Source organism: Mustela lutreola, chromosome 8 (assembly GCF_030435805.1).
Source record: "Mustela lutreola isolate mMusLut2 chromosome 8, mMusLut2.pri, whole genome shotgun sequence".
NCBI classification, from domain to species: domain Eukaryota; kingdom Metazoa; phylum Chordata; class Mammalia; order Carnivora; family Mustelidae; genus Mustela; species Mustela lutreola.
This window is the reverse complement of record NC_081297.1, coordinates 59844216-59916304: the sequence shown is the minus strand read 5'-3', so window position 1 is coordinate 59916304 and position 72089 is coordinate 59844216. Positions and strand designations below refer to the sequence as shown.

At 36.3% G+C, this 72089-nt stretch overlaps 3 protein-coding genes, 1 non-coding gene and 1 pseudogene across 4 annotated transcripts; 3 read left to right on the top strand and 2 right to left on the bottom strand.

Annotated features, from left to right (window-relative positions):
* Positions 1 to 19392: 19392 nt before the first annotated feature.
* LOC131839972 (U6 spliceosomal RNA) lies at positions 19393 to 19499 on the bottom strand. The gene has a single exon (XR_009357094.1). It is a non-coding gene; the product is annotated as a U6 spliceosomal RNA (small nuclear RNA).
* Positions 19500 to 20149: 650 nt separating this feature from the next.
* Positions 20150 to 21100, top strand: LOC131837892 (olfactory receptor 10A7). The gene has a single exon (XM_059183551.1). It carries the CDS (start codon positions 20150 to 20152, stop codon positions 21098 to 21100), a length of 951 nt encoding a protein of 316 aa, XP_059039534.1.
* Positions 21101 to 32759: 11659 nt separating this feature from the next.
* On the top strand, positions 32760 to 33975 carry LOC131839752 (tetraspanin-3-like; annotated as a pseudogene).
* A 563-nt stretch (positions 33976 to 34538) lies between these two features.
* On the top strand, positions 34539 to 35477 carry LOC131837891 (olfactory receptor 2AP1-like). Its single transcript, XM_059183549.1, has one exon. It carries the CDS (start codon positions 34539 to 34541, stop codon positions 35475 to 35477), a length of 939 nt encoding a protein of 312 aa, XP_059039532.1.
* A 30111-nt stretch (positions 35478 to 65588) lies between these two features.
* Positions 65589 to 66521, bottom strand: LOC131837890 (olfactory receptor 6C76-like). The gene has a single exon (XM_059183548.1). The coding sequence runs from the start codon at positions 66519 to 66521 to the stop codon at positions 65589 to 65591; it is 933 nt and encodes a 310-aa protein (XP_059039531.1).
* Positions 66522 to 72089: the final 5568 nt, after the last annotated feature.

Sequence of the window (72089 nt, the reverse complement as noted above, 5' to 3'; positions counted from 1 at the left end):
TGGTTTTGGGTGCAATTGTAAATGGGATTGACTCCTTAATTTCTCTTTCTTCTGTCTTGCTGTTGGTGTAGAGAAATGCAACTGATTTCTGTGCATTGATTTTATATCCTGACCCTTTACTGAATTCCTGTATAAGTTCTAGCAATTTTGGAGTGGAGTCTTTTGGGTTTTCCACATATAGTATCATATCATCTGCGAAGAGTGATAATTTGGCTTCTTCTTTGCCGATTTGGATGCCTTTAATTTCCTTTTGTTGTCTAATTGCTGAGGCTAGGACCTCTAGTACTATGTTGAATAGCAGTGGTGATAATGGACATCCCTGCCATGTTCTGACCTTAGCGGAAAAGCTTTCAGTGTTTCTCCATTGAAAATGATATTTGTGGTGGGTTTTTCATAAATGTCTTTGATGATATTGAGGTATGTGCCCTCTATATCTACACTTTGAAGAGTTTTGATCAGGAAGGGATGCTGTACTTTGTCAAATGCTTTTTCAGCATCTATTGAGAGTATCATATGGTTCTTGCTCTTTCTTTTATTGATGTGTTGTATCACATTGACTGATTTGCGGATGTTGAACCAACCTTGCAGCCCTGGAATAAATCCCACTTGGTCGTGGTGAATAATCCTTTTAATGTACTGTTGAATCCTATTGGCGAGTATTTTGTTGAGTATTTTCGCATCTGTGTTCATCAAGGATATTGGTATGTAGCTCTCTTTTTTGATGCGATCCTTGTCTGGTTTTGGGATCAAGGTGATGCTGGCCTCATAAAATGAGTTTGGAAGTTATCCTTCCATTTCTATTTTTTGGAACAGTTTCAGGAGAATAGGAATTAGTTCTTCTTTAAATGTTTGGTAGAATTCCCCCGGGAAGCTGTCTGGCCCTCGGCTTTTGTTTGTTTGGAGATTTTTAATGACTGTTTCAATTCACTTACTGGTTATGGGTCTGTTCAGGCTTTCTATTTCTTCCTGATTCAGTTGTGGTAATTTATATGTTTCTAGGAATGCATCCATTTCTTCCAGATTTTCAAATTCATTGCCGTAGAGTTGCTCATAGTATGTTCTTATAATAGTTTGTATTTCTTTGGTGTTAGTTGTGATCTCTCCTCTTTCATTCATGATTTTATTTATTTGGGTCCTTTCTCTTTTCTTTTTGATAAGTCGGGCTAGGGGTTTATCAATTTTATTAATTCTTTCAAAGAACCAGCTCCTAGTTTCGTTGATTTGTTCTATTGTTTTTTTGGTTTCTATTTAATTGATTTCTGCTCTGATCTTAATGATTTCTCTTCTCCAGCTGGGCTTAGGGTATCCTTCTTGTTCTTTCTCCAGCTCCTTTAGGTATAGGGTTAGGTTGTGTACCTGAGACCTTTCTTGTTTCTTGAGAAAGGCTTGTACTGCTATATATTTTCCTCTCAGGACTGCCTTTGTTGTGTCCCACAGATTTTGAACCGTTGTATTTTCATTATAATTTGTTTCCATGATTTTTTAAAATTCTTTTTTAATTTCCCGGTTGACCCATTAATTCTTTAAAGGATGCTGTTTAGTCTCCATGTATTTGGTTTCTTTTCAAACTTCCTTTTGTGGTTGATTTCTAGCTTTAGAACATTGTGGTATGAAAACATGCAGGGAATGATCCCAATCTTTTGATAGCGGTTGAGTCCTGATTTAGGACCAAGGATGTGATCTATTCTGGAGAATGTTCCATGTGCACTAGAGAAGAGTGTGTATTCTGTTGCTTTTGGATGAAATGTTCTGAATATATCTGTGATGTCCATCTGGTCCAGTGTGTCGTTTAAGGCCTTTATTTCCTTGCTGATCTTTTGCTTGGATGATCTGTCCATTTTAGTGAGGGGAGTGTTAAAGTCCCCTACTATTATTGTATTATTGCTGATGTGTTTCTTTGATTTTGTTATTAATTGGTTTATATAGTTGGCTGCTCCCACGTTGGGGGCAAAGATATTTAAAATTGTTAAATCTTCTTGTTGGACAGACCCTTTCAGTATGATATAGTGTCCTTCCTTATTTCTTATTATAGTCTTTGGCTTAAAATCTAATTGATCTGATATAAGGATTGCCACTCCTGCCTTCTTCTGATATACATTAGCATGGTAAATGCTTTTCCACCACCTCACTTTAAATCTGGAGGTGTCTTCGGGCTTAAAATGAGTTTCTTGGAGGCAACATATAGATGGGTTTTGTATTTTTATCCATTCTGATACACTGTGTCTTTTGACAGGGGCATTTAGCCCATTCACATTTAGGTAAGCTATTGTGAGATATGAATTTAGTGCCATTGTATTGCCTGTAAGGTGACTGTTACTGTATATTGTCTCTGTTCCTTTCTGATCTACCACTTGTAGGCTCTCTCTTTGCTTAGAGGACCCCTTTCAATATTTCCTGTAGAGCTGGTTGGGTGTTTGCAAATTCTTTCAGTTTTTGTTTGTCCTGGAAGCTTTTAATCTCTCCTTCTATTTTCAATGATAGCCTAGCTGGATATAGTATTCTCGGCTGCATGTTTTTCTCATTTAGTGCTCTGAAAATATCATGCCAGCTCTTTCTGGACTGCCAGGTCTCTTTGGATAAGTCAGCTGGCAATCTAATATTTTTACCTTTGTATGTTACAGCCTTCTTTTCCCAGGCTGCTTTCAGGATTTTCTCTTTGTCACTGAGACTTGTAAATTTTACTATTAGCTGACGGGGTGTGCGCCTATTCTTATTGATTTTGAGGGGTGTTATCTGAACCTCCTGAAATTTGATGCTCATTCCCTTTGCCCTATTGGGGAAATTCTCCCCAATAATTCTCTCCAGTATACCTTCTGCTCCCCTCTCTCTTTCTTCTTCTTCTGGAATCCCAACTATTCTAATGTTGTTTCGTCTTATGGTGTCACTTATCTCTCGAATTCTCCCCTCGTGGTACAGTAGCTGTTTCTCCCTCTTTTGCTCAGCTTCTTTATTCTCTGTCATTTGGTCTTCTATATCACTAATTCTTTCTTTTGCCTCATTTATCCTAGCCGTGATAGCCTCCAATTTTGTTTGCACCTCATTAATAGCTTTTTTGATTTCAACTTGGTTAGATTTTAGTTCTTTAATTTCTCCAGAAAGGGCTTTTATATCTCTCGAGAGGGTTTCTCTAATATCTTCCATGCCTTTTTCGAGCCCGGCTAGAACCTTGAGAATTGTCATTCTGAACTCTAGATCTGACATATTACCAATGTCTGTATTGATTAGGTCCCTAGCCTTCGGTACTGCCTCTTGTTCTTTTTTTTTTTGTGTGTGTTGAATTTTTCCGTCTTGTCATTTTGTCCAGATAAGAGTATATGAAGGAGCAAGAAAAATACTAAAAGGATGGCAACAACCCCAGGAAAATATGCTTTAACCAAATTAGAAGAGATCCCAAATCGTGAGGGGGGAGAAAGGGGATAAAAGGAGGTTCAAAAAGGAAGAAAGAAAAAAGAAAAAAAAGAGAAAACAAGTAAGAAAAATATAAAAAAGAAAAAAATATATATATTAGATAAACTGGTTAAAAAACGTTAAAAAAGAAAAAGGTAAAAGTTAAAAAGAAAATTTTTACCAGAAGGCGAGAAAAAAACTAAAAAATGAAAAAAAAAATTAACTGCAAGACTAAAAAAAATGACAGGGAAAAAGCCATGAGTTCCGTGCTTTGCTTTCTCCTCCTCTGGAATTCTGCTGCTCTCCTTGGTATTGAAACCGCACTCCTTGGTAGGTGAACTTGGTATTGGCTGGATTTCTTGTTGATCTTCTGGGGGAGGGGCCTGTTGTAGTGATTCTCAAGTGTCTTTGCCCCAGGCGAAATTTCACCGCCCTTATCAGGGGCCAGGTTGAGTAATCCTCTCGGGTTTGCTTTCAGGAGCTTTTGTTCCCTGAGCACTTTCCGTATAGTTCTGGAGGACGGGAATACAAATGGCGGCCTTCTGGTCTCCGACCAGGAAGAGCCGAGAGCCCGGGGCCCCACTCCTCAGTGCGCCCTGAGAGAACAGCGCCAGCTACTCCCGTCTGCCCGACCTCCGGCCGTGCTCCTAGCTCACTGAGCCTGCGACCGGTTCAAGGTAATCCCGAGCTGCGAGCTTACTGTTGGCTCTGTCTCTGTAGCGGCTTTCCCGTTCCAATACTCGCAAGCTCTGCGACACTCTGACACCCCCGATCCTTCTGTGACCCTGTGGGACCTGAGGCCACGCTGACCCTGCGTGGGCTTCGCTCCGTCCAGTTTAGCCTCTGGAGCGATTTCCCTCAGCGGAACAGACTTTTAAAAGTCCTGATTTTGTGCGCCCTTGCTCCACTGTTTGCCGGGAGCCAGCCCCTCCCCCGGTGTCTATCTTCCCGTCGCTTTGGATTCACTTCTCTGCCGGTCCTACCTTTCAGAAAGTGGTTGTTTTTCTGTTTCCAGAATTGCTGTTCTTCTTCTCTTGGATCTGCCGATGGATTTTCAGGTGTTTGCAATCTTTAGATAAGCTATCTAGCTGATCTCCGGCTAGCTAAAGTTGTCTCAGCCTGCTACTTCTCTGCCATCTTGACTCCTCCCCGGAAGCAGGAATCTTTTCTTACTTCTCCCAAGGCTCTCTGGGTTCCTGGAGTTTGGTGGCTATTCTTATAGGCACTTTTATTCTCTCTTCCACCCCCAGCATTCACCTCTCAAGCACATGTGGAAAATTCTCCAGGGTAGATCAGATGTGCCGCCACAAAGCAAGCCTTCATAATGGAGACAATGAGGACTGGAGAGACCATCAACGGCCAGAGGAAGAGATGCATAGGGCCAAGTCTACAGAAACGGTGTGGCGCTCCCATGCCCTCTCCAGTGGAGCTCAAGACCCTGCTCTTCCACGTGTTCAGCAACCACGGAGCCCCTGCACCTTGTTCTTCAGGGTTTTATGGTTGCCTTAGGGGGAGGGAAATTGACTATAAAAGTCATGAGGAAACTCTGTGGAAGAATTTAGTATTTTTTGTTTTGTGTGTATGTGTATAGTTATATAAAATTATCAAAAAATCATTGAACTGAAAACCTGAGTTGTGTGTATTATACTCTTTGTTAATTATCCATATCTATCAGATGCAGATATATATATATATATATATATATATACACACACACACATACACACACAAACATATCTTGGAGATGTGGGGCTTGTTTCCAGGCCACCACAAGAAAGTGAATGTTGCAGTAATGTAAGTCAAATAAATTTTGGTTTTCCAGTGCCTATAAAAGTTATGTTTATAGTATATTGTAGTCTATTAAGTGTGCAATATTATGTCTAAGAAAATAATGCATGTACCTTAATTTTAAAAATACTCTATTGCTAAATATACTAACCATCATCCAAGCTTTCATCAAGTAGTAATCACTCATCCCAGATCACCACAATATAATAGTAATGAAAAAGGTTGAAATACTTTGAGAATGACCAAAATGTGACACAGAAACATAAAAGAGCAAATGCTGTTGGAAAAATGACACTGACAGACTCGCTCAATGCAGGGTTGCCACAAAGCTTCAATTTGTAAAAAAAAAAAAAAAAAAAAAAAAAAAATGCAGGGTCCTCTGGTGGTGTAGTTGGTTAAGTGCCCAACTCTTGATTTTGGCTCAGGTCATGATCTCAGAGTCATGGGATCAAGCCCCGCATCAGACTCCATGCTGGGTGTGGAGCCTGTTTCTCACTTTGTCTCAATAAATAAATAAAAATAAAAAATGATGCAGTATCTGCAAAGTGCAATAAAGCAAAGCACAATGATTAAGGTATGCCTGTATAGTCATTTATCCATGCAGAGATACATAATGATAAAACAAAGCATCTAGCATTGTACATGTACTATTTTCTGCAAATACCATCAATTTTTCCTTCACTCTAACCTTTTTATCTTTTTGGTGTTTTTTTAACTCACCTTACTGCATCACACAGAAAAATATTCCAAAGTTTCCCGTCAAGTCTTATGAATTGCCTTAGTTTTCTTTCTTTCTTTTTTTTTTTTTTTTTTAATGTAGATACACTTCACTGAATTAAGAAAGTTGCCATTTTAGTAATGAGTCTCCAAAATAGCCCCCAGTCAGCCCCATCTCCTGGTATTCAGGTATTTATGTAGTTCCTTCTTATCTTGCCTAAATGGAAATGGGTGATCTACAAGTTTGAAATAACAAAAGGATGAATATGTGCATTAGTTTGAATGTAGTGATTATTTCTCAGTGCGTATGCATAACAAATAATCAAATTGTACCCCTTAAAAATATACAATTCTTAATTGTCAAATATACCTCAATTAAAAAAAAAAAAGTTCTTGTTAAAAAAATACAAAGATTGAATTAAAAAGAAGATCCTGTTCTTTAGAATCACTGCTCTTGGAGAAGCCAGCTGAATGTCATGAGAACTCAAAGCAGCCCTATGAAAAGATTTACAGGGCAAGTTGCCAGTAGTCAGAACCAACTAAACAGCAGTGCATGTTACCTTTGGGAAGCTGATCAACCAGCTCTAGCTTAGTGCCAGATAGCTGCAGCCTTCTTAGCCTAAGTCTTTTTTATTCTAGCTTTACTGAGATATTAATTGACAAATAACATTGTACAAGTTTAAGGTGTACAATGTGATGATTTGATATAGCTTGTGAAATGATTACCATATGAGACTTAGCCACACGTAATTACCATTTTTGTGTGCATGTGGTGAGAACATTTAAGACTTACTCTCTTAGCAACAATCAAGTATATAATACAATATTGTTGACCACAGTCATCATTAGATCTTCCTCTCATAACTAGAAGTTTATGCCTTTGACCAACATCTTCCCTCCACACCCCATCTCCTTTTGCCCCTGGCAACAACCATTCTACTCTGTTTCCATGAGCTTAGCTTTTTTAGATCCCACATACAAATGAGAGCATATCTTGAGTGCAATCTAGTTAATGGCTCTGATCCAAAACCTCCTGGATAAAATTAATTCTGAAACCATGGAAATTTTGAGGTAATCAATGTTTATTACTGTTTATTATTGGTAATTTGCAACATAGTGATAGATAATAACAATAGATAATTATAATCAATAGATTGTTTGCTGAGAGTAAAGAATGACTGTAAAATATAATCAAACTCTTTGTGTGCACCTAATAAAAAGATATCATGATTTCTTTTTTTTAATATTTTGCTTATTTATTTGATATATAGAGAGGGAGATCACAAGTAGGCAGAGAGGCAGGAAGAGAGGGGGAAGCAGGCTCCCTGCTGAGCAGAACCTCCTCCTCCCCAACTATGCAGGGCTGATCCCTGGACCCTGAGATCATGACCTGAGCCAAAAGCAGAAGCTTAACCCACTGAGCTACCCAGGCACACGGATATCATGATTTTTTATGTTTAATCTCTTAAAATGGTAAAGAATTGACCAGTTTTCTAATGTCAAATGTGGTCATTACATGTTATCATTTTTATGCATTCCTGAATTATTTTTCCTAATAGTTAATTTTGTATCTTTACATTGATGTTCAAGAATAAAGTTGGCAATATTCCTTCCTAGTACAGAATTTACTGGTATTAGGTCTGAATAGTGATTCAGCTTAATAAAATAATTTCAGAACAATAACATTTCTTCTATTATTTACACACAAAAGCAGTTTGTAAAGACTTGATAGTGTGTGTGTTTCATTTTTAATTGTTTGGTAGAATTTTCTGGTGAAGACATCTAGTTCTATATTTTTTGGGGATTTCTTTTGACTACTGATTCATTCTTTAAAAAATTGTCTAATCCAATTATCTTTTTCTTCTTGAGTTAGCCTTGGAAAGTTATATTTTTTGCTCAGGGTTTTAAAATTTCATTCATCACATTGTTATCTTCTTTTGACACTTACTCTTTTTTTGTTGGAACACCTGAAGGGTATTTTATTTATTTTACTTATTTTTTATTTTTGTTATTTATTATTCACTATCTTTTTTAGAATATTATTCACTTTATTTTCTGAGTATATCTTGCCAGAGTATTGTGAAATTTTAATTATTTTCAAGGAATCAGTATTGCTCCACTAATATTCTTCTATGTACATGCATTTTATTTTCATTAATCTCTAATATTTTCTTTGTTATTTCCTCCCATTTTCATTGGGTTTAATTTGCTATTTCTTTTTAAGTCTAGGGATGAATAGTTAAGTCCTCATTTTTTGATGCTATTAAAAATAATTATGAATTGCAATTTAATTAGAAATTTTATGAGTTCCATATTACTTTTTGAGAGATCAATATGACAGGGAGAATAATGGCTCCCTAAAGATGTCCAGGCCCTAATCCCCAAAACCTGTGAATATGTTCCTTTATATGGAACAAAAGGAGTTTTCTAAGTGTAAAAATTCTAGAGACTCTAAGATAGGGAGATTATTCTGAGCAATCTGAGTTGGCTCGATCTAATTACATGAATCCTTAGAAATGACTCTTGTAATGTGACTCTTGATCTCAGGTTCAAACCCCACATGCAAGGATTTATGTAAAACAAAACAAGACAAAATGCGTGTCAACTATATTCAAACAAAAAAAGTAAAAGAAGAGGATATATCCCTCAATTTAAAGCACACAAATAGTATTTTACACACCTTTACTGTTTACATGCCTGTCACATTTACACACCACTTTCGGATGAGTTTAATTTGTGGTCATCATCCTCTAAGAGCTTGATATCCCCTGGATTCACTCACATATTAAAATCTAAAACTGAAATCTATGGACCAAAACCTAGACACATGTAAGGTAATATTTTATCTTTGTTCAAGAGCAACTAGACACCCTCTTTAACTGGCATGTATTCATTCTTTACTCTTTCAAAATGAAATTTCACTAAACGAGAATTGCTCTGTAATCTTTTTGGAATGGGATCTGTGTCTATTTTAACTTTGAAACCTGCTGCTTTTCACAGTGCCTGCCACTTCATAGATGAACCAAAAAAGTCTATCAGAAAAGAATCGTTGATTTGTCTTTAGGTAAATACAAAAATACAACTGGAAAATTTGGGGCTAAAATAGTTATGATGAACTACCCACAAGATGGCAGTAATCTATAGTCAGGGAATGTATTGTTTGTGACATTAGGAACTGGTAAGGAACTAGACTATTATAGAGTGGCATTTGGACACTTATACAGTGAGCTTATACCAAGTATTTTATCTGAATTTTGTACGTGTGTGTGGGTTGAGAAAGTGATATTTATTTAGGAACAGATATTTATTTAGGAACTCCATTGAAGTTCACCATATACTTGGACAAGCTGATTTTCACAGTTTTCTTGTTGAGATCTTATAAAACTTTGATTCAATCTTTTTAAAAAACAAAGGGTGCCTGGATGGCTCAGTGGGTTAAGTGGCTGACTTGATTTCAGCTCAGTTCATGATTTCAGGGTCTTGAGATGGAGCTCCATGTCAGGCTCTGCACTCAATCTCAATCTCAATCTCTCTCTCTCTTTCTCTCTCTCCTTCTAACTCCACTCTCCCTTGCTCTCTTTATCTCAAATAAATAAATAAATAAATAAATATTAAAAGAATAAAAGCTTGACATATAAATTTAGTAATGCACCACTTTCCACTTATTTTCTTGCTGAATTTGTAACTCTATCCTTTATATGATGTATAGTTATTTTATTTGATACAGGTATGAAGTAAGATAGATCACATACAAGATAAATATCATATGATTCACTTATATGTGGAATTTAAGAAACAAAACAGAGGAACATAGGAAAAGGGAAAGAAGAGTAAAATAAGACAAAATCAGAGAGGGAGACAAACCATAAGAGACTTAAAAAATTTTGTTAAGATTATTTATTTGACAGAAAGAAAGAGAGCTTGCACAAGCATGGGGCTGGGAGAGGGAAAAAGAGAAGCAGGCTTCTTACTGAGCAGAGAGCCCCACATAGGGCTAGATCCCAGGACTCTGAGCAGAAGTCAGGTACTTAAGGACTGAGAGCCACACAGGCACTCCAAGAGACTTTTAAACAAACTGAGGGTTGCTGCAGGGAAGGTGGGTGGGGGAATGGGCTAAATGGGTGATGAGCATTAAGGAGGCACTTGATATAATGAGAAATGGATGTTGTATGCAATTGACGAATCACTAAACTCTACCTCTGAAACTAGTAATGCACTGTGTGTTAATTAAACTAATTTTAAATTAAAAAATAGATAAAATACATTTTCTTATAACTTTTTCTTTGACATGTTTAGAGATTTTCTTACTAATTATGTATCCAATTGAAGATTAAAAAAATACTTTAAACCATCTTCCCATTGTTAGTGAACTTATTTGGAAAATAAGGATTAAGGAATAGTCCTTTAACTTTTGCAATTGTAGAAGGGAACTTCGTATTTCTTTTCGAGAAAGAAGTAAAACTAGGAAGTGTTGAAGTTTTCTATTCGTTAAACCCACTGCTCGTGCTTAGATTAACCTTGAGCTCCTATGGCCTTTTCAAGACTTTTTGTCCCCCTTAGATTTCATTAGAATTTTTAGGAATCATTCCCATTGTGCTAATTTGTAGGCATTTTAACCTTATAGTTATTTATGAGTTGGTTCTATAACAAATACATTTTAATAAAATAGAGTGATTTCCATAGTTTTGTTAGCTCATTACAAAACACTGCAAAGAATAATGATGTCTCTACTTACTAAATGAAGTAGTCTGAGAAATTTCAAGGATAAAACATTCCAAGTGCTAAAAAAAGAAAGAAAAATTACTTAACTTCTTTATGACATTGACCATGTTAGACACTATAAGACACTGCTTCCATGGAACAGTATATGAATCTTGGTACTCTTTACAATATTCTCATATTAAAACAAACCAACAGCTAAACTATTTAAGGCTTAAGACAACAATAAATTACATGTTGATTATCAGCTTAATTAACTTGTTGTATTTAATCATTTGAAAAAGATGATTATTAGGACAATTTGTGTTTAAAATAACATTTTAAAATGAAATAAAACTGAAATTTAAAAATCATGCCAATTTCAAATACATGGTACAAATTTCTTTTATCAGCATTGGACCAAAATCTATTACACAAAAATGTACAAAAATCTTATGGTAAAAATTAAAATTTATGTTCTTCACATAGTCTTGGCATATTGATAATTACAATCCTAAGGAACCTGACCAGTGTGCCCAATAGACTCATCAGAAAATATCTATTTTTGAGAAATACATATTGAATTGCAATCATTATAACTTAAAGAAAATATAGATAGTTCCATGAAAATTCTATATCCTCCCCTATGAGATAAAACAGTTGTTTAATTAACAGTAGGTCCCTCTAATGTCCCTGGGATCATTTCCCCAAGGCCATTTATACTTTTAAGTATTATTTCTAAAATATATCAACCATTTAGTGCCAGTGCAAAGCAGGCTCGTCTGCCTAACATATTTGCTTAATTCTTTTTTTTTTTTTTTTTTTAAGATTTTATTTATTTACTTGACTGAGAGAAAGAGAGTCATTCTCTCCCCTGAGCAGAGAGCCCTACATGGGGCTCAGTCCCAGGATCCCGAGATCATGACCTGAGCTGAAGTCAGACGTCTAACTGACTGAGCCACCCAGGCACCCTGGCATTTGCTTAATTCTGAAGATCTGAGCTAATCAACAAAATTTCTTGTTTTTAAAAATATCATTAAGTTTCCAATTAAAGAAGAAAATATGGGATTTTATTTGGTAAGATATATCCCAATATTCTTTATGACATTTCATTCTTCAAATTTAAGAAAAAAAAAAAACTAGTTTTATCAGGGTATCTGTATAGAATAATAACATTTTAAGAAAAATGAATATGGGACTTCATTTATGGAAAAAGGAGTAAGTTTATGCTTTATTAAAATAAAAAGAAACAAAAACAATAGGGCTCTTGTTTTGTCTTAAACTAGAAAGCTATAGTATGCTAAAGAAAAGAGCATTAAGAGAAAAAAATGAGAGTTGTATATTTAAAGAATGCTGGGGATAACAACTATACAAAGTATTTCAGTTCAGATCCTGGGTTTGTTCATTCTCTAATTTACTAACTTATACTTTGTGTTGTTCTGTTCCAGTTAGAGGATTTAATAACAACCTGAGCTTTGGCTTGTTTTCCAAATACTAATGATGTAATTGCATTGATCCATAATATTTTTTTTTAAATGAGAAAACATGTATTTGTGAAAAACAGGCCAGAATGAAAGGTAAAGCCTATTTCTTCAGAAACGTTTGAAGTTGACATGCTTAGGAGGTGAAAAGCTCTTTAGCCTCATTAGACATAGCCAACTACAATAGTGGACTTGAGTAAATGTCATTAAATTATCAAAATGTCATGCAACAAGTAAAATAGTATATTCTCCAGAGCTATGCAGTAATCGTGGCAACTCAGTCACAGTTTGAAAATTAAAAAGGAAAGACATTAATATAAATCTGTGGTAGTGACTATAATCACTGCTGATGAATCTTTTTTTTTAAAAAAGGATATATATATATATGTATATATATATATGTATGTGGATATATGTGTGTGTGTGTGTGTGTGTGTGTGTGTGTGTGTGTGTGCAATGTAATGTAAAGGCAAGGTGAAAAATGTACAGTGCTAATTATCAAGAAATCAAGAAACTGACAATTTTCTTGGGCAGCCTTGTTCATATTTACATTAGAGACCATTTATGGTACACTGTAGATTTTGATCACTCAGAGTTCAACCATTCAACCTAGCATTGCTCTCTGCTACATCAATATCAGAATTCTGGGAGACGGTGGTGGTTTAGGCATTTTAGGCATACACAAAATCATAATATAGTAAATATAAATGAACAAATATCAATAAAATATTGATACCTTCATCAACCCTTATTCTTTTTTTCTCAACACAAAAAGTGGAGTATTTTTAGACCCATAACAATTTTAGAGTTGTGGCAAAATATTGGTGAGCATGATAATACATATGAAGCTTTTTAACAGTTTTGCTCTATGTACCAACAATAGTGTTATTGCTATTACCAATGGCGAGAATGGTATTGAAGTAGTTTTGCAATTGTGGTGAGAGGGTATTGGGCACAGTCACTATTATATGTTATCTATTATCCTAGAACCCCTAGGGGAGTGCAGAGCATGGGATCACCAGAGTTCCTTTCCTTACGCTATTGAGGACTTTGGCTCAGAACTTACATAAGCAAAAAAGACAGGTGAGAGAGAACCAGGAGTACATATGTTTAGGGTGGAATTAAAACATGGAATCTTCAATTGAATCAATTGTTTCAGAGTAGATCTATATGCTGTGAGTTTCCAGCTCCTCACTTTCAGAGGGGAAGCCCGTTTAAAATATAATTTTACTCTACAATGAAGTAGTTAGGTTTTTTCCTCAATTAAATTTGAAATATGTATTGTAACATAATAGATCCAATATTCACCTAGCTCCAATATTTGAAAAACACAGAAACATTGCTCATCTCAGCTTCAATGTACCATTATGAATAATTGTTTTTTCCAACAGGTTTCTGTGATGATTAATGTTTGATATGTTATTGCTAAGTAAAATTTGTACAAAAAATATTTGTATAATTCTACTTTCAGTCAAAATATTTTATCCTAAATAAGATACAGTGCTTGAGTTCATAATAATTGGGTCAGTACTTTTATGACTGGACTAGATTTTTAGTGGACATTCAATAGGGGCTCTCACTTCTGATCATGTGATCTTGAAAATGATTGGCTGCTGTTGACGGTTTGGGTAAACTACTTCATAATGTTGCTGACTTGGCAACCATTTGGGGTAGCCAAGTTGCTAGCAGAGACCTTGAACTGACATTAACCCTTCCCTCAAGTGTATGTCCTGGGTAACAACCCAAAAAGTCACAAGGAAATATAAGTTACTGCTAGACCCTGCCCAACTGCCCTTGTGATAAATAATAGTCTCCCTTATCTCCCAGGTGCTTCTCTTTATATGCCCTTAGATAAAACTGCTGGGAAGCATAACAAAATCCTGCTCTTTTCCATTTAAATTGACCAACATGGCGTTAGTCAGGGAATCCCCAAGTACTCCACACTTGGGCCCTAATAAAAGCATGTGCCCTAGCTCCTGTTCCACTCTTTCTGCCTGTGCAAGTGGTGACTTCCTGATGTGCCTCCTTGAGAGAACCTTGTGCCTCTTCCAGAAACCAGTGGGTAAAAAATTCTGTTTTCTTTCCCTTGTGGTCTTTTATTGAACCACGCTCAACATCGTACACACCAACTTTACTTAATAAATGATAATTTGACAAAGTCACAACACAGTGGAAAGCAGAGCTGTTTTGATGGACAGAAATTGAAATGAGTGTTGGAAGGTGGACTTCTCTACTGAATGTCATATTCATTCAGAAGTTTTGTTTTGTATTCTATTCATCATGAAAAAAATATATATCTTGCATGAACTTTATTCATTGCTTATCACCTTGGTGCATATTTTGTCTTATCAGTGATCACTGTCTGAAGCTCATATTCTTCACCAGAAGCATGCTATTATCATAATTAAGTGGAAGTAGTTTAGGCAGATAGTCATTACAATAGGATCATCTACTACTTTTTTTCCCCCCCTTTTTTTTTTTTAAGATTTTTTCTTTATTTATCTGACAGAGATCACAAGTAGGCAGAGAGGCAGGCAGAGAGAGAGGAGGAAGCAGGCTACTTGCAGAGCAGAAAGCCCGACGTGGGGCTCGATCCCAGGACCCCGGGATCATGACCCGAGCTGAAGGCAGAGGCTCAACACACTGAGCCACCCAGGTGCCCCTTTTTCCCCCTTTTTAAAAAAATTTCTTTTCAGCGTAATAAAATTCATTGTTTTTGTACCACACCCAGTGTTCCATGCAATACGTGCCCTCCTTAATACCCTCCACCCCTTCAAAACCCTCAGGTTGTTTTTCAGAGTCCATAGTCTCTCATGGTTCACCTCCCCTTCCAATTTCCCTCAACTCCCTTCTCCTCTCCATCTCCCTATGTCTTCCGTGTTATTTCTTATGCTCCACAAATAAGTGAAACCATATGATAATTGACTCTCTCTGCTTGACTTATTTCACTCAGCATAATCTCTTTCAGTCCTGTCCATGTTAATACAAAAGCTGGGTATTTATCCTTTCTGATGGAGGCATAATACTTCATAGTGTATATGGACCACATTTTCCTTATCCATTTGTCTATTGAAGGGTATCTTGGTTCTTTCCACAGTGTGATGACCGTGGTCATTGCTGCTATAAACATTGCAGTACAGATGTTCCTTCTTTTCACTACACCTTTGGGGTAAATACCCAGAAGCACAATTGCAGGGTCATAGGGAAGCTCTATTTTTAATTTCTTAAGGAATCGCCACACTGTTCTCCAAAGTGGCTGTACCAACTTACATTCCCACCAACAGTATAAGAGGGTTCCCCTTTCTCCACATCATCTCCAACACACATCGTTTCCTGTCTTGCTAATTTTGGCCATTCTAACTGGTGTAAGGTGGTATCTCAATGTGGTTTTAATTTGAATCTCCCTGATGGCTAGTGATGATGAACATTGTTTCATGTGTCTGATAGCCATTTTTATGTCTTCATTGAAGAAGTGTCTGTTCATGTCTTCTGCCCATTTTTTGATATGATTGTCTGTTTTGTGTGTGTTGAGTTTGAGGAGTTCTTTATAGATCCTGGATATCAGCCTTTTGTCTGTACTGTCATTTGCAAATATCTTCTCCCATTCCGTGGGTTGCCTCTTTGTTTTGTTGACTGTTTCCTTTGTTGTGCAGAAGTTTTTGATCTTGATGAAGTCCCAAAAGTTCATTTTTGCTTTTGTTTCCTTTGCCTTTGGAGACATAACTTGAAAGAAGTTGCTGTGGCTGATATTGAAGAGGTTTCTGCTTATGTTCTCCTCTAGGATTCTGATGGATTCCTGTCTCATGTTGAGGTCTTTTATTCATTTTGAGTTTATCTTTGTGTATGGTGTAAGAGAATGGTCGAGTTTCATTCTTCTACATATAGCTGTCCAGTTTTCCCAGCACCATTTATTTTTTCCTGCTTGGTTGAAGATTATTTGACCATAGAGTTGTGAAAAGAGAGACTTTGACTTCTTCATTGCCAATTTGATACCTTTTATTTTTCTTTGTTGTCTGACTGCTGTTGCTAGGACTTCTATCATTATTTTGAACAAGAGTGGTGAGAGTGGGCATCCTTGTTGTGTTCTTGATCTCAAAGGGAAGGCTGTAAGCTTTTTCCCATTGAGGATGATATTTGCTGTGGGCTTTTCATAGATAGATTTTATGAAGTTAAGGAATGTTCCCTCTATCCCTATACTTTGAAATGTTTTAATTAGGAATGGATGCTGGATTTTGTCAAATGCTTTTTCTGCATCAATTGAGAGGACCATGTGGTTCTTCTCTCTTCTCTTATTGATTTGTTCTATCTCATTGATTGATTTGCGAATGTTGAACCACCCTTGTAGCCCAGGAATGAATCCCACCTGGTCATGGTGGATAACCTTTTTAATGTGCTGTTGGATCCTATTTGCTAGGATCTTGTTATCCATCAGTGATATTGGTCTGAAATTCTCCTTTCTGGTAGGGTCTTTTCCTGGTTTGGAGATCAGGGTAATGCTGGCTTCATAAAAAGAGTCTGGAAGTTTTCCTTCTGCTTCAATTTTTTGAAATAACTTCAGGAGAATAGGTGTTATTTCTTCTTTAAAATTTTGGTAGAATTTCCCCAGAGAATCCATCAGGTCCTGGGCTCTTGTTTTTTGAGAGGTTTTTGATCATTGCTTTAATCTTGTTACTAGATATCAGTCTATTCAGGTTGTCAGTTTCTTCTTGGTTCAGTTTTGGGAGTTTATGGTTTTCTAGGAATGCATCCATTTCATCTAGTTGCTTAACTTATTGGTATGTAACTGTTGATAATAACTTTTGATGATTGTTTCTACTTCCTTTGTGTTAGTTGTGATCTCTTCCTTTTCATTAATAATTTTATGAATTTGAGACTTCTCTCTTTTCTTTTGGATTAGTGTGGCCAATGGTTTATCGATCTTACTGATTCTTTCAAAAAACCATCTTCTAGTTTCATTGATACATTCTACTGTATCTCTGGTTTCTACCTCATTGATCTTTGCTCTAATCTTGATTATTTCCCTTCTTATGTGTGGAGTTGGTTTGATTTGTTGTTGATTCTCCAGTTCTTTAAGGTGTAGAGACAGCTGCTGTGTTCTGGATTTTTCAATTTTTTTGAGGGAGGCTTGAATGGCTATGTATTTCCCACTTAGGACCACCATTGCTGTATCCCATAGGTTTGGACCAAACTGTCTTCATTTTTATTGGTTTCCATGAATTGTTTAAGTTCTTCTTTGATCTCCTGGTTGATCCAAGCATTCTTAAGCAAGGCGGTCTTTAGTTTCCAGGTGTTTGAGTTCCTTCAGAACTTTTCCTTGTGGTTGAGCTCCAATTTCAAAGCATTGTGATCTGAGAATATGCAGGGAATAATCTCAGTCTTTTGTTATCAGTTGAGTCTTGATTTGTGACCCAGTATGTGGCCTATTCTGGATAAGATTCCACGTGCTCTTGAGAAGAATGAGTATTCTGTTGTTTTAGGGCAGAATGTTCTGTATATATCTATGAGGTCCATCTGGTCCAATGTGTCATTCAATGCTCTTGTTTCTTTATTGATTTTCTGCTGCAATGATCTATTTCTGAGATATTCATGTTAAGAACTCCTACTATTAATGTATTCATATCAATATTACTCTTTATCTTGATTAACAGTTTTCTTATGTAATTGGAAGCTCCCATATTGGGGGCATAGATATTTACAATTGTTAGATCGTCTTGGTGGATAGTCCCTTTAACAATTATGTATTGTCCTTTTGTATCTCTGACTACAGTCTTTAGTTTAAAATCTAATTTATCTGATATGAGAATCGCTACCCCAGCCTCTTTTTGAGGCCCATCGGCATGAAAGATGCTTCTCCATCCCTTAACTTTCTGTCTGGGTGTATCTTTAGTTTCAAAATGGGTCTCTTGTAGACAACATATGGATGGGTCCTGTCGTTTTATCAATCTGCAACCTGTGTCATTTTATGGGTGCATTTAGGCCATTCACATTGAGAGTAATTATTGATAGATACATTTTTATTGACATCATGTTACCTTCGAAGACTTTCTTTCTGTAGATTGTTTCTATATTTCTATTCAATGCTATTCTTAAGATTTTTCCTCTTTTATAGAACCCCCCCTTAATATTTTCTGCAGTTTTGGCTTGGTGGTCACATAGTCTTCCAAGCCTTGCTGGTATTGGAAACTCTTTATCTCTCCATCCCTTTTGAATGTCAGTCTTGCCGGATAAAGTATTCTTGGATGCATGTTCTTCTCATTTAGTGCCCTGAATATATCTTGCCAGCCCTTTCTGGCTTGCCAGGTTTATGTAGATATGTCTGATGTTATTCTGATGGGCTTTCCTCTGTATGTAAGAAGCTTCTTTGCCTTAGCTGTCTTCAAGAGAGCTTGTCTACAATTATGATTCCTCATTCTTACTATCAGGTAAGGACTTTCGAGAATCTATAATCGTGGGGGGTAGACTGTCCTGCCTCTAGTATATGAACACTGGTTCCATTCGTGAGATTGGGAAAATTTTCATGGAGAACTAGTTCCACTATATCTTCTAGACTTCTTTTTTTCTCCTCCCCTTCAGGGATTCCAATAAATCTGACGTCAGAACATTTTATGGCATCATTTATTTCCCTAATTCTGTTTTTGTTGCTTCTAAGCTGTTTGTTCCAGGCTTCCTCCTGATCCTTTCTCTCTATCTGTTTGTCCTCCAGATTACTAATTCTATCTTATGCCTCAATTACCCTTGCTTTTAGAGAATTTAGATTAGATTGGAACTCATTGAGAACATTGTGAACATCATCCCTGGTGGCTTTCAGTTCTGCTCTAATCAATTCTGTTTTGTCATCCATGGCTTTCTCCAACCTAGCTATTGCCTGGATAATTGTTAGCCTTAATTCCCTTTCCAACATATTGTCTATGTTGACAGCCATTAGCTCTGTTGCAGAAGACCCATCCTCTGAATTTTTCTTTTGTTGGGCATTCTTCCTACTAGTCATTTGGGTGAGAGATGGCTGAACAGATGTAGCTGGATGTATTGACCATGGTGCAGTCAAGGTGCACCCTGGAATGCTTCTGAGCAATCAAGAGTCCCCACCCAAATGAAAGAAAAAAGAAAGAAAAAGAGATAGAGAGAGAGAGAGAGGAAGAAAAGAAAGAAAAAAAAGAAGCCTAAGCCCAAATGGGCCCCAAGGTAATATTTATGAAGTATACAAACAAAAACAGACAAACAAAAAGACTGATAAAAGTATATGACAAGAGAAAAAATATTTATATATATATAAAAGAAAAAAAAAAAAACCTCATCATCAAGAACCCCGAGTATAAGATTTAAAAATATGGAACGCTTCACAAATTTGAATATCATCCTTATGCAGTGGCCATGCTAATCTTCTCTGTATTGTTCCAATTTTAGTACATGTGCTGCTGAAGTGAGCACCATCTACTATTTTTTAAAAATATGAAGTAAGTCCAGGGAACAAAAATATAAGTTATGAGCTAGTTTCAATTTTATAATTTCTTATTATATTAATTACATGTTTCTACAGAATGGAGTACATTCCACACCATCATTCACTCTGTGCATACGTGAAATAAGTCAAGCAGAGATAGTCAATTACCATATGGTTTCACTTACTTGTGGAGCATAAGGAATAACACAAAGGACATTGGGGGATGGAGAGGAGAAGTGAGTTGGGAGATATTGGACGGGGAGACAAACCATGAGAAACTATGGACTCTGAGAAACAAACAGAATTTTGGAGGGGAGGAGGGTGGGAGATTGGGTGAGCCTGGTAGTGGGTATTAAGGAGGGCAACATATTGCATGGAACACTGGGTGTGATGCATAAACAATGAATGCTTGAACACTGAAAAGAAATAAAATAAAATGAAATGAAAAAAATATATTTTTTTCTTAATTTTATCTTATTTTAAACATTCTTTCTGCTTCAGAGAAATATAATGGTGAGATATGTGAGCACAGAGATGCAGTTATGAATTTTATTGATATTTTAAAAATTATATAGATATTTAAACACTATCCTTTGATGCACATATTTTGATTCTTACAGAGAAAATACTCTAAGATATGATTTGTGAAAATCACACCAGAGTCACTGAATTTATTCTTCTCGGTTTTACAAATAACCTTGAGATGCAAGTTTCCCTCTTTATTTTGTTCCTCATCATCTATACAGTTACTTTGTTGGGCAACTTCCTTATCATCACAGTCACCAGTGTGGATTCTGCTCTTCAAACACCCATGTACTTCTTTCTCCGAAACCTATCACTTCTTGAAGTTTGTTTCACCTTGGTCATGGTGCCAAAGATGTTGGTGGATCTACTGTCTTCAAGGAAAATCATCTCTTTTGTAGGCTGTGGGATCCAGATGTACTTTTTCTTCTTCTTTGGCAGCTCTGAATGCTTTCTCCTATCTATGATGGCATATGATCGCTTTGTGGCTATTGGTAACCCTCTCCGTTATTCAGTCATAATGAATAGGCCCTTATGCTTATGGATGGTTCTCGGCTCTTGGATGTCTGGTGTTCCTGTCTCTATGCTACAGACAGCTTGGTTGATGGCCCTTCCTTTCTGTGGACCAAATACTATAGACCACTTTTTTTGTGATGGTCCTCCAGTGCTGCAACTAGTCACTCAAGATACAACCATGTATGAAATGCAAGCACTTGCTTCCACGCTACTATTTATCATGTTTCCCTTTTCCCTCATTTTGGTCTCCTATACCCGCATTATCATCACTATCCTGAGGATGTCCTCTGCTACTGGTCGCCAGAAGGCATTCTCTACTTGTTCATCACACCTCATTGTGGTATCCCTTTTCTATGGAACAGCCAGTTTGACCTACCTAAGGCCCAAATCCAACCAGTCCCCCGAGAGCAAGAAGCTAGTGTCATTGTCCTACACTGTCATCACTCCTATGTTAAACCCCATCATCTACAGCCTTAGGAACAATGAAGTGAAGGGGGCAGTCAAGAGGACATTTACTCAAAAAGTCTTGCAGAAGTTAGATGTGTTTTGAGTTCCATTACTTAGTGTTTCTAAACAAAAAAGAAACAGCAGAACACACAGACAAAAGCTTAAAAGGAGTACAAGATTAGCTCTGATTTTTTCAGTGTCACTTGCTGTGATAGACAAGTCTTAGTGTATCAGTCAGACTCCCAGCAAGAAACAGATGGTACTCTTGGGATAATTGAGAGAATATTTATGAGGGCTCTGTTTGTGAATTGGGGAGCAAGACTACATAATTGTCATACAACTCATATGATGGAAAATCCACAAATCTTGATCTGAAGGGGTAAGGAGAAGAAGTATTACCTGGAACCTGGAGGATGCTACAACTATATGTAAAGCCACACAACTGGAGCCCTGTTCTTTAGAGGAAAAAGGCAGCCATCCTGGTCTTATGCTATTCTGAATCTCTCAAATTTGATGATGAAGATTTGATGATGTTCTTCATCAAACCAAATCTGAGACAGAGGACAAGAATTTCTGCTGATGCAGTATATAAAGGCCAGCCTTGTGGGGCACAGATCAGAATAAAAAAGTTATGAAGCATAAATAAAAATATTTACCAGAGACCCCATATATTCTTCACATAATAGGATGCAAGTATAATCTTGTAATGTGCTTTAGATAACTTTTAAAAAGATGTATCAAAAAGTGGGGACTTGTAGTTGCCAAGAATTCACGGTACAAATTCTTTACATAGGTTGCTGCTCTAAATGAGGTTACATAATAAGATTACTTTTATATGAATATTTTATAATATGGTTCTGGACCTCTTTGATCATTGGCTTAATCATCTATTAATTTTTATTTTATTTTTAAAAGATTATTTATTTGAGAGAGAGAAAGAGGGGAAGGAGTAAGGAAAGAGAATCTCAAGCAGACTGCATGCTGAGTACAAAGCCTGACAGGGGGCTCAGTATCATGATCCTGAAATCATGACCTGAGCCAAAAACCAAGACTCCATACACAACTGACTGAGCCATCCAGGGTTGCTTATTAATTTTTATTAATTAGCTCTTGCATAGAATTTAAACAAGAAATACTTGCTTTCCACTATAGTAAAAGCAAGAATAGTGATAATAATAGCCAACATGATTTATCAAAGCATTAATAAATGTCCTCATGGGGTGTCCAGGTGGCTCAGTCAGTTGAACATCTGCCTTCAGTTCAGTTCATGATCCCAGGGTCTTTGGATCGAGTCCTGCATTGGGATCCCTGCTCAGTGGGGAGACTGCTTCTCACTACCCTTCTGCCCTCCCCATGCTCAAGCTCTTTCTCTCTCTCTCAAATAATTAAATAAAATCCTAAAAATCCTTAAATAAAATCCTAAAAAAATATTCTCACAACAATCCAATGGGTAGATCCTATTATACATTTATTTTTCATAAAAGATGAATTAGGATCAGAAAATTTAAGAATCTTGACGAGATAGGGTTATTGAGAGGTAGTCACAGGAATTCAAATTCAGACCCTTCTACATTTGAAATTCAATATGTTAATTTTTTAAAAAATCTCTAGGACATTTTCATCCTGATAAAGCACCACTTATACATGGGAATATTGTCTGTAAGTCCATAAATGCCTTAAATCAACTAAGAAGACAACATGAAATTGAGTCAAATGTAATTTTGGAAAATTTCACATTCCCACTCTCATAAAGACATATATTGAATATCCAATTTATACCAATAGTATTTATTACTCTAAATCTTCATTAGTCAACATTTTTCTTAATTGTATAGGTTTTTCTTTAAGCATCAACTAGCCTCTAGCCTTTAGAATAACATTCTTGGTCAATATCCCAGAGAAATTTAAAATCATCACAAATTTGCAATTTGTGATATTTATTTTAATTTTCATTTTCTGAAGTTTATATCCATTGAGCATAATGGGAGTTTGGGGTAGGAAATATCAGTGCCTTTAAATCTTTCTCCTTCAGTGGTCTTTTAATTGTTTAAGCTTAACTCACAATTCCAAATTAATGTTGCTAAATTCAGTGACCATCTGGTAAGACTATTGCAATGGTTTTCTTTTCTTTCCTTTTCTTTTCTTTTTAAAATAGATCTATTTATTTATTTGAAAGAGAAAGCACAGTGGGAGGGATAGAAGAAGAGTGAGAAAATCTCAAGTAGATTTCCCACTGAAGGTGGAGCCTGACATGGGGCTCAATCCCCTGACCTTAAAATCATGACCTGAGCAGAAATCAAGAGTCAGATGCTTGACTGACTGAGTCAGTCAGGTGTCCCTGGTTTTTTACTATTTGAATGTGATTCAAAAGTAGATTGTGAGGTCGTAAAATCAGTTTAGTAGTGAATGTGTATGTGTTTAATAAGCTAGCATAATAAAATCAAGAATAGAATAACAGTAATTTATGAAAAGAGTTTATGGAAACACCTGATACATAATAAACCCTATCTGAGTGTATGATAGTATTATTTTTAGAATAACATAAAATATAGATTAGACCCAATATATGAAAGAGTATGCTTTAGTAATGCATTTTTATGTTTAGAGTGAAATGTAAAATCAATTTCATCCTGTAAGATGCAAGATAATTTTTCATAAGATATTCACTTATTTCATATCTTATCTGACTTAAAATCCATGGCTTCTTTGGGGGAATTTATAATATAATTATTATGTTTCATATAATTTTCATATAGTTTTTTAGTATAGTTATATATATATTTCATATAGTTTTATAAATTGAATAAATGTATAAATTTAGTGTAAGTATAAATAAATTCATAAATTTAATGTAAGTCACAGAGCCACAATCTCCTTGAAGAGACTTTTTTCAAGCTTGTCATCCTCAATTTACAAATTTACATATAGTTTTATAAATTGAATATAAGTATAAATAAATTTATAAATTTAAGTCACAGAGCCACAAACTCCTTGAAGAGGCTTTTTGTCCAAGCTTGTCATCCTCAATTTACAAATTCATTTCTTCTTTAGAGTTCCAAAAGCTAATTAATAGTAATTATTATATGTGAAGAGATGAATAAAAGGACTTATTTGATGAGTTGTTTACCCACAAAATACTAAAATTGTTATCACTAACAATTCCAGAGTTTTCTTTGGACAAATATTTTCATCACTTTTTTTTTTTTTTTTTTATGGTGGTGATATAATTGTCTTTTTTAGTTGTATGAAAAAAAGGAATTTTTCTTAAGTTTAAAATTCCATAGATTTCTTTCATATATATGCCCCTATATTGTTATTTAGAAGACTTTCTGGAAATATTTCTTACAAATGTCTATAATTTTGAGTGTCGAAGGATGTCTTAAAAGGCCAAAACTGGTACCTCTAGTACCCCTAAAATAAGAATTGGTTAGATCTTACTTTATATGTCATCCAATCCTGTCACATATATGAGAGCTGAGGCAAGAAGAACAATTAACATTTTGATATTTCAATGTAGCTTAAGAAGTCTATCTGGTTTATCACAAGGGTGGTCAGGTCAAATTAGTGAATCCAGTCCAATGTATAATATTGCTTTATATTTATATTTAACATGCAGGAAATAACACAGCCCAAAGAGAGTTTTAATTGTGGTTAGGAGACAAAACCCAAGAGCAATTAATAAAAATGTAATTATATAATGAGGAAATAAAGCAAAATTCTCAATTGCCAAAATCAATGCTACAAAATGCACATAATACATGTTTATAATCTCGGACTACAAAATAATATTGATAGTGAGTGCTGTGGACTTTCAGGTAGTAGAGTGAATAAAATATACTTCAATGCTGATTAATTATGGTATGAAACCTACATATTTGATAGTCAGATAATCAATGTTTTGAATTCAGGACCCAATACTCAATAACTGTTTATCCCCCATGAACCATCATCTGTGCTACAGGCTTGTTGCAAAGTCCTGTGAGTTTCTATTGTGCTACCATAATTCACTATATTCAAAAAGGAGGAAATAGTGATGAATTACTGACCACTTAGCCTCTGGACTCCATATTTTGAGTCTTAGGGAAGGCAAAACCATTTTACATGGATAAAGTGAAGGCCAAACAGTATTTTACCAGACTCCCTTAGAGCTAGTTTGTGGGCTTGTACACTAAGCTTAACTAGTTCATCAAAATCAAAAGCTTCTGCACAGCAAAGGAAACAGTCAAGAAAACAAAGAGGCAACCCACAGAATGGGAGAAGACAGTACAGACAAAAGGCTGATATCCAGGATCTATAAAGAACTCCTCAAACTCAACACACACAAAACAGACAATCATATCAAAAAATGGACAGAAGATATGAACAGACACTTCTTCAATGAAGACATACAAATGGCTATCAGACACATGAAAAAATGTTCATCATCACTAGCCATCAGGGAGATTCAAATTAAAACTACATTGAGATATCAACTTACACCAGTCAGAATGGCCAAAATTAGCAAGACAGGAAACAACCTGTGTTGGAGGGGATATGGAGAAAGGGGAACCCTCTACTCTGTTGGTGGAAATGCAAGTTGGTGCAGTCTCTTTGAACAGTGTGGAGATTCCTCAAGAAATTAAAAATATAACTTCCCTATGACCCTGAAATTGCACTACTGAGTATTTACCCCAAAGATACAGATGCAGTGAAAAGAAGGGCCATCTGTACCCCAATGTTGATAGCAGCAATGGCCAAATGTGGAAAGAACCAAGATGTCCTTCAATGGATGAATGGATAAGGAAGATGTGGTCTATATACACTATGGAGTATGATGCTTCCATCAGAAAGGACGAATACCCAACTTTTGTAGCAACATGGACGGGACTGGAAGAGATTATGCTGAGTGAAATAAGTCAAGAAGAGAGAGTCAATCATCATATGATTTCACTTATTTGTGGATAATAGCAAATAGCATGGAGGACATGGGGAGTTAGAGAGGAGAAGGGAGTTGGGGGAAATTGGAAGTGGAGGTGATCCATGACAGACTATGGACTCTGAAAAACAATCTGAGGATTTTGAAGGGATGGGGGGGGTGGGAGGTTGGGGTACCCAGTGGTGGGTATTATAGAGGGCACAGATTGCAAATAGCACTGGGTGTGGTGCAAAAATAATGAATACTGTTATGCTGAAATAAACAAAAAATAAATTTAAAAAATTAAGCTAAAAAAAAAGTTTTCATCCTACACAAAAATAAATGCTGTAATTTTGTATTGTGATGAGTTTTATTCATTTGAGAGCGCTACAGAGACAGAGACAGAGAGAGCACAAGCAAGGGGAGAGGTAGAGGTAGAGGGAGAAGCAGACTCCCCACTAAGCCAGAGCCTGACACAGGACTTGACCCCAGGACCTGGAGATCATGATCTGAGCCAAAGGCAGCTGTCCAACCATCTGGGCCACCCAGGGACCCTCAATTTTTAAAATTTTAATGTGCACAAAATTCAAATGTGAATAAAGCAAATTCAAACAAGTGGTAGGAAAAAAGTAATCTTACTTTTAAAAAACTAAATGCATTTACATCAAGTAATATTTGATAGGGGAGCTAAGAGTACTCAATGGAGAAAAGACAGTCATTTCAATATTGTGCTAAGAAAATTAGATATTCACATGTAAAAGAATAAAACTAGACCTTTATCTTATACCACTCACAAAATTTAATCAGATTAAAACTTAACTGTAAGACCTGAGATTCACTTTGGTCATCCATAAAGGAACATATTCTAAAATTATATGAAAAAAAATTGACAACAATAAAGAGTAATGTATGGATTATAAATGGTAAAGTGGTTAAGAGATGGTGTAGGAATTTTCATGGACAAGTTTGCAAAAGGAGCTTAACTTTAAGTTGAAAAAGAAGCATGCTTTGTGTTTAGCAAGAGAACACAGACAGCAAAGGGCCAAAAGAAAGAAAAAGAGGCTGTTTGCATATTAACTGGTATTTTCTCTTTTTCTTATACACTTGTTTATAGACTGGGCTTTTATTTTATTTATTTATTTTTTAATTTACAGGTTTATGTTTTTAATGATTCTCAAGGTATTGATTTCTCTTCAGCATATTCCATACAATATATATGATCATTGTTGTGAATGGAATTGTATCCTCCTAGAGATAAGTTGAGCTCCTAATAATGGATAGGTGTGAATATGACTTTATTTGAAAACAGGGCATTTACACGTGTAATCAGTGATGATAAGGTTATGCTAGATTGGGGTGGGACATAAATCCAATGACTAGGGTCATTATTTAAGGTGAGATTCAGAGACACAAAGATATACAGATCTACAGGACTGACAGCCATGTCAAAATGGAGGCTGAATATGGAGAGATGCGACTGTAAGCCAGGAGTATTAAAGCTTGTTGGCCAGCACCAGAACCTAGAAGAAAAGCATGCAACAGATTTTTTCCTCAGACCCACCAGACTTTTGGCCTCCTGAACTGTGAAAGAATGAATTTCTGTGGTTTTAAGTCACTGGTTTGGGGTGATTTGTTATGGCAGCCCTAGGACAGCAATATGGTTGCCACAGCTTTTTAGTGATTAGGTGATTCTTCATGAGCTGTATGGTGGATGGGTAGGAAAATGGCCATGTCCTTTGCAATGTTACGCTACAGGTCCATTCAGCAGGCAAATGTCTGTTTATCATTCTTTGAATTTAGCTTAGTCCTGTGACTTGCTTTTGCAAAGAGATGCGACAGAGGAATATTGTGACAGTTCAGAGGGTAAGAATCAAGAAACCAAGAATGCATTCTCTCCCTGCTTCTTGAACCCCACAATTCACATGAGAACAAGCAAAGGTCAGTCAGCTGGAAGAGACAGCTATTGAAGCTGAGCTGATTCATCCCTCCTGAAGCCATTCTAGATGAGCTTACAGCTAGTTGATTCCCCAGGATGTGGGAGAACCATGTCCATATCAGCAGAACTGCCTAGCTGAACCATAGACTCATAAATAATAATATATGCTTGCTGTTGTAAGACACTAAATTTTGGGGATCTTTGTTATATAGAACTGGCAAAGTGATAAAAGATGCATGACTAATTCCAGATAAGTCCTGGTTAAGGATCACATTCGTCTTGACTCTAACTAAATTGTTCCTACTGTAAAGCACGGTGCAGAGAATGTTAACCACGTATTGTAACAGAGCCTACTTACCTTTTTTGTTACCCACGTGATGTATTGAAATCTCCCTGCTTTCATATATCTCTCTGAATAATAATTTCATTAACTCAAGATTCCAATATTGTTTTCCATTTTTTCTTGGACTTTTTTACATGGATCATATTTCCACTTACTTTCTGGATCTTATCACTACACTGATTTCAGCAGGAACTCTAGCTCCAGGTAGAAAATATTCTTAACCACACCATTAGTCCCCAGATACCACTACTCTCAGTATAGTCTCGATACATCACCTTTTAGAAAATAAAACCTGAATTTACTCACTGAGGTTTATGACCTAAAAAAAAAAAAAAAAGTGATTAAGAATAGCTATTTTAAAAAGAATAGTTATAAATAACATTTGCTGTGTGTGCTATATTTTAAAACTACAGAAAAAAATGGTAATGCTATGATGTTGAGTATTTTGGGAAAATATACAAAGGAAACAGAATATTGGAATAGCTTTTTGTTTATAATGCTTAATTGGAGAAATTAGAGTGGCAGTTGGTCAAAAAATCAGCCCTTTATTCCTTCTCCTTTTGGAAAACACCCACACGGTTGCAAAGCTTAATAATCCTTTCCCACTGAACTTATCTACTATGTGAGAGTATGGGGTCGGTTGCAAGGCAAGAATTAAAAGGGGTATGAGAAAATTTTAAGATTGGTGAGTTTATTTATTTTCTTGATAGTAGTGAAGTTTTCATAGGTTATGACATGTCTCAAAACTTATGGAACTATATATTTTAACCATGTAAAATTTATTATAAATCAACTATACCTCAATAAAACAGAGTATCTAATTTAGACATCTAATTTGGCTTAAATAAATCCTCAACAAATATTTACTCAGCAAAGATATCATGCTGTATATATATATATATATATATATATATATACCCTCTGATATATCATAAAGAAACTGGTAGTTGCCAAAAACTTGCACAGGCATACAGAAAAGCTAGTACATAAAGTCTTTCATTTAGTGGAGCTTACAGTTTAGTGAGGATGCTAGATGATAAGCACATAGCAAATAAAGAAATAACAAAATCTAAGAGTGGTGTGAACAACAACAAAAATATCTATTATGCATAAAATATCAAGCCAGCTAAGTGTTAGACAGTGATTGAGTAGTGATTATCTTGATAGTATGATCAGAGAAACTTCCCTTGAGACATGCCCAATTCTGAGATCTCGGTGACGTGAGGGAGTTAGTCATGTGATGTTTAGAGAAAGAACAGCCATTGCAAAGTCTTTGAATTGACTTTGAGTGGGCTTTGAGTTGACTTTAAGTGGGCATAGGAGACAAAGAAATCTCAAAAGATCCATTCACATAAACCAAAATGAGTAAGAAAAATAGTGGTAGATAAATTCTAAGAGCAATGGAATGACAAGAAAGGCTTGGCGGGGGATTTCAATCTGCTTATATGCTCTTGGTTTCTTTTTCTTCTTCTTTTTTTAAAAGATTTTATTTATTTATTTGACAGAGAGAGAGGTCACAAGTAGGCAGGGATGCAGGCAGAGAGAGGGGGAAGCAGAGAGCCCAATATGGGGCTCAATCCCAGGGTCCTGGGATCATGACCTGAGCCAAAGGCTTTAACCCACTGAGCCAACCAGGTGCCCCTTTGTTTCTTCTTTTTACCTATGTTTGTTGGGACAGAAAGCCAGGCATTCCAGAGTATTTTGAAGCAGACAAATTTTGATGAACCAAGGACCATTTCCCAGTGGGTCCTAAACCTTTATATTCTCTGATTTAGCCATGGAAGGAGCTCATTTGAAACTAGGGCAGAACCAATTCACCTGTTTGAGGTAGGAGAGGGTTGGTAATGGCTGCATTGAACTACAGATGTATAGTCTCTTTATTGTTTTGTCTGTTACCTTTCATATTTGCTTGTTGACACAACTGTGTACACATTATTTTTAAATAAAATATTGATTGATGTAAGCAAATGCAGGTAAAAATTTCACAATATGACAGTTTAGCATATGTACCTATTTTCAGGCAGAAAATGTTACACCACCCTTACAGAATAGAACTTAAAATAAATCAAATCACACTTTTCTCTGTTTTTCCATGATGCCCATTTCCACTTGTCATGGATTCAATGACAACAAATTCAACTTTCCTCCTAAATGCTTCTTAAACTAGCAAAGAGGTCCACCACAGAAGGAGGCAGAGGCTAAATATGAAAGTTATATACAATTCATTGTAGAGATAATTTTACTTTAGGAGAAGGTATTGATATGTGGAAAGGTTTTCCACACCCTTTTAGGTACAAATAAATCTTTCTTTTTTTTTTTTTTTTTTTTTTTTTTTTTTAGAAAAGAAAAGTTTCCTAGCAGTAAATCTTTTGAGTAAATATATCCTGTTTGGGTAAAGTATTTATTATTTGGTCATTTATTATTTGATCACATATGGTATATACATTATTTTTCTGGGAATAGCACTTATCTTTATTATAAAAGGTTTTTTCATTTTTTATTTTGCTGAAAGAAATTTGTTTGATATTAATTTTTCTTCTTATATACAAGTTCTCATTTTGTTCATTTTTTATTTAGTAGATGATGATGTCACTAATACATTAATGTTTTTGTTCTCATTTTTGGACTTGTTTATTTAATCAATAAAGTATTACTATTATGTGGGAATCTCTTACAAAGTCTTCATATTATCAAAAAATGAGTATAAGCAATGAAAATCTCAGGGTTTTAATGGTGTTTAGTGAATGCAATTGCTTGAATACTTTCTAAGTTAGAATTCTCAGTCTTAATAGGTAGGATCTCAAACTGGAAGATTAACAACAATATCTCCAAATTATCTGACACTAGCTATTCTCATGTAGAAACAGAATATCATTACCAATTATTCAAATCCCCAAATTTATTTCAACTTTTGGCAATATTTCAATTTAATGAGCTGTTTTGTCATAGTGGAAAGGTGTGCTCTGATATTTTTCTGCACATAAAATATTGTTGTAAAGCTCATTATTTGTGTGTAATTTTTATTTCCAACATTTATTTATTTGTACTCATTATGAAACAGTCAAGAAAATACTTTCAGACATAGATAGCCATTATTTCAACTAATACTTAAATTTACATTCTTAATAAATTAATCTAATTGTCCTTAACAAAACAGAATTTTTAATAACACTGATAAGCATATAGCACATTTTGCCTTTAAAATTTGTTTATATAGAGGTATTTAACAAAAGAAAAAATTTGTACAAAAGCACAAATTGATTGACGTTATATTAGGAACCCTGAAATTTTCTGGATATAATTCTAGACGATCAGTCTTCCTAACTTGGTAAAACTATTCTTTTGCTGTATGAAATCTTCTGGAGTTTTCACCTTGATAAGATTATATTATGTGTGACTATTACTAACTTATTACATAGTATGATATGAAAATATGTCAACATATGTAGTAAAACAGTAGTTGAAAATAATTTTATTTTTTGAGTGGACAAAAGCATTCTTAATAGAATTTCCTTGTGTCTGATGATGAAAAATATTAAGAGAATATCCTGAAGAACTGTATGGATAAGCTTAATTGGAACTTTTGTTTGCATAAAAAACATAGCCTTTAATAATATAGGGCTATGCCTCTAAAAAAATAAAAAATAAATTTACATTAAAATTTTTACCAAATATGTATAATTTTCTGGACTCTGTATAAAAGATGTACATAAATAAGACTTTATTTTTATGGGTAATCTATTTATGTTAAAGCTGGACAGATAAAGTGTATGTACTCGATATAACTGGAAAATAATTTGACTTTATGACCAAGTGTTATGTTGTGGTAAATTAGAATAAGAAGAGGAGAATCAATTATGGTTGATTGCAATCGTTAGATACAATTGTATGAAGAGCTGAGCTTGAGCTGACAATTAAGGAACTGTAATTTGTGGATGGGCAGTTCTTGCATATAGCAAAAAAGCACAATCAGTGAGATTATTTTGATTTAATGTTTTGCCAAGTACTGACTAATCCACATATCTACATTAAATGGTGATAGCATTTATTGAGCCCTTTCCATGATCAAAGAACTATAGGTAATATGAATTCCTAACACTTTTTTTGTCTTTTAGATTTTTTTAATTAACATATAATGTTTCAGGGGTACAGGTCTGTGTTTCATCTGTCTTACACAATTCACGCACTCACCACAGCACATAGCCTTGCCAGTGAATTCCTAACACTTCATTAAGAATTACGGAAAAGGGGTGCCAGGGTGGCTGACTTGGTTAAGCGTTTCCCTTCGGCTTAGATGGTGATCCCAGGATCTGGGGATGGACTCCTGCCTCAGGCTCCCTGCTTAGCAGAGAATCTGCTTCTTGCTCCTACTTTCTTTCTCTCACTTGCTCACTCTGTCATTCTCAAATAAATAAATAAAATCTTAAAAAAAAAAAAAAAAGATGAAGAAAAAGAATTAAGAGAAAAATCATCAGGCCTGGAGCCAGGGCTCTGCTACTGCAAGGAGGATACTGGGTGCAGGGAGTATTGCCACCTCACTAGGTGAGCACAGCCCTCTGGAAGAGCAGGGCCCCGGCAGCCGCAGCATCATGGGCCAGTGCAGCATCACTCCTCCAAGACTCTGCTGTTGTTTCTCAACCTTATCTTCTGGGGGCAGGTGATATTTTATACTATGTGGGAGCCTGTCTTTATCACTTATAATGACTGTGACCATTTCTTTGAAAATGTGTATGTATACTCTTGCCTGTGGTAGTGATCATAGCTGTAGGAGCCCTGCTTTTCATTATTGACCTAATTGGCTGCTGTGCCATTATCCGAGAAAGCCACTGTGGACTTGCCATGTTTGTCATCATCCTATGCTTGCTTTTTGTCACAGAAGTTGTTGTGGTTTTGGGATGTGCTTACAGAGCAAAGGTGGAAAGTGAGGTTGATCGCAGCATTCAGAAAGTATGTAAGACCTACAATGGAACAGAACCTGATGCTTCTAGCCGGACTCTTGATTATGTACAGAGACAGCTTCACTGTTGTGGAATTCACATCTAGTCAGGCTGGGAAAACACAGACTGGTTCAAAGAGACCAAAAACCAGAGTGTCCTTCGTAGCTGCAGCGGAGAGGCCCAGCAGCTGTAATGACAGTCTGGCCCACCCCTCTGACCTCTGTGCTAAGGGATGTGGGGCTCTAGTTGTGAAGAGGTTACTAGAAGTCATGATGCCTATTATCTGGGCAGCCCTGGCATTTGCAGCTATTCAGCTGCTGGGCATGTTGTGTGCCTGCATCATATTGTGCAGGAGTAGAGATCCTGCTTGTGAGCTTCTCCTCACCAGCAGAAGCTCATCTACTGTGCATAGTAGAAAACGCAAGCCTGAGCTTGTTGGTCCTGTTCTGATTTGGAAGGTGAATAGAGCAGGTCTATGCTGTTGGCAGCCTGAGTTTGTTTAATTAAAGCACACAGGTATTGGACAAAGCAGCTTGGCTCTTCAATGGGCTGCCCTACTTCCCTACCCACCTAGGACTTTCCTTTCCTCTATTCTAGCTGACTCTCCATGTCCCTAAGTTTTTTATTATAGCAGTATATGTTCTAATTTCAGAACCATTTGCAGTTTGCATAGTGTGGGAGAATCGAAGGCAGCCTAAGCTCCTTCCGCTACCTCCATGGAATAATGGGGCTGCTGTCAGAGTATCACCGGACCCTTTCAGTCTTCACGATGGAGAAGTCTTGGCCAAAGGTCTTTGCGGGGAAGCAAAGGAAGCTGCGGTTAAAGTTAACACCAGATGGTGCTCCTTGTCAGTGTCCTTTTAAATAACATATACTGTAGTGCAATAAGATAGCAACTGCACAAAATTGCTAACATAGATTTTAGAATCATAAAAAAAGAGAAATAATTCTAAGTTTAGACCTTCTGTAGGTGCACAGAATTATTATTCTAAATGAAAAAAATTGAAAGAAGAAAAAAATATAAAAGAACAAAAAGAAGAAAACAACCAATTTCAATTTTAATTCTGTAGTTCATACCTTAATTTATATTTACTTTATTTGCTAATAAATTGAGAGTTAAAAGGCTGATTTAAGAAATCTATTTAATCAAATAAAATCTACCCTCTAAATTTATTTTAGATTTGTCTATATGCATATGACATATAATATATATACACATATACAGAGTATGCACATGTATTCATAATAACTTAGAGGAAAAACAAAATAAAAGATTAGGAAGGAAAAGATAAATTAATGAAAAATATGGTGAGAGCAATTGAAAATGTTCCTAAGAAGCAAGGCCTTTGTTAATTATAAAGTAAAATAAGGAAATGTGTTAATCACTTCATGTCATTATTATTTTCTGTCTTAATTTGTCTGAAGTTAGTGATGAGAAACCAGACATCAGTGGTAGAATTCATTCTCCTTGGACTGACAAATGATGCTGAACTTCAAGCTGTGCTTTTCCTTTTTCTGCTGCTAACTTACGTCTTAAGCATCATGGGAAATTTGACCATCATCATTCTGACCCTGCTGGATTATCGACTCCAGACTCCTATGTATTTCTTCCTCCGGAATTTTTCTGTTTTGGAAATATCTTTTACCTCTGTCTTTGTCCCCAAAATGCTAGTCAATATTGGAACTGGAGATAAGACTATCTCCTTTGCTGGTTGTTTCACTCAGTACTTTTTTGCTATTCTTCTGGGAGCAACTGAATTTTATCTTTTAGCTGCCATGTCCTATGATCGCTACGTTGCCATTTGTAAACCCCTACATTATACAACCATAATGAGCAGGAGACTCTGCATTCAACTCATCCTGTGTTCCTGGTTCTCTGGTTTTTTGGTTGTCATTGTGCCACATGTATTGACTCTCCAGCTGCCTTTCTGTGCATCCAATGTCATCAATCATTATTGCTGTGACTATACTGTGTTGTTGCATCTGTCCTGTTCAGACACCCATTTCATAGAAGTGATAGAGTTTATCTCTGTTGGAATCACTCTCCTCTTCACCTTGGTATTAGTGGTTCTTTCCTACATGTACATAATCAGGACAATTCTGAGAATCCCTTCGGTTCAACAAAGAAAAAAAGCTTTTTCTACGTGTTTCTCTCACATGATTGTGGTCTCACTTTCTTATGGAAGTTGTATCTTTATGTACATAAATCCTTCTGTTGAGGATGCAGAAACTTTTAATAAGGGAGTGGCTGTCTTAAATACCTCAGTTGCTCCTCTGTTGAACCCTTTCATCTATACCCTAAGAAACAAGCAAGTGAAAATAGCCTTCAAAGATATGGTCAGCAAGATAACAGTGTTTTCAAGAAGGTGAAACTAACTGAGGTTCATAACAATAATAAATAATAAATAAAGGTTTGAAGGACTTTAGATGTATATTGTTATAACATTAAAGTGCTTGTTATTATATATTATCAATACTGTTTACTGAACACCAAAACAGTAAAACTATTTATTTAATGAAACCTGTTGTGCCATCAGTGTATTTCTTAAAATTTTACAAGCCTGTAAGAAGGTATATGTGTGTGTGTGTCCTTTTATACTTTTGTGCTACTTTTCTTTATTTGTACCTTATTTTAAAGAAAAGATTTGGGAGAATTGTGAATATGACTTCTAATAGTGTGTTTTTTACAACAGAGCTTTTCCTATCTTATCCACTGCCATATAGCATTCAATCTCTGTATTTGGTAATTGAATAATCAAATAAACACCCAGGGGAAATCTACTTTAGTTTGCTAATAACAGTTTAAATAATATATTAGTGAATTAAAGTTAATTTTCAAGTTATATTTTTCAGATTTAAATTTAGTGTTTCCACAATAATCAGTTACTTAGAACTTAGGCTACTCAAAGTTTGAGATAAAGAAAATTCTGAAGAAGGGAAAATCAATATATGTTTGTTTTCTAACTGATAGGAAAATGATTAATAATGATTTATACACACTTTAACCTCAAGTGAATCCAGGAAAGAGGTAAAGGAATGATTCTAATTTAGGTTAATTAGCACTATATCATTATAGTAAATGCATACAAATTTAGTGTTGTGCCTAGTCATTGTTCTGGTTCTCTTTTAGAAGCATATGGAATAAAGCTATATTAATAGTATCTACGGTGTTAATAGTTTTATAAGCTTAAATCATATTTTCCCTAAATTTCATACTAAACTTTAATTTTTTTAAAATATTTTATTTATTTATTTGATAGAGATCACAAGTAGGCAGAGAGGCAAGCAGAGGGAGACGAGGAAGCAGGCCCCCTTCCGAGCAGAGAGCCCAATGCAGGGCTCGATCCCAAGACCCTGAAACCATGACCTGAGCCGAAAGCAAAGGCTTAACCCACTGAGCCACCAGGCGCCCCAAACTTTAAATTTTGATAATCTAATATCCTCAGGCAGCATGTGCATCACAACCTGATATTTCCTGAACACTTTTTTGTCCATATTAATTTTTCAGGAAGCATGAGCCAGACGCATATAGTATGGGTAATTTTAAAATGTAAAGAAGCCAAAAAGAAAATAAAGAAGCTAGAGATGTTTCTACTTCAATCTCTTCAATATATAGATGAAGAAAATTGAGTCCTAGAGATATTAACAAACTTTCATTAAAGCATATAGTTAAGTTTGCACTCTTGAAGTCTTTACTCATCCGTCTAATAGTGCAAAATCTACTAAGTTGCAGAGATACTAAAAGAGAACCCTGGGAAACCATGGAGGAGAAAGATGATTGAAAATGTAGAACTTGTTAAGTCATATACACCTTGTCATAATTTCATCAGTAAAAACACCTACAGGCCAGACACATAGCTGATGTTAACAAGTGAGTAAGTTTGATACTTCTTTAGTTTTTTAGATTGACGGGTAACTGACTCATTTGTTCCCTTGATTATTTGTTTTCTACATCATCAGTAGTACATCAATCATAGTCCCCCAAAACATTAAGTCAGATTATGGTGGTTGTTCAATTTGAAAAGACAATCAAACAATAATATGTAGCTGAACACTATTTGCCAGAAGTAATTATTTTTAAAACAGATAAAATTCCATTAATCCATGATTCAATTAAAATACAAAAGTAAATCAACACACCAACCAAGCAAAAATCTAGGAATATTGTGCTGAAGTAGTTGAGAATCTGCAGAGGATAGTTAAAAAAAAAAAAAAAAAAAGTCAATCAGGTAGAGGAATCATAATATCCAGAGGAATAAGAGGGAGTAATAATTGCATCTCTTAAATTAATTAGAATCTGAATTTGAGTTCAGGCTGTTTAGTTTTGCTTTTCTTTGTCTTGTTTCTTTCTTTCTTTCTTTCTTTCTTTCTTTCTTTCTTTCTTTCTTCCTTTCTTTCTTTCTTTATTTTTTTAAGATTTTATTTATTTGACACAGAGAGATCACAAGTAGGCAGAGAGGCAGGCAGAGAGAGAGAGGAGGAAGCAGGCTCCCTGCTGAGCAGAGAGCCCGATGCGGGACTCGATCCCAGGACCCTGAGATCATGACCTGAGCAGAAGGCAGCGGCTTAACCCACTGAGCCACCCAGGTGCCCATTTCTTTATTTATTTTTACAATTTTATGCAACTTACAATTTATGCACAACAAAGTACATCCAATAAAGTTTATAATTTGAGATTTGATACATGTACACACAACTGAAACCATTACCAAAATCAAAATAATGAACTTCAAAAAGTTTCTTTAGGCATTCTGGCAATATATCTCTGGAGGCTTTTAATATTTCAACTTGGCCAGGCTTTAATGTTTCAACTTGGCCAGGCTGAGTTATTTTTCTAGGATTTCCCTTCCCTGTTTGTTTCCTGTTACAGTGGGCCACCAGAGAGATTATTTGGGATATTTGGAGAATGCAGTAAAGCAGAAACCATTTTGTAGCTCACAGATTGTTCATTTGCTGGTTTATTTTGTTGGTAGGAGACAGCTGGGTTTATTTTGTTGGTAATTCTTCCCTTTACACCTGCATCTTTTTCATTTTTTTCAACTCCAGATCCGTTATCTATGTTTAGCTCCATGGCAAAGTTCCCAAGCTTTTATAGGATACCAGTAAACCTGAGATCAGAGGCACCAAGAGCTAACCCAGGTTTCAGTTCTTCCTCATGTGATTCTGCCCAAGTTAGACACAGATTTTATATTGACCACAAAAATGAACTCAAAATGGAGGGTGGTCCTATATGTACAAGACAAAACTTTAAAACTTCTCAAGATAGCATAGAGAAAACCCAGATGACTCTGGGTTTAGCAGTGATCTTTTAGATACAACACCAAAGGCATAATCTATGAAAGAAATAATGGATAAGCTGGAGTTCATTAAAATTAAGAATTTCTGCTCTGCAAAAGACAATGAGAGGACAAGCCACACTGGGAGACAATGAGAAAACAATTTAAAAATGTTGTCAACTCAAATACACAAAAACTCTTAGAATTCAACAATGTAGAAATGAGCAACAAGATTAAAAAATTGGCCAAAGATCCAGACACTCCCATTACCCATGATGATATAAAGATGGCAATTAAGCACATGAGAAGATGATCAACATCATGTATAATCACTGAAATGTAAATTAAAAGGAAAAGGAGAAATCACTGCATACATATTAAAATGGTGCATTCTGGAACATGACAACACCCAATGTTCATGAACGTGGAGCAAAAGAAACTCATTTGTTGCTGGTAGAATACAAAATGGTACTGCAACTTTGGAAGACAGTTTGATGATTTCTTAGAAAATTAAATATACTCTTACCATACAATCCAGCAATCACCCATCTTGGTATTTGCCCAAAGGAAATGGAAACATGTCCACACAAAACCTGCACACATATCATTATAGGAGTTTTATTCATAATTACCCAAACGTAAAAGCAGCTAAGATACCCTTTAGAAGGTCAATGGATAAACTATGATATCTCTAAAAATAGATTTTCATCAAGAGATGAAAAGACAGAGGAAACTTATGTGCATGTCACTAAGTGAAAAAAGCCAATTTGAAAACTACATTTTTTTACATCATTGATTTTTATTTATTTATTTATTTATCAATTTTATATTTTTATTATTTATTATTATTTTTTTAAACATATATTTTTATCCTCAGGGGTACAGGTCTGTGAATTGCCAGGTTTACACACTTCACAGCACTCACCAAAGCACATACCCTCCCCAATGTCCATAATCCCACCCCCTTCTCCCAACTCCCCTCCCCCCAGCAACCCTCAATTTGTTTTGTGAGATTAAGAGTCACTTATGGTTTGTCTCCCTCCCAATCACATCTTGTTTCATTGATTCTTCTCCTACACACTTAAGCCCCCATGTTGCATCACCACTTCCTCATATTAGGGAGATCATATGATAGTTGTCTTTCTCTGCTGGACTAATTTCACTAAGCATGATACCCTCTAGTTCCATCCGTGTTGTCGCACATGGCAAGATTTCATTTCTTTTGATGGCTGCATAGTATTCCATTGTGTATATATACCACATCTTCTTGATCCATTCATCTGTTGATGGACATCTAGGTTCTTTCCATAGTTTGGCTATTGTGGACATTGCTGCTATAAACATTCGGGTGCACATGCCCATTTGGATCACTACGTTTGTATCTTTAGGGTAAATATCCAGTAGTGCAATTGCTGGGTCATAGGGCAGTTCTATTTTCAACATTTTGAGGAACCTCCATGCTGTTTTACAGAGTGGTTGCACCAGCTTGCATTCCCACCAACAGTGAAGGAGGGTTCCCCTTTCTCCACACCCTCGCCAGCATCTGTCATTTCCTGACTTGATAATTTTAACCATTCCTACTGGTGTGAGATGATATCTCATTGTGGTTTTGATTTGTATTTCCCTGATGCCAAGTGATGTGGAGCACTTTTTCATGTGTCTGTTGGCCATCTGGATGTCCTCTTTGCAGAAATGTCTGTTCATGTCTTCTGCCCATTTCTTGATTGGATTATTTGTTCTTTTGGTGTTTAATTTGCTAAGTTCTTTATAGATTTTGGACACTAGCCCTTTATCTGATATGTTATTTGCATATATCTTCTCCCATTCTGTCAGTTGTCTTTTGGTTTTGTTAACTGTTTCCTTTGCTGTGCAAAAGCTTTTGATCTTGATGAAATCCCAATAGTTATTTTTTTAAAATTTATTTATTTATTTTCAGCATAACAGTATTCATTATTTTTTCCCCACACCCAGTGCTTCATGCAATCCGTGCCCTCTATAATACCCACCACCTGGTACCCTGAACTCCAACCCACCTTGCTACTTCAAACCCCTCAGATTGTTTTTCAGAGACAATAGTCTCTCATGATTCACCTCCCCTTCCAATTTACCCCAACTCCCTTCTCCTCTCTAACACCCCTTGTTCTCCATGATATTTGTTATGATCCAAAAATAAGTGAAAACATATGATAATTGACTCTCTCTGCTTGACTTATTTCACTCAGCATCTTCTCTTCCAGTCCGGTCCATCTTGCTACAAAAGTTGGGTATTCATCCTTTCTGATGGAGGCATAATACTCCATAGTGTATATGAACCACATTTTCCTTATCCATTCATCCGTTGAAGGGCATCTTGGTTCTTCGATAGTTTGGAAACCATGGACATTGCTGCTATAAAGATTGGGGTACATATGGCCCTTCTTTTCACTACATCTGTATCTTTGGGGTAAATACCCAAGAGTGTTAATTTTTGCCCTTGCTTCACTTGCCTTTTGTGATGTTCCTAGGAAGATGTTGCTGCAGCTGAGGTCGAACAGGTTGCTGCCTTTGTTCTCCTCAAGGGTTTTGATGGATTCCTTTCTCACATTGAGCTCCTTCATCCATTTTGAGTCTATTTTCATGTGTGGTGTAAGAAAATGGTCCAATTTCATTTTTCTGCATGTGGCTGTCCAATTTACCCAACACCATTTATTGAAGAGACTGTCTTTTATCCATTGGACATACTTTCCTGCTTTCTCGAAGATTAATTGACCATAGAGTTGAGGGTCTATTTCTGGGGTCTCTATTCTGTTCCATTGATCTATGTGTCTGTTTTTGGGCCAGTGCCATGCTGTCTTGAAGATGACAGCTTTGTAATAGAGCTTGAAGTCCGGAACTGTGATGCCACTAACTTTGGCTTTCTTTTTCAATATTCCTTTTGCTATTCGAGGTCTTTTCTGATTCCATATAAATTTTAGGATTTTTTGTTCCATTTCTTTGAAAAAAATGGATGGTATTTTGATAGGAATTGCATTAAATGTGTAAATTGCTTTAGGTAGCATAGACATTTACACAATATTTACTTTCCCAATCCAGGAGCATGGAACATTTTAACATTTCTTTGTGTCCTCCTCAATTTCTTTCATGAGTACTTTATAGTTCTCTGAGTATAGATTCTTTGCCTCTTTGGTTAGGTTTATTCCTAGGTATCTTATAGTTTTGCGTGCAATTGTAAATGGGATTGACTCCTTAGCTTCTCTTTCTTCTGTCTTGTTGTGGGTGTAGAGAAATGCAGCTGATTTCTGTGTATTAATTTTATATCCTGACACTTTACTGAAGTTCTGTACAAGTTCTAGCAGTTTTGGAGTGGAGTCTTTTGGGTTTTCCACATATAGTGTCATATAATTTGTGAAGAGTGATAATTTGACTTCTTCTTTGCCGATTTGGATGCCTTTAATTTCCTTTTGTTGTCTGATTGCTGAGGCTAGGACTTCTAGTACTATGTTCAATAGCAGTGGTGATAATGGACATTCCTGCCATGTTCCTGACCTTAGCGGAAAAGCTTTCAGTTTTTCTCCATTGAGAATGATATTTGCAGTGGGTTTTTCATAGATGGCTTTGATGATATTGAGGTATGTGCCCTCTATCCCTACCCTTTGAAGAGTTTTGATCAAGAAGGGATACTGTACTTTGTCAAATACTTTTACAGCATCTATGGAGAGTATCATATGGTTCTTTTTCTTTCTTTTATTAATTTGTTGTATCACATTGATTCATTTTTGGATGTTGAACCAACCTTGCAGCCCTGGAATAAATCCCACTTGGTCGTGGTGAATGATCCTTTTAATGTACTGTTGAATCCTATTGGCTAGTATTTTTGTGAGAATTTTCGCATCTGTGTTCATCATGGGTATTGGTCTGTAGTTCTCTTTTTTGCTGGGATCCTTGTCTGGTTTTGGGATCAAGGTGATGCTGGCCTCATAAAATGAGTTTGGAAGTTTTCCTTCCATTTCTGTTTTTTGGAACAGTTTCAGGAGAATAGGAATTAGTTCTTCTTTAAATGTTTGTTAGAATTCTCCCGGGAAGCCATCTTGCCCCGGGCTTTTGTTTCTTTGGAGATTTTTTTTTTAATATTTTATTTATTTATTTGAGAGACAGAGATCACAAGTAGGCACAGAAGCAGTCAGAGAGAGAGAGAGAGAGGGAAGCAGGCTCCCGCTGAACAGAGAGCCAGATGTGGGGCTTGATCCCAGGACCCTGAGATCGTGACCTGAGCTGAAGGCAGAGGCTTAAACGCTGAGCCACCAAGGTGCCCCTCTTTGGAGATTTTTGATGACTGTTTCAATCTCCTTACTGGTTATGGGTCTGTTCAGGCTTTCTATTTCTTCCTGGTTCAGTGGTGGTAGTTTATACATCTCTAGGAATGCATCCATTTCTTCCAGATTGTCAAATTTGTTGGTGTAAAGTTGCTCATAGTATGTTCTTATAATTGTTTGTATTTCTTTGGTGTTAGTTGTGATCTCTCCTCTTTCATTCATGATTTTATTTATTTGGGTCATTTCTCCTTTCTTTTTGATAAGTCTGGCCAGGAGTTTATCAATCTTATTTATTCTTTCAAAGAACCAGCTCCAGTTTCGTTAATTTGTTCTATTGTTTTTTGTTTCTATTTCATTGATTTTTGCTCTGATCTTCATGATTTCTCTTATCCTGCTCTGTTTAGGTTTTCTTTCTTGTTCTTTCTCCAGCTCCTTTAGGTGTAGGGTTAGATTGTGTACCTGAGACCTTTCTTGTTTCTTGAGAAAGGCTTGTACCACTATATATTTTCCTCTCAGGAGGGGAGTGTCTTTGCTGTGTTCCAAAGATTTGAACCATTGTGTTCTCATCAGTATTTGTTTCCATGATTTTTTTAAATTCTTCTTTCATTTCCTGGTTGACCCATTCATTCTTCAGAAGGATGCTGTTTAGTCTCCATGTATTTGGGTTCTTTCCAAATTTCCTCTTGTGATTGAGTTCCAGCTTCAGAGCATTGTAGTCTGAAAATATGCAGGGAATGATCCCAGTATTTGAAACCGGCTGAGACCTGATTTAGGACGGAGGATGTGGTCTATTCTGGAGAATGTTCCATGTGCAAGAGAGAAGAATGTGTATTCTATTGTTTTGGGATGAAATGTTTGGAATATATCTGTGATGTCCATCTTGTCCAGTATGTCGTTTAAGGCCTTTATTTCCAGTGTGTCGTTTAAGGCCTTTCTTGCTTTTTTGCTTGGATGATCTGTCCATTTCAGTGAGGGGAGTGTTAAAGTCCCCTACTATTATTGTATTATTGTTGATGTGTTTCTTTGATTTTGTTATTAATTGGTTTATATAGTTGGCTGCTCCCACGTTGGGGGCATAGACATTTAAAATTGTTAGATCTTCTTGATGGACAGACCCTTTGAGTATGATATAGTGTCCTTCCTCATCTCTTATTATAGTCTTTGGCTTAAAATCTAATTGATCTGATATAAGGATTGCCACCCCAGCTTTCTTCTGATGTCCATTAGCATGGTAAATTGTGTTCCACCCCCTCACCTTAAATCTGGATGTGTCCTCGGGCCTAAAATGCGTTTCTTATAGGCAATATGTAGATTTTTTTTTTTTTTATCCATTTTGATACCGTGTGTCTTTTGACTGGGGCATTTAGCCCATTAACATTCAGGGTAACTATTGAGAGATATGAATTTAGTGCAATTGTATTGCCTGTAAAATGACTGTTACTGTATATTGCCTCTGTTCCTTTCTGATCTACTACTTTTAGGATCTCTCTTTACTTAGAGGACCCCTTTCAATATTTCCTGTAGAGCTGTTTGGGTGTTTGCAAATTCTTTCAGTTTTTGTTTGTCCTGGAAGCTTTTAATCTCTCCTTCTATTTTCAATGATAGTCTAGCTGGATATAGTATTCTTGACTGCATGTTTTTCTCGTTTAGTGCTCTGAAAATATCATGCCACCTCTTTCTGGTCTGCCAGGTCTCTTTGGATAAGTCTGCTGCCAATCTAATATTTTTACCATTGTATGTTACAGCCTTCTTTTCCCAGGCTGCTTTCAGGATTTTTTCTTTGTCATTAAGACTTGTATATTTTACTATTAGGTGACGGGGTATGGACCTATTCTTGCTGATAATGAGGGTGGTTCTCTGCACCTCCTGGATTTTGACGCTTGTTCCCTTTGCCATATTAGGGAAATTCTCTCCAATATTTCTCTCCAATATACCTTCTGCTCCCCTCTCTCTTTCTTCTTCTTCTGGAAACCCAATTATTCTAATGTTGTTTCATATTGTGGTGTCACTTATCTCTCGAATTCTCCCCTCGTGGTCCAGTAGCTGTTTGTCCCTCTTTTGCTCAGCTTCTTTATTCTCTGTCATTTGTTTTTCTATATCATTAATTCTTTCTTCTGCCTCATTTATCCTAGCAGTTAGAGCCTCCATTTTTGATTGCACCTCATTAAATTTTTTTTTTTATTTCAACTTGGTTAGATTTTAGTTCTTTTATTTCTACAGAAAGGGCTTTTATATCTCCCGAGAGGGTTTCTCTAATATCTTCCATGCTTTTTTCGAGCCTAGCTAGAACCTTGAGAATCGTTATTCTCAACTCTAGATCTGACATATTACCAATGTCTGTACTGATTAGGTCCCTAGCGTTCGGTACTGCCCCTTGTTCTTTTTTTTTTTTTCCTGTGGTGAGTTTTTCCACCTTGCCATTTTGTCCAGATAAGAGTATATGAAGGAGCAAGTAAAATACTAAAAAGGTGGCAAAGACCCCAGGAGAATATGCTTTAACCAAATCAGAAGAGATCCCAAATCGAGGTGGGGAGATAGGGGATAAAAAGAGCTTCAGGAGAAAAAAAAAATTTAAAAAAAAAAAAAAGAAAATGAATAAAGAAAAAATATAAAACAGAAATATATATATATATATATATGTATATATATATATCTAATATATACATATATTAGATATATATTAGATATATATATATCTAATATATACATATATATATATTAGATAAACTAATTAAAATACGTTAAAACAGAAACAGGTAAAAACACACATAGTATTCTATAGAAAACATATTTAAATGAATCAGAGAGTTGCTAAATAAACAACAAGGATGTGAAAAAAGTACCAAAATTCCAATATTGGGAGTTAGATTGTCTGTTTCAGTGTTATTAATATTGACCATAAAAGACTCCTGATAAAAATCACTACTTTTAGAATCCTACGAAATGTAATACTTTGTTGGAAATAACTATTTTCACTTCCTGTTCAAGCAATAAAAAATAAATTAAACAGTAAGAAAACATTTTTCTTTTCAGGTTATTGTGTCTGAAGTATAAGAGAAACATATACAGCATAAATAAAATTCACTGTAATACCTCAAATCCTGGCTTAGAGGACTAATATATTTACACTCATACTGAAGTTTGTTTCAGCATTTTTAGTGGAGTTGCAAACTTTCTCAGCCCCACTGGACTATTAGCAAGCACATTTGGAAATGTGTAGAGACAAACCAAGACTTTCACAAAAAAGGCTGAAAAACAGAAATGCATATATTAAAAAATAAACCCTTACAATAGTGTGGAGTACCATTTATGCTTCTTAACCTCATTGATGCCCATGGAGTAAAAGTAAACAAAAATAACTGTATTGTTTCTAATGCCAATGTCAGGTGTATACAGTTTAAATTTAAAGAACTATAGAGTTCTGTTTGACCTTAGAATTATATTAAGTCAACCAAATGATACACTTTGACTTGGTATATTTCATCTTGTTTCTTTGTCTTCATCTATTTAAAAGAGAACATTCGTGAATGAAGAAGCTGCAGCAATGCAGTTCTACTCTTGTATATTTAACTGTGATCTTCATGCAGATCAATCCAGTCTCTCGAATGAATTTACTCACAAAACTAGTGTTTCCCTGTAAATGGGAAAATTCTTTACGTTCAGGGCTTCATGAATAGATCTGCCTGCTGATGCCAGAAAAAAAGAGCAGGCGTGGAGGGGTGGGCGGGAACTCAAGTTTATAAGTCTTGCATATCTTCATCCAACTGGACAGTTTGGAGCTTCGCAAGCTCTTTTTTGTCTGTTTCCAGCTCTTCACAGACAGTCTCGATCATGCTTTCTAGGACATACTTGGAATTTGAGTCCAGCATCATTAAGTTGCTTGTGGCTTTGCCCTCAGAATTTGTTAAGAAATTCTCTTTTATGTTAGCTACTGATTGCAGAACCAAACGATGTTCTCTGACAACATCCTGGTGCACTGCTGGGGAAGGGTGACTTACCTGGTCTTCAGCCATAGGAACAATTTCCCCAAGGGCAGCCTGGGTCATGGGGACTGACAATAGATCTTGACCAGCAATGAGGGAACAGTTCTGAAGAGTTGCATAGTTAGTGTTGCTGACAGATGTCACAGTAGACTTGCTTGCCACAGGTGCAGACATTGGCTGGCTCTCAGCCATTTCAGGGTTTAGCTCAGTGGGATTATGTAAAGTAGGGAGAGTCAGGGAAAATTATGAGTTGGGGATACATTAACTAATGAGGAAGCCGATGGATGGAGGCCACTCCCCGAAATAATTTCAGAAGACAGGTTTGCATTTATTTGTGGATTCTATAGAATTCTATGTGCCTTTTTACCTTGTGGCCTTTTGGGGGGAGGAGTCAAGATGGTGGAGAAGTAGCATGCTGAGACTACTTCAGCTAGCAGGAGATCAGCTAGATAGCTTATCTAAAGATTGCAAACACCTACAAATCCATCGGCAGATCCAAGAGAAGAAGAACAGCAATTCTGGAAACAGAAAAACAACCACTTTCTGAAAGGTAGGACTGGCGGAGAAGTGAATCCAAAGCGATGGGAAGATAGACACCGGGGGAGGGGCCGGCTCCCGGCAAGCAGCGGAGCAACAGAGCACAAAATCGGGACTTGAAAAGTCTGTTCCACTGAGGGACATTGCTCCAGAGGGTAAACTGGGGCAAAGCCCATGCGGGGTCAGCGTGGCCTCAGGTCCCGCAGGGTCACAGAAGGATCGGGGGTGTCTGAGTGTCACAGAGCTTGCAGGTATTGGAATGGGAAAGCCGGCTACAGAGAGAGAGCCGACAGTGAGCTCCCAGCTCAGGGGTTACCTTGAACCTGTCCCAGGCTCAGTGAGCTCGGAGGACGGCCAGAGGTCAGGCAGACAGGAGTAACTGGATGCTGTTCTCTGAGGGCACACTGAGGAGTGGGGCCCCGGGCTCTCGGCTCCTCCTGGCCGTAGACCAGGAGGCCGCCATTTGTATTCCCGTCCTCCAGAACTCTACGGAAAGGGCTCAGGGAACAAAAGCTCCTGAAAGCAAACCCGATCGGACTACTCAGCCTGGCCCCTGGTAAGGGCAGTGCAATTCCGCCTGGGGCAAAGACACTTGAGAATCACTACACCAGGCCCCTCCCCCAGAAGATCAACAAGAAATCCAGCCAAGACCAAGTTCACCTACCAAGGAGTGCGGTTTCAATACCAAGGAGAGCAGCAGAATTCCAGAGGAGGAGAAAGCAAAGCAAAGAACTCATGGCTTTCTCCCTGTGATTTTTTTAGGCTTGCAGTTGACTTAATTTTTTTTCTTTTTCATTTTTTTGTCTCTTTTCCTGCTAAAAATTTTTTTAACTTTTACCATTTTCTTTTTTAACGTTTTTAAACTAGTTTATCTAATATATATATATATATATATATATATATATATATTTTTTTTTTTTTTTTTCTTTTTTACATTTTTCTTTATTCGTTTTCTTTTTTTAATTCTTTTCTTTTTTTTTCTGTTTTTTCTTTCTTTCTTTTTGAACCTCTTTTTATCCCCTTTCTCCCCCCTCACGATTAGGCATCTTTTCTGATTTGGTTAAAGCACATTTTCCTTGGGTTGTTGCCACCCTTTTAGTATTTTACTTGCTCCTTCATATACTCTTATCTGGACAAAATGACAAGGTGGAAAAATTCACCACAAAAAAAAAAAAAAAACAACAAGAGGCAGTACCAAAGGCTACGGACCTAATCAATACAGACATTGGTAATATGTCAGATCTAGAGTTCAGAATGACAATTCTCAAGGTTCTAGCCAGGCTTGAAAAAAGCATGAAGAGTTGCATAGAGAAGATATGGAAGATATTAGAGAAACCCTCTTGGGAGATATAAAAGCCCTTTCTGGAGAAATAAAAGAACTAAAATCTAACCAAGTTGAAATAAAAAAAAAAATTTAATGAGGTGCAATCAAAAATGGAGGCTCTCACTGCTAGGATAAATGAGGCAGAAGAAAGAATTAGTGATATAGAAGACCAAATGACAGAGAATAAAGAAGCTGAGCAAAAGAGGGACAAACAGCTACCGGACCACGAAGGGAGAATTCAAGAGATAAGTGACACCATAAGACGTAACAACATTAGAATAATTGGGATTCCAGAAGAAGAAGAAAGAGAGAGGGGAGCAGAAGGTATACTGGAGAGAATTATTGGGGAGAATTTCCCCAATATGGCAAAGGGAATGAGCATCAAAATTCAGGAGGTTCTGATAACGCCCCTCAAAACAAATAAGAATATGCCCACACCCCGTCACCTAATAGTAAAAATTTCAAGTCTTAGTGACAAAGAGAAAATCCTGAAAGCAGCCTGGGAAAAGAAGGCTGTAACATACAATGGTAAAAATATTAGATTGGCAGCAGACTTATCCAAAGAGACCTGGCAGACCAGAAAGAGGTGGCATGATATTTTCAGAGCACTAAACGAGAAAAACATGCAGTCAAGAATACTATATCCAGCTAGACTATCATTGAAAATAGAAGGAGAGATTAAAAGCTTCCAGGACAAACAAAAACTGAAAGAATTTGCAAACACCCAAACAGCTCTACAGGAAATATTGAAAGGGGTCCTCTAAGTAAAGAGAGATCCTAAAAGTAGTAGATCAGAAAGGAACAGAGGCAATATACAGTAACAGTCATTTTACAGGCAATACAATTGCACTAAATTCATATCTCTCAATAGTTACCCTGAATGTTAATGGGCTAAATGCCCCAGTCAAAAGACACACGGTATCAAAATGGATAAAAAAAAAAAAAAAATCTACATATTGCCTATAAGAAACGCATTTTAGGCCCGAGGACACATCCAGATTTAAGGTGAGGGGGTGGAACACAATTTACCATGCTAATGGACATCAGAAGAAAGCTGGGTTGGCAATCCTTATATCAGATCAATTAGATTTTAAGCCAAAGACTATAATAAGAGATGAGGAAGGACACTATATCATACTCAAAGGGTCTGCCCAACAAGAAGATCTAACAATTTTAAGTGTCTATGCCCCCAACGTGGGAGCAGCCAACTATATAAACCAATTAATAACAAAATCAAAGAAACATCAATAATAATACAATAATAGTAGGGCACTTTAACACTCCCCTCACTGAAATGGACAGATCATCCAAGCAAAAGATCAGCAAGGAAATAAAGGCCTTAAACGACACACTGGACCAGATGGACATCACAGATATATTCAGAACATTTCATCCCAAAGCAACAGAATACACATTCTTCTCTAGTGCACATGGAACATTCTCCAGAATAGACCACATCCTTGGTCCTAAATTAGGACTAACCAGTATCAAAAGATTGGGATTATTCCCTGCATATTTTCAGACCACAATGCTCTGAAGCTAGAACTCAACCACAAAAGGAAGTTTGGAAAGAACCCAAATACATGGAGACTAAACAGCATCCTTCTAAAGAATGAATGGGTCAACCGGGAAATTAAAGAAGAATTGAAAAAAATCACGGAAACAAATGATAATGAAAATACAATGTTTCAAAATCTGTGGGACACAACAAAGGCAGTCCTGAGAGGAAAATATACAGCGGTACAAGCATTTCTCAAGGAACAAGAAAGGTCTCAGGTACACAACCTAACCCTATACCTAAAGGAGCTGGAGAAAGAACAAGAAAGAAACCCTAAGCCCAGCAGGAGAAGAGAAATCATAAAGATCAGAGCAGAAATCAATGAAATAGAAACCAAAAAAACAATAGAGCAAATCAACGAAACTAGGAGCTGGTTCTTTGAAAGAATTAATAAAATTGATAAGCCCCTGGCCAGACTTATCAAAAAGAAAAGAGAAAGGACCCAAATAAATAAAATCATGAATGAAAGAGGAGAGATCACAACTAACACCAAAGAAATACAAACTATTATAAGAACATACCATGAGCAACTCTACGCCAACAAATTAGACAATCGTGAAGAAATGGATACCTTGTGGCCTTTTAATTATTCTTAAGGTACAGAAGTGTCAACAAAAGCACTGATGGCTTTTTTTTATCTAACAGGGTTATTTTCACCACAAAATTGCTTTAAATCTGCAGAATTAAGTTTCACTTATGTAATTATGTACGTTTATGATATAAATGGAAGAACAGCTGATATATTGTTGATGCTTTTCATTACGACGAAAATAAAAATCATGATTTACCATGTAAAGTGAATTCTGTAGACTATGAAAACAGCCTTTTTAAACTACAGAAAGAATTATGTAAATTCTCTGGAGCAAAACTCTGCCCTGATGAAACTTAGTTTTAGGTGTTCTGAATCAGTTGTTACATGATGACATACAACTGTTATTCGCACTATATTATCATATCTTGTTTAAAAGTAAATCTTTTGGGGTTTCTTTGAGAAGCTTTCTTGATAATGTTGTGAGCTGTGGTTATAGTTTCTATCTATCAGGACCAAACACAAAATGGAATAATGCAAATACATTTAGTTAGGGAGTGAAGTCTTTTGGTGACTACAAAGCAAGAAATGGGAGAAAATTATCTCTTCGAAGATGACTTAAAGTCATTGAACATAAAGCTGTTACCAGTCTTGCTCTCTTCAAGATAAGAACAAAGAGTATACTCTTGATCCCAACAGGCCCATCCACTAAGCACGCTGAATAAGGGCCATAGAGGACTTCACTTTTCTTGTTATTCCAATTGGAAATCACAGGTGTAGGTGAAGAGCCCTATCAAGACCTCTTCCCATTGTTTTGTTAAAGAACTTAGATCCCCTCTCCTTTTTTTTTAATGGAATTAGTGAATGTTCTTAAACTGCTGAAACTACAGATTTTCATCTTTTTTTTTTTTTTAACAAAGTCAGGTGTTTTAGAGTTCTCTTCCACTCCATCACTCCTTACTCAGCTTGTTTTTTTTTTTTTTTTTTTTTGCTATTATTATTTTTTTTTCCTGTAGGTGTGTGCTGATCATGTTACTGAGATTAATTATATGGTTCTGTAGTGTAGTTTACATAAAAATGATGTTTTTTCACTTGATGGCTGCAGATATCGAGAGTTTTGGTTCATTATTTTACAATACTGATTTAAAAAGGGAAACAGGAAGATTTAAAAAGTTATATATAGCATATAAATAACTGGAAAAGTTTCATATGTCTTCCAAAAATATAATAAGCCTCTCTTTTATTCACAATTCTTCCTCTTTTTTTTCCCTTAAGAAAAAGGAAAGATAGCACAAGGCTTAAGACTTACCTAGGAAACCCATTCATACTCCTAACATGATGTAATTATGCCCCTACAATGACTCCAGGTAGCTACACAATATACCAGGTAACAATCAATACACATTATAAAGAACTTACTGTTCTTTTCTATTGTTTCAATAAAATAAGGGCCAATTAGTTTATAGCCCATACATATGTGAATGAAATAAGATAAACCCCATGATCTCCTTGCACAGAATTGCAAATTTTTTTTTTTTTTCAATACCAAGGGCCATACTCAGAACCCTTGGAGTTCATGTGGTAGACTTTCTCCTACATAAACCAATGCCTGAAGATGCTGCAAATGACCCTCAAATGATCCCCAAAGAGGAATCAAAATAGGGTTAAAAACTCTCCCTGCAAACCCTAACCCCTGCTGCTGGCTGTAGGATTTTTGGTGTGAGGCTCTCGATGCACTCTATGCCAGAATGTGGCATTTAGCTCTTAGTTACAGCTAGTAAAGAACAGTTTTATCATTTAAAGAGGTGGTGCATTCGTTCCTGAAGCAAGCAAGAACACCTGTGTTGTAGTATTTCCTAGCTCGTGTATATTTATAGTAATGAAAAGACTGACTCGTAGATATGTTTCAGTGTATTTCTTGTGTTATGAAAGGCAAGTAGACATTATAGCCATAGGTAAAAATGTGTCGTTAAATTGCACACTGGCCTTAAATCTCCCTGTATATGCCCGTGCATCTTGCATGTCAAAAGTTGGATTATTGGGCATGTGTTGCAGCCTGCCTGCTACATGTTAGGCAAGTGTGCATTAGTACATAGTCAGAAGTTCTTCATTCTTTTACAATGTTTTTGACAGATCATCTCATCATAAAAATATAAATAATTCAGGACATTTGTGGGGAAAAGAATTACATTTTATGAAAGATGTTTCAAAGTCTTCCTAGAACTTAGATGATAGAGCCTAAGAGTTATTTTGTATCTAGTTGATACATTTCATGTTAATTTAATATTACAACCATACATTTTATTAATCAAAATTATGTAGCATGTGACTCTTTTGGCTTTCAGGGTTCTCAATTTTTGTTCTTTTGTTGCATGTAATGTATGCTTAGAGGAGACCGCTTATATACTCAATATGGTTTTACTGTGCCTTACACAAAGAGAAAATCTATACAGAATGTATATCATGGGGTGGGGTAACAGAGTCTCTACTGCACTGTTAGGTGATGGCACACAGAGCATGTCCCAGAACACTTCTATCCTTAATTACCCAACCAAAGAGATCTAAAGTATGTATGTTGTACTGTAATAGGGGTTTATGCCTGGACAATTAAGTGTTTTATTTGATTTCTGAAATGATGTGAACTTATTTTTCTAAACACTATGCTAAATAAACTTTATATTTATAAATAAAAAAAGAAAAGGGTAAAAGTTAAAAAAATAGAAGAAGAAGAAAAAAAAGAAAAAGAAAAAAAATTAAATTAAGTGCAAGACGAAAGAATCAAGGGGAGAAATCCATGAGTTCCATGCGTTGCTTTCTCCTCCTCTGGAATTCCACTGCTCTCCTTGGTATTGAACCTGCACTCCTTGGTAGGTGAACTTGATCCTGGCTGGATTTCTTGTTGATCTTCTGGGGGAGGGGCCTGTTGTAGTGATTCTCAAGGGTCTTTGCCACAGGCAGAATTGCACTGCCCTTACCAGGGACCCGGCTGAGTAATCAGCTCGGGTTTGCTTTCAGGAGCTTTTGTTTCCTGAATGCTTTCCGTAGAGTTCCGGAGGACGGGAATGAAAATGGCGGCCTCCCAGTCTCCAGCCTGGAGGAGCCAAGACCTTGGGACCCCACTCCTCAGTGCGCCCTCAGAGAATAGCACCCAATTATTCCCGTCTCACTGGCCTCTGGCCGCGCTCCAAGCTCACTGAGCCTGCAACTGGTTCAAGGTAACCCCAAGCTGACAGCTCACTCCTTGGCTCTGTCTCTGTAGCCGGCTTCCCATTCTAATATCTGCAAGATCTGTGACACTCAGACACCCCTGATCCTTCTGTGACCCTGCGGGACCTAAGGCCATGCTGACCCCACGTGGGCTTCACCCTGGTTTAGCCTCTGGAGCAATGTCCCTCAGTGGAACAGACTTTTATTTTTTTAATTTATTTTTTATTTTCAGCATAACAGTATTCATTATTTTTGCACCACACCCAGTGCTCCATGCAATCCATGCCCTCTATAATATCCACCACCTGGTACCAGGACCTCCCACTCCCCATCCCTTCAAAACCCTCAGATTGTTTTTCAGAGTCCATAGTCTCTCATGGCTCACCTTCTGTTCCAATTTCCCCCACTTATTTGTGGAGCATAACAAATAGCATGGAGGACATGGTGAGTTAGAGTGGAGAAGGGAGTTGGGGGAAAGTGGAACAGACTTTTAAAAGTCCTGATTTTGTGCTCCGTTGCTTCACCGCTTGCTGGGAGCCGGCCCCTCCCACCCCAGTCTATCTTCCCATCGCTTTGGATTCATTTCTCCGCCAGTCCTACCTTTCAGAAAGTGGTTGATTTTCTGTTTCTAGAATTGCTGTTCTTCTTCTCTTTGATCTCCCATTGGATTTGTAGGTGATTGCAATCTTTATATAAGCTATCTAGCTGATCTCCTGTTACCTGAAGTAGTCTCAGCCTGCTACTTCTCCACCATCTTGACTCTTATGAAAAACTACATATTTTATGATTTCAATATCTGACATTCTGGAAAGAAAATCTATGAAGACAGTAAAATCGGTGGTTCTTAGGGGTTGAGGGGTGAGGAGTGATGACCAGGCAGGGCACAGAGGATTTATATCTATATATTTATATATCTATATATATAGTCAATATCTCTATATATCAGGAACAAATTTCTAAGAAATATCTTGCCTGATAATATTTACATAAACATTAAGTAAAAACTTAATAGACAAATGGAAATAGGAAGTAAAAGTTTTCTTAGTTTTTATTTTCTCTTGCTTTGTACCTGAGGACAAATCCATGAAGGGTCAAAAGGTACACGGTGGAGTAGAGAGAACATTTAGAGGATAAGTCAATTAGATAGACTCATCTTGTTTATAAATATAGAAAATCCAACCTGAAATTCCAAGGGGTGCTAGCTTTTGTTATTATTGGTTACAGAAAATCAAATAAGTTCTTGGTCTTCATATTCTATCAGTTTATTTCCTGGTTCTGATTTTCTTTACCCTGGCTTCTTAATGAGGTAAATATGCTCTTTTTAATGGATTTCTGAAAGTTTTGTGCTCATTTTTTATAGTTTTAATTATGACAGAAAAGAATATTCTCTTTAACATTTACAAAAATTTATTGAATTGAGTTTTACTGAACTGACTTTGATCTCATGCCCAACACTGAGTTCTTATTTGTAGAGAGAATATGATTATTTGTAAAGTCTTGGATTTAAGTGTAATCTTGAACTAATCAGATTGTCCAAAGACTTGATTGGCTAATTGTGGCTTATGGACTCACATACAATTTATAGAAATCATTTTACCAAAAGGAAAAAAAATAGGAAAGAATACAAAATTATTAAAATATAGAGAGAAAGATGTGTGTGTGTGTGTGTGTGTGTGTGTGAGAGAGAGAGAGAGAGAGAGAGGAAGAGGGACTGAAAGAGAGAGAGAGAAAGCCAGAAGAGACAGCAAAAGAGAGAGGGAGATTATTTTGTGCAAACAAAATCAACTATCTACTTCAAGGCAATTTGATTCCACAATAGGCCATATGGTAAAACTATAAGAAGCATCCTCCAAGTACATAACTGTTATATTACAGAGCTTTCCAGATTTTTAAGTGGCATGTCGCATATATAAAATGACAAGGCACGTGATAAACTACAATACCAGCTAATGGAATTAGCTTGAGAGTCTCTTATTTATTCAGTCTTTATGCTTAACCCCAAAACTGAAGCCATAACCATTTTGGTATGCACACAAACCATTCTTTGTTACCAACTGATTGGATAGTTCTGGTAGTGGATAGACATAGCCTCTGGAATCAAGCAAAAGTGAAATTGAATTCTATCTTATTAGCCATGTGATGGGTCTAACTTTCTATACCTCTTTGAAATGTATTTTTTTACAAGGTAAAATCAGAATAATTTACTCTACAAGTTTTCATGTTATTTTTTAAAAATCTGGAATATACTTATGCTTATTTTACACTTTCAAATTTGCCTAAAAATATCTCAAAATATTAAAAAATGGTAATTATTCTATTATAGATGTAAAATCTAAGGAACAAAGGTAGCTTCAAGATGAATAAGGAGTAGCTTGTAAAGTATCAAATGTAATCTCTCCAGGTTGCATTTTATTCTTTTTTATTTATCTGTGTCTCTATAATTTATTTAAAGGGTAAATAATAATAATAATAATAATAATAATAAATTGAAGTGTCTTTTGATGTCTTCTGACCATTTCTTGATTGGATTATTTGTTTTTTGGATGTTGGATTTGAGAAATTCTTTATATATCTCGGATACCAGCCCTTTATCTGTAATGCCATTTGCAAATACCTTCTCCTATTCCATGGCCTGCCTCTTAGTTTTGCTGACTGTTTCCTTTGCTGAGGAGAGCTTTTTATCTTGATGAAATCCTAAAAGTCCATTTTTTGCTTTTGTTTCCCTTGTCTTTAGAGATGGGTCTTGAAAGAAGCTGTGGTGGCCAATGTCAAAGTGTTCTCCTCTAAGATTTTGATGGTTTGCTGTCTCACATAGAGGTCTTTCATCCATTTTGAGTTTATCATCAGTATGGTGTAAGAGAATGGGCCAATTTTACTCTTCTGAATGTGGCTGTCCAATTTTCTCAAAACAATTTGTTGAAGAGACTGTCTTCTTTCCATTGGATAGTCTTTCCTGATTTGTTGAAGATTAGTTGACTACAGAGTTGAAGGTTGATGTCTGGGTTCTCTATTCTGTTCCATTGATCCATGTGTCTGTTATTGTGCCAATCATGCTGTCTTGAGGATCCCAGCTTTGTAATATAGTTTGAAGTCAGGCATTGTGATATCCCCAGCTTTGGTTTTCTTTTTCAACATTTCCCTGGCAATTCAGGGTCTTTTCTGGTTCCACACAAATTTTAGGATTATTTTTTCCAGCTCTGTTAAAAACATCAATGGTATTTTGATATCAGGGATTGCACTGAAAATGTAGATTGCTCTGGGCAGCAGAGACTTTTTAACAATGTTTATTCTTCCAATCCATGAGCATGGAATAGTTATCCACCCTTTTGTGTCTTCCTCAGTTTCTTTCATAAGTGTTTTGTAGTTTCTAGAATACAGATCCTTTACCTCTTTGGTTAGATTTATTCCTTGGTATCTTATGGTTTCTGTTGCTATTATAAATGGAATTGATTCCCTAATTTCTCTTTCTACAGTTACATTGTTAGTATATAGAAAAGCAACTGATTTCTGTGCATTGTTTTGTATCCTGCCACGTTGCTGAATTGCTGTGTGAGCTCTGGTATGGGGGGGTGGAGTCCTTTGGGTTTTCCACATAAAGTATCATGTCATCTGTGAAGAGAGAGAGTTTCACTTCTTCTTTGCTAATTTGAATGGCTTTTATTTCATTCCATTGTTTAATTGCTGAGGCTAGAACTTCCAGTACTATGTTGAACAAAGGTGGTGAGAGTGGGCATCCTTGTCATCTTCCTGACCTTAGGGGAAAAGTGCTCAGTTATTCACCATCAGCTTATCTTATAGATCATTGATTTGATCTTCTTCCTCATTTACCCGGCTGTTAGAGTATCCAGTTTAGAGTGCATCTCATTTATGGCATTTTTAAGTTTGGCCTGATTAAACCTCATTTCTGCTATGCTACCTATAGAGATTCTATATTGTTACTAATGCTTTCTTCAAACCTAGCTATTGGCTTCATGATTGATATCCTAAATTCTGTCTCTGACACCTTGCCTATATCAACATCAATTAGTTCTATGGCAGAGGACAATGTCTCTGGTTCTTTTCTTTGTTGAGGATTCTTCCTCCTAGTTATTCTGCCAAGGGATGGTTGAGCAAATGAACAGAATCCAAAATATCAATGATGATGCAAGCAAAATGCACCCTAGAAAAATTCTAAAGTGGTGAGAAGCTACCACAATTATGCAAACAAAGCCAAGATGATCCAAAATAAATTTTAAAAAGTGTGTGCAGTGGGGAGAGATTATACTATCTTAGGGAAGATAAAGCAGGGTGATCTACCTGCTCCTGCTTGATTTTTGTTCTGTTAGTGTTAGGAGACACCATATCAAAAAATTGCAAAAAATAAGAATATCTATATATGCATTGGACAGCTATATGAAGAAGAATAAAACTTGACCATTCTCTTACACTGTACACAAAGATAAACTCAAAATAGATAAAAGACCCCAATGTGAGACAGGAATCCATCAGAGTCCTAGAGGAGAACATAAGCAGTAACCCCTTCGATATCAGCCACAACAACTTCTTTCAAGATATCTCTCCAAAGGCAAAGGAAACAAAAGCAAAAATGAACTTTTGGGACTTCATCAAGGTCGAAAGCTTCTGCACAGCAAAGGAAACAGTCAAGAAAACAAAGAGGCAATTAATGGATTGGGAGAAGACATTTGCAAATGGCAGTACAGACAAAAGGTCGATATCCAGGATCTAAAAAGAACAAACAAAACACACACAAAACAGAGAATCATATTAAAAAATGGGCAGAAGACATGAACAGACACTTCTCCAATGAAGACATACAAATGGTTATCAGACACATGAAAAAATGTTCATCATCACTAGCCATCAGGGAGATTCAAATTAAAACCACATTGAGATACCACCTTATACCACTTAAAATGGCCAAAATTAGCAAGACAGGAAACAACATGTGTTGGAGAGGAAGTGGAGAATTGAAACCCTCTTACCAATTGGTGGGAATGCAAGTTGGTGCAGCCACTTTGGAGAACAGTGTGGAGATTCCTTAAGAAATTAAAAATAGAATAAAAACGTATCTACCAATAATCACTCTCAATGTGGATGACCTAAAGGCACCCATAAAAATGACACAGGGTTGCAGATTGGATAAAATAATAAGACCCATCCATATGTTGTCTACAAGAGACCCATTTCAAAACTAAGGATACACCCAGACTAAAAGTGAAGGGATGGAGAAGCATCTTTCATGCCAATGGGCCTCAAAAGAAGGTTGGGGTAGCAATTCTAATATTAGATAAATTAGATTTTAAACTAAAGATTGTAGTCAGAGATACAGGACACTACATAATTCTTGATGGGACTATCTACCAAGATGATCTAACAATTATAAATATCTTTGCCCCCAATATGGGAGCAGCCAATTATATAAGAAAACTATTAATCAAGATAAAGAGTCATATTGATATGAATACATTAATAGTAGGAGACCTTAACATGCCTCTCTCAGTAATGGACAGATCATTCAAGGAAAAAAATCAATAAAGAAACAAAAGCATTGAATGCATATTGGACTAGATGGACCTCATAGATATATATATAACATTTCACCCTAAAACAACAGAATACTCATTCTTCTCAAGTGCACACAGAACCTTCTCCAGAATAGACCACATACTGGGTCACAAATCAAGACTCAACCAATACCAAAAGACTGAAATGATTCCCTGCATATTCTCAGATCACAATGCTTTGAAACTGGAGATCAATCACAAGGAAAAGTTTGGAAATAACTAAAAAATCTGGAGGCTAAAGACCACCTTGCTTAAGAATGCTTGGATCAACCAGGAGATCAAATAAGAACTGAAACAATTCATGGAAACCAATGAGAATGAAGACACCTTGGTCCAAAACCTATGGGATACAGCAAAGGCAGTCCGAAGGGGGAAATACATAGCCATCCAAGCTTCCCTCAAAAAAATTGAAAAATCCAGAATACACCAACTGCCTCTATACCTTAAAAAACTGGAGAATCAACAACAAATCAAACCAACTCCACACACAAGAAATAATCAAGATTGAAGCAGAGATCAATGAGATAGAAACTAGAGATACAGTAGAACGTATCAATGAAACTAGAAGCTGTTTTTTTTTTTTGGTGAAAGAATCAGTAAGTTTGATAAACCATTGGCCACACAAATCCAAAAGAAAAGAGGAAGGCTCAAATTAATAAAATTATGAGTGAAAAGGGAGAGATCACAACTAACACCAAGGAAGTAGAAACAATCATCAGAAGTTATTATTCCAGTTATATGCCAATAAGGTAAGCAATCTAGATGAAATGGATACATTCCTGGAAAACTATAAACTCCCAAAATTGAACCAGGAAGAAATTGACAACCTGAAGAGCGATATCTAATAACAAGATTGAAGCAGTGATCAAAAACCTCCCCCAAAAGAAGAGCCCAGGACCTGACAGATTCCCTGAAGAATTCTACCAAACATTAAAACAGGAAATAATACCTATGCTCCTGAAGTTGTTTCAAACAATAGAAACAGAAGGAAAGCTTCCAGTCTCTTTCTGTGCAGCCAGCATTACCCCGATCCCCAAACCAGGCAGAGAAAAGGAGAATTTTCTCTCACCAAAAAGGAGAATTTCATACCAATATCCCAGGTGAAATTGGATGCTAAAGGGGGAGTAGTCAAGATGGCAGAGAAGTAGCAGGATGAGAGAACATCAGGTAGCAGGAGGTCAGCTAGATAGCTTATCAAACCATTCTGAACCACTACAAATCCAAAACAATATCGAAGAGAAGAAGAGCAACAATTCTAGAAACAGAAAATTGACCACTTTCTGAAAGATAGGACCAGCATTACCCTGATCCCCAAACCAGGCAAAGACCCCACCAAAAAGGAGGATTTCAGACTAATATCAATGATGAATATGGATGCTAAGATTCTCAACAAGATCCTAGCAAACAGGATCCAACAGCACATTAAAAAGATTATCCACCATGATCAGGTGGGATTCATCCTTGGGTTACAAGGATGGCTCAACATTTGCAAATCAATCAGTGTGATAGAACAAATTAATAAGAGAAGAGAGAAGAACCACATGGTCCTCTCAATTGATGCAGAGAAAGCATTTGACAAAATCCAGCATCTGTTCCTCATTAAAATGCTTCAAAGTATAGGAATAGAGGGAACATTCCTGAACTTCATCAAATCTATCTATGAAAAACTCACAGAAAACATCATCCTCAATGGAAAAAAGCTTGCAGCCTTCCCATTGAAATCAGGAACACAAGGATGCTCACTCTCACCACTTTTGTTCAATATAGTATTAGAAGTCCTAGGAACAGCAATCAGATAACAAAGAGAAATAAAAGGTATCCAAATTGGCAATGAAGAAGTGAAACTCTCTCTCTTTGCAGACGACATGATACTTTATATGGAAAACCCCAAAGACTCCACCTCCAAACTACTAGAACTCATACAGCAATTCAGCAATGTGGCAGGAAACAAAGTCAATATACAGAAATCAGTTGTTTTCTTATATACCTAACAAAGAAAATACAGAAATGGAAATTAGAGAATCAATTCCATTTACTGTAGCACCAAGAACCATAAGATACCTGAGAATAAACCTAACCATAGAGGTAAAGGATCTGTACTCGAGGAACTAGAGAATACTCATGAAAGAAATTGGAGAAGACACAAAAAATGGAAGACCATTCCATGCCCTTGGATTGGGAGAATAAATATTGTTAAAATGTCTATACTGCCTAGAGCAATCTATACCTTTAATACCATTCTGATCAAAATTCCACTGGTATTTTTCAAAGAACTGGAGCAAATAATCCAAAAATTTGTATGGAACCAGAAAAGACTGTGGATTTTTAAGGAAATGTTGAAAAAGAAAAACAAAACTGGGGGCATCACATTACCTGATTTTAAGCTTTACTACAAAGCTGTGATCACCAAGACAGCATAGTACTGGCATAAAACCAGACACATAAACAGTGGATCAGAGTAGAGAGTCCAGATATGGACCCTCAGCTCTATGTTCAAATAATCTTCAACAAAGCAGGAAAAAATATCCCGGGGGTGGGGAAACCTCTTCAATAAATAAAGTCTCTTCAATAAATGGTGCTGGGAAAATTGGACAGCTATATGTAGAAGAATAAAACTCGTCCATTCTCTTATACAGTACACAAAAATAAACTCAAAATGGATAAAAGACCCCAATGTAAGACGGAATTCATCAGAATCCTCAAGGAGAACATAGGCAGTAATCTCTTCAATATCAGCCACAGCAACTTCTTTCAAGATATGTCTCCAAAGGCAAAGGAAACAAAAGCAAAAATGAACTTTTGGGACTTCATCAAGATCAAAGCTTCTGCACAACAAAGGAAACAGTGAACAAAACAAAGAGGCAGCCCATGGATTGGGAGAAGATATGTGCAAATGACAGTACAGACAAAAGGTTGATATCCAGGATCTATCAAGAACTCCTCAAACTCAACACACGCAAAACAGAGAATCATGTCAAAAAGTGGACAGAAGACATGAACAGACACTTCTCCAATGAAGACATACAAACAGCTGTCATACACATGAAACAATGTTCATCATCACTAGCCATCAGGGAGATTCAAATTAAAACCACATTGAGATAACCATCTTACACCACTTAAAATGGCCAAAATTAGCAGGACAGGAAACAACGTGTGTTGGAGAGGAAGTGGAGAAAAGGGAACCCTCTTACACTGTTGGTGGGAATGCAAGTTGGTGCAGCCACTTTGGAGAACAGTGTGGAGATTCCTCAGGAAATTAAAAATAGAGCTTCCCTGTGACCCTTCAATTGAACTACTGGGTATTTACCTCAAAGCTACTGATGTAGTTAACGGAAGGACCATCTGTACCCCAACATTCACAGCAGCAATGGCCACAGTCGCCAAACGTGGAGAGAGCCAAGATGCCCTTCAACGGACGAATGGATAAGGAAGATATGATCCATATACACTATGGAGTATTATGCCCCCATCAGAAAGGATGAATACCCAATTTTTGTGGCGACATGGATGGGACTGGAAGAGATTATGCTGAGTGAAATAAGTGAATCAGAGAGAGTTTATTATCATATGTTTTCACTTATTTGTGGAACATAAGAAATAACACGGAGGACATGGGGAGATCGAGAGGAGAAGGGAGTTGAGGGAAACTGGAAGGGGAGATTAACCATGAGAGACTATGGACTCTGAAAACAATCTGAGGGTTTTGAAGGGGTGGGGCGTGGGAGGTTGGAGGAACCAGGTGGTGGGTATTAGAAAGGGCATGGAGCACTGGGTGTGGTGCATAAGCAATGAATTGTAGTACACTAAAAAGTAATTTAAAATTTTTTAAAAGATTAAATAAATAAGTAAATAAATAATCTAAGTCCTTTAAAAAAGAATATCTATATATCTATATATTTATATAGGTCAAGATAAAGTTGAGTACAGTGAAAGACGGACGAGTATGGGGCATAAATCTATAAAATGTACACAGTACAAAAATTAAAGTTAAAAATGACTTAAAAACATAAGTTGGTAAATGACTATTCCTGATACAGGAATATGGTAAAAAGGAAAAGAAAAGAAAAGAAATAAAAAGAAATGTAAAATTTTAGCCTGAAGTATAAACCAGTCATGACAGAACATCTGGACATCTCTATATCTGGACATCTCTATTTTCCCCTGGCACCGAAGTTTTACAGTCCTGTGTAAATAAGCTTATGATTCACTTGTTCTTCCAATTTGTCTTCTGGGGAGGGAGACTGCAGTTTAGCTTCTCAGGCATCTTTGCCTGGGTGTAGTTGCCCCACACCTTGTCAGGGGGTTGGGCTTAATGTGAGCTTGTCATCTGTCTGTCTGGCTTTTGCTCCCTGGTGGCTTTCCACTTCTCTTTAGAGGGTCAGAGCAAATATAGCTGTGTGGGAATCTCTGGCCCAGAGCCACAAGTTTGTAGTCCCTTTCTTCAATAAATCCTTCGGGCTAAACTGTCTCCACTTCTGTGTGTACCAAACTCCACAGACTCTCACTATTCATGCCTGCTGTAACTCTCCTGGGCGGATCTCTGAACATCTCTGCACTTTGTGACTTTGCAATTACTAGCAGCTATGGGCTCACATGTGCACCCTCTTCCTCAGCAACCAGGTCATGGCTGGGTGCAGCTCCATTGTCCTTTCAGGGGTCACAGTGCCCTGAGAGCTGTTGCCCTGTCATGGGTGCAAGGGGTTTTGTATCTCCCCTGGGATGTTAAACACCCCACACCTTCTAGTCCTTTTTGTGGTGTTCAGGCAGAGAGTCTTCTCCCTACTGACCTGGCTTAAGTTTTAGAATGACCAAACCCCTCTATGCTCACTGACCATAACTAGTCTCCCCGCTCCACGGTTTGGATGCTCTATCAGTTCAGCCTCCCACCCCCCCTCCACAATTTCTGAGTTTCCTAGAATCCTGAGATCACAATGATGCAGCTAGAATTCTACCCTGTTTATCCTCTGTACCTTTTTCAAAGAGGGATGTCTGTCACTGCAGCAGATTTCTAAGGGTCCTGATTTAGTGTTCAGGTATTAGATCACTTTCCAGTGGCTGGCTTATGGGAGGCTCCCTCCCCACTCCATTTATCTTCTGATATTTCCCTCAAAGATTCAAAGTTCCACACCTCACCTCTTACCTTTCAAAGAGTAGTCATTTTTCTGCTTGTAGACATCCAGATAAATCTTCTCACATTTCAGGTTAAATGCATGTGTGTTCAGAATAACTTGATAGATATCCTGCTAAATTCAAGGAACTAGATGAAAAAAGGTCCCCTACTCTCCCACCATCTTCCCTGAAATTTGCTGCCTTTTATTCTTAATCAAAGTTATGTGATGGGGCACCTGGGTGGCTCAGTGTGTTAAGTCTCTAACTCTTGATTTTGGCTCAGGTCATGATCTCAGTGTTGTGAGATCAAGCCCTGTGTCAGGCTCTGTTCACAGTGTGGAGTCTGCTTCTCTCTCTCTTGGCCTCTTCCCCTACTCATGCTCTCTCTCTTTCTCTCAAATAAATAAATAAACATTTAAAAAAAAAGTTATGTGATTTGGGACACATGAGTCAACATTTACTTATTTACTTTTACACATAAAATATAAAATAAAAGTAGCACACCATATGATTTTTTATTATACTAGCATACCATATGATTTTTTCTTATACTAGCATAGTGAATTTTCTTAATATAAGGACAAGGAATGACAGTGATATTTTAATTGCAACTTTCTACTTTTAAATACCTTTATTTAAATAGAGAATGTGTATCAGGACATCATAAGACAAGCAAAGGTAAAATCTCAAAGAAGACATCATAAAATTGTTTTGAACTGATCAAGATTTTACAGGAAATCAAATATAAAAACAAAATATACTACACAGATATGGAAATAATTAAGTCTCCATGAACTAATACATAAAGTTGATTAAAATAATCATTCAAATACTTGCTACATTTAAATGGAGGAATAAGAGAAAGAGGTCAAATTTTAGAACTCTTACAATGGAACAGAAAAATAAAGTTTCAGTATTTTGAAAGGGAAGTGTTATTAAGAAACAAGAGCTAATGTAAACATCATGACACTTCAGAAAGAAGTGAAAGGACAGATATGACTATATATTGGATGGTGCAATGGTAAAATTGGGACCAAATCTAAGCACTTCTTTTTGCAATTTTCCTTATTAACTTTCCTTATATATATCTCATTATGATTTATTTGAATAAAACCAGAAATCTTTGTAGGAAATTCTTAAATGCTTGCTTTACCTGCTGGTTCCTTAGAGTATAAATGAAGGGGTTTAAAAGCGGAGCAATAGAAGTATTGAGAATTGCCACTCCCTTCATTAAGGATATCCTCTGTTTGACTGAGGGTTTAATGTACATGAAGATGCAGCTGCCATATGAGAGGGAGATGACAATCATGTGAGAAGAACATGTGGAGAAAGCCTTTTTTCTCTGGTTGGCAGAAGGAATTTTTAAAATTGTCAAGGCAATGCATGTGTATGATAGAATCACTAATGCCAAAGTGACCAGCAGAATCACCAAAGCTAAGATGAAACTCATCATTTCCAACACACGTGTATCAGTGCAGGAGATTTGCAAGAGGGGAGCAGTGTCACAGTAGAAATGATCAATGATATTGGAGTCACAGAAGTCCAGGCTTAAGCCTAAAATGAGTCCTGGAAAGATGAGGAAACCAGTGATCCAAGAGCTAAGGACTAACTGGATACAGATTTTGCTGTTCATAATGGTCGTATAATACAAAGGCTTACAGATGGCAACATAACGATCATAGGACATGACAGCTAGGAGATAAAATTCAGATGCACCGAGAAGGAAGGCAAAAAATAACTGAGTTGCGCAACAGTTATAGGAAATCGTTTTGTCACCGGTTGCCATGCTCACAAGCAATTTGGGAATGCAGACTGTCGTATAAGAAATTTCTAAGAAAGAAAAATTTCGAAGAAAGGAATACATAGGGGTCTTGAGATGAGAATCCAGCAAAGTGAGAGTAATGATAACTAAGTTTCCTGAGATGCTTAACAAGTAGGTGAGGAGTAGGAAGATAAATAACACAATCTTCAATTTGGGGTCCTGTGTCAATCCTGCTAAGATAAATACTGTCACAGTTGTACGGTTTTCCATCTTGACCTCCTGATATACTTTTGCTCTGGTAAAAGTATTGAGAAAAAAATATGTACAGATACCAAAGATAAAATGTGAAGATAACATTGTCAAAATATTAGTAATTGCTATTGGTTATACATACTAATGATTAATGTAAGATAAACTCTAACAAAATCTGTTACATTGCTTTTGAAGAAAGACAAATATTTTCTACAAATCTGGTGAAATAAAAACCCATCTTATAAATCATCTTTAAATGTGGCTTACATTTATGGTAATGAGGTGAAGAAATGAACAGGCATGTGGAAAAAAAAATATTTCCTCTTTTCTCAGTATGTAAGGACTAAAATGTCATTGTACTTATACTCAGCCTGATGACTATATAAATATCATTATCTCAAGGAACTGACCATATGTGCTACAGAGAAACAAAATGATGTATGAATGTTTAAGATGGTTGAAATAGAAATCCAGCTTTGGGTATAAGATCATCCTGGAAGCAATTCAGTATAACAACTGTAGCTCATTCCAGGTTTGGCCTGTGTCACATCCACTCAGCTAATGAACACACTTTCTTGGTCCTATCTGATTTTTTTATTCCTATAAATCAGTATAGTGGCTTTTGTCTCCATTTCATCTCTTCATTTCTTCACTTTTATCATCTCCTATGCCATTATTAAATTTATCTAATTGCATAGTAAAACTAACTTGAAAAGAATTAAACAAATTCAGTGTTCCTTCTGGTTATAGTTCTCAAAACAGGAAGAGAATAACACAATAAAATGCAAAATAAAGTGAATAAGCATTCAGAGAGGGGGAAATGAAATAGGGAAAGAAGAGAAGGAAGACAAAGGAAGTAGAAAAGAGGTAGCACCTTAGGGGAAGCCATAAAGAGAAAAACTTACCATTAAGATTAGAGTCTTCTTCAGATGAGACAGTGACTGGTATTTAGCTCTTGGCTTTTTACCTGATGTGTAGAAATGGGTTACAGCAAAGCTGAAGAGGAAAACAGAAAAAAAAAAAATTAGCAAATTTTACTGTGATGATCAGTCACTTGGCAAGTGTTCAGACACTTGCAGGTAATACTGACTGACCCCAAATAATATGGTAAGCCAAAACCCAAGGCAATTCAATGTCCCTGCCTATTGATTTGTCCCTGAGTTGATTTTGTGGTTGGAAATTATATAAGCTTTCATCAGACTAAATGTCATGAAAACTCCTGGGTATAAGCATTTCATCCCTTGGGGGCAAATTTCTTGTTTGATGACTTCATTATCAGTTATGCTTCTTTGTGGACTTCATTATGAATATGAAACACTCGTTAAACAATTTTTTTTTAAGTTTCAGGAGTAGCATTCAGTGATGATCACTTACATGTAACACCCAGTGTTCTTCACATCAAGTGCCCTCCTTAATGCTTATCATCTAGTTATCCCATTCCTCTGCCGACCTCACCTCCAACAACACTGTTTGCTCCCTATAGTCAGTGTCTTTTATGGTTTGCCTTCCTCTCTGTTTTTATCTTAGCTTATTTTTTGTTCCTTTTCTCTATGTTCTTCTTAAATTCCATGTATGAATGAAATCATATGGTATTTGTCTTTGACTTCTTTTGCTTAACATCATACCCTCTAGTTTCATCCACATAATTGCAAATGGCAAAACTCATTCTTTTTGATTGCTGAGTAATATTCTAGTGTTTGTGTGTGTGTGTGTGTATCTCATATCTTCTTTATCAATACATCCATTGATGGACATCTGGGTTCTTTCCATAGTTACTGCTATAAACATTGGGGTGCATGTGCCCATTTGAGTCATTATGTTTGTATCCTATGTAGTAGTAATAGTAGTGCAGTTGCTGGGTTGGGGTAGTTATATTCTTAACTTTTTGAGGCACCTCCATACTGTTTTCCAGAGTGGCTGCACAAGTTTGCATCCTCCATGGACCTATAAACATTGTTTACATTGGTGGGAATGTAAACAATGTTTATAAATCCATGGAGAATGCATTATTATATACTGAGGAGTCAAAGAAGTATAAGTCAATGTTCCTGACTATTGTAGTTTAACAATATATTGAGGAGACAGAATTTGTGCATGAATATAGCAATATACCATGTGCCATAAACTTAATAGTAAATAAGACTCACTCTTACTATGGGGAGAGATTCAGAATGGATGCTTAAAAAAAAGAAAAAGAAAAAGATGGATTCAAAGCTAAGCATTGGAGATAGATTAGGAAGTAGAGTATGGTATTTTAGGTAGGATAAATTGTGGGGAAAAGGGTACACACAAATGAAAACTCATGAATTACTAAAATTTATCAGAGAGAATATAATACAGTTTTCTCCACAAAATACTTAAGGTCCTAGAGATTCTGGCTATTAGTACAAAAGTGTAATGATATCTTCTTAGTACTTACACACATTCTCCCAAACCTAAGGGACAATTCCTGAGGCAAGTAATTGTACTATAATGGCTATAGTAATTTGGGTCAAAAACAGATCTATCACCCCCACAAGTAAAAATTTTATCAAATCAGACCTAGTTTTTCTCCGGCTCCCCAATTCCCTAGATATACACTGGAACAGTGTATTATAATATGTTTAACAAGCCTATTACATTTATTTATTTATTTATTTATTTATGTATTTATTTATGTTAAAAGCTGTAAGAAAATTTTCCCTACCTTCGAAATCATGAACACATTTTTATTCAAAAATGATGTGTTTTAATAAGTTAATTTAAGATCCTTTATAATTAAGATAAGATCAGAATAACTTAAATCTATTAATATAAATAAATTACTCAGTGTTTTAGAGATGTTTATTTTCAGTATATGGATTATAAATCAGTCTGCAAAGCACAAAAACTTACAAACTGTTAGTTTTTATTTTTATTTTTTTTAAAGATCTTATTTATTTGACAGAGATCACAAGCAGGCAGAGAGGCAGGCAGAGAGAGAGGAGGAAGCAGGCTCCCTGCTGAGCAGAGAGCCTGATGTAGGGCTTGATCACAGGACCCTGGGATCATGACCTGAGCCAAAGGCAGAGGCTTTAACCCATTGAGCCACCCAGGCATCCCACAAACTGTAATTTTTAAAAAATATATATTTATTTATTCATTTGACAGAGAGAGAAACATAAGTAGGCAGAGAGGCAGGCAAACAGAGTGGGGAGGCAGGCTCCCTGTTGAACAGAGAGCCTGATGTGGGGCTCGATCCACATCAGGGTCCAGGACCCTGAGACCATGACCTGAGTGAAAGGCAGAGGGTTAACCCACTGACCCACCTAGTGCCCTTTATTCTTAAAGGTGCAAAAACAATTATACTGGCAAAGGATTTTGTTTGTTGATGTTCACGGTTTTTATATTCCTATTGCAGGATAAAGCACTTAGGCTTACTTTTTTTTTTTTTTTTTTCTTCTCAGGCAGCACACTGAAATATATAATTCTTAAAATAAGTTTTAATACTTGTGGACATTTCATGATTAGCTATTTCTAGCTCAAATCAACAATTTAAAGACCAAAGTATCTCTTTTATTCTTCATAGTCAATGTTTTTATGTTAATACAACAAGCACTAAAATTAAACAACTGTTATCCTATGAGATGATTATGGTTTATTTCCAGGGAATGCCCTAAACTGTGTGCATATCTCTCCAAGGAATTCAGCTCCAAAGGCAATATTTCCCTGAGGATCTTTGGTTTGTTTACTATACAAGAGATACAAAATATAGACTCCTTTCTATCTCCTTCAACTATGTTCTTAGGAGACTCTGTACAAAATATACTATATTAACATACTGGGCACACCCTTTATCTTCATTAATTTATTAGTTCATTTATTCTTTCCTGAAATACCTATTTATTGTGTGCTTGAAATGTATCGAGCACTCCTGGATGTCCTGACAGCTCCCCTACCCACTTCTGCCATGTGAGGACCTGGAGACAAGTCTATGAAACCTGTGAAGCCAGCTCTTACTAGACACCAAATCTGCTGGCACCCAGATCTTAGCCTTTCTAGCTTCTAAAACTGAGAAATAAATGTCTGTTGTTCAAGGCACCGAGTTATGGTATTTTGTGACAGCAGTCCAGATAGACTAAGACAGAAATAAAAGCAGAATTCATTGCCAACAGACTTGTCCCATAAGAAATGTTGAACAAAGTTCTTAGGGAAAACACAAATGATATAGGTCAGAAATCTGACCTTCATCAAGAAAATAAGAGTGTTGAAGAAGGAATAAAGGAATAAGTACATTCAACTGGATTTTCCACTAAAGTAACTCTTTCTGAGCAGAACCAACTGTCTATTAATTACCATCTATTAAAATTAATTATAAATCCATTGTTATTAATATGTTTCTGTCTTTAATAATTGGCAATATTCTGAGGCCCAAATTAGATTATCTCTGACCACCTCCTTTCTTCATTCCCTATTTTCTTCTTCTTTATTTCCATCATATCCTTTCCTACCTTCCTTTTCCCTTCTTTATTATTGCTCCCTTTCTTGCGTTAATCAACAGACAATTTTAAGGGGAACTTTATTGGACAAGATTGACAGTTACAGAATTTACAGAATGCCTTCCATTTTGCCAACTTGGACACATGATCACTTAGATGAATCAATGTTTTCAAAGTCCATAAATTTGAAAAGTGACATAAATTTACAAAATCAAGAAACCAAGCAAGATCCAAGCATGATAAAATGCCTACACACATTATAATTAAACTGTTAAAGAACAAAGACAGTGAGAAAAAGTGTGGCTAGCATTCATACCATGAATGTTGGAGGACAATGGCTTGAACAATTTCTGACTTCTTTTCATAAGCTAGGGAGGCCAGAAACCAGAGAGGAATCTTTAGAGTGCTGAAAGAAAAAAAAAATTGTCAATTTAGAATTCTATACATTAAAACTATTGCTTCAACATGAAAGGGAAATAAAGACATTTTCAGATAAAATAAAACCACAAGCATGTTTCAGTAACACATCAGCACTACAAGAATTGTAGCAGGAAGCTCTTCAGCTGAACAAAACTGAATCCAGCTAGAAAACTAGAATTTCAGGGAGGAATTAGAAATATCAAAAATTTTAAATATGGGGTAAATATCAGAGACTAACTTTTTTTCAATGAGCCTGAAATAAAATACGAATTATTCACAAAGAAATGTAAATAGATGTGTATTAAAAGAATTATTTTAAAATTAGTAACAAAAATTATATCTAAAGTAGAAGTTCAATGGATGGGCTGAACAGCAGAAGGGTAATTATAAAACAAAAGAGTGAATTTAAAGATTAATAGAGACCACTCAATTTGAAAAACAAAAAAAAAGTAAATTATATATATTTAATGAATAGAGTCTCTGTGACCTAGGGACAATATCAAAAGGTCTAATATATACATATATATAATTTAAACTTAAAAAAGCAAGAGATATTATAAATCAGCACTGTCCAATAGAAATATAATGCAAAACACAAATGTAAGCCACATTTGCAATTTCAAATTTTCTGATAACCTTATTTTTAAAAAGTGAAAGAAAACACGTGAAATTAATTTTAATAACATATTTAACCCAATACATCCCATGG

What these genes read in the sequence shown, in the direction of transcription:
- LOC131837890 (XM_059183548.1), bottom strand. Translation starts at nt 66,521, where the DNA reads ATGGAAAACCGTACAACTGTGACAGTATTTATCTTAGCAGGATTGACA.
- LOC131837892 (XM_059183551.1), top strand. Translation starts at nt 20,150, where the DNA reads ATGATTTGTGAAAATCACACCAGAGTCACTGAATTTATTCTTCTCGGT.
- LOC131837891 (XM_059183549.1), top strand. Translation starts at nt 34,539, where the DNA reads ATGAGAAACCAGACATCAGTGGTAGAATTCATTCTCCTTGGACTGACA.